The sequence below is a fragment of the Schistocerca cancellata genome, chromosome 5 (assembly GCF_023864275.1).
Source record: "Schistocerca cancellata isolate TAMUIC-IGC-003103 chromosome 5, iqSchCanc2.1, whole genome shotgun sequence".
NCBI lineage: Eukaryota > Metazoa > Arthropoda > Insecta > Orthoptera > Acrididae > Schistocerca > Schistocerca cancellata.
The window spans coordinates 726,369,400-726,441,488 of NC_064630.1; the positions used below are offsets into that span (position 1 = coordinate 726,369,400).

The 72,089-nt window shown below is 42.2% G+C and overlaps 1 pseudogene; it reads left to right on the forward strand.

Annotated features, from left to right (window-relative positions):
• The first annotated feature begins 41,434 nt into the window (after positions 1 to 41,434).
• Positions 41,435 to 41,552, forward strand: LOC126189078 (5S ribosomal RNA; annotated as a pseudogene).
• Positions 41,553 to 72,089: the final 30,537 nt, after the last annotated feature.

Here is a 72,089-nt window from a genome sequence, read left to right on the forward strand (position 1 = left end):
ACCTGCCGTTTCTCGACAGAAAAGACTAACGTACACAGATCAAAAAAAGTTTTGCATCACCACGTTTCCCAAAACTCCTGAAGATAGACGTTGACTGTGGATATTGTATCAGACACATTCCCTTTGACTGTTCGAAGATGTCACTAAACCCGCCCAAAGATGTAAGCCATGCGTGAGTAGCGCCTATCAGACGGAGAGGATCTGACAGCTGGTACACGGCTCGTGTTGTCTGTAGTTCAACCACGCGTAGACGGTCAATACCGCGGTTCGATCGCGTCCGCATTGATACTTTGTGCCAGGAAGGGCTCTCAACAAGGGAAGCGTCCAGGTGTCTCGGAGTGAATCAAAGCGATGTTGTTCGGACATGGAGGAGATACAGAGGGACATGAACTGTCGATGACACGCCTCGCTCAGGCCGTCCAGGGGCTACTACTGCAGTGGATGACCGCTACCTACTGATTGTGGCTCGGAGGAACTCGGACAGCAACGCCACCATGTTGAATAATGCGTTTCGTGGGTCCACAGGACGTCGTGTTACGATTCAAACTGTGCGCAATAGGCTGCATGATGCGCAACTTCACTCCCAAAATCCATGGCGAGGTTCATCTTTGCATCCACGCCACCGTGCAGTGCGGTACAGATGGGCCCAACAACATGCCGAACGGACCGCTCAGGTTTGGCACCACGTTCCCTTTACCGCTGAGTGTCGCGTACACCATCACCAGATAATCGTCGGAGACGTTTTTGGAGGCAACCCAGTCCGGCTGAAAGCCTTAGACACACTGTCCAGTGAGTGCAGCAAGGTGGAGGTTCCCTGCTGTTTTGGGGTGGCATTATGTGGGGCCGACGTACGCCGCTTGTGGTCATGAAAGGCGCCGTAACGGCTGTACGATACTTAAATGCCATCCTCCGACCGATGGTGCAACCATACCGGCAGCATATTAGCGAGGCATACTTCTTCATGGACGACAATTCGCGCCCCCATCGTGTACATCTTGTGAATGATGACGACATCGCTCGACTAGAGTGGCCAGCATGTTCGCCAGAAATGAACTCTATCGAACATGCCTGGTATAGATTGGAAAGGGCTGTTTATAGACGACGTGTCCCACCAACCACTCTGAGGGTTCTACGCCGAATCGCCGTTGAGGAGTGGGACAATCTGCGCCAACAGTGCCTTGATTAACTTGTGGATAGTATGTCACAACGACTACAGGCATGCATCAATGCAAGAAGACGTGTTACTGAGTGTTAGTGGTACCGGTGGGTACAGCAGTCTGGACCACCATCTCTGAAGGTCTCGCTGTATGGAGGTTCAACAAGCAGTGTGTGGTTTTGATGGGCAATAGAAAGAACAGAAGTGACTTTTATATTGACCTCTATTCCAATTTTGTGTACAGGTTCCGGAACTCTCTGAACCGAGGTGATGCAAAACTTTTTTTGGTGCGTGTATATTAATCCACAGAAGCACACAGTTCGTTCTAGGATTGACAGCTTTGGATGTGTGAGAGGTGATTCGAAGTCTCTTCTCTATAACACAGCCTTGGGTAGAGCTAAGTTGTCCTGACCAACATAACTGGCATCAGTGTAATACTGCCTGACATATGAAAAGGGGGATTCTGATCTAGACATATGGATTGTGGGCAAAATGTCTGCGGGTCTGTAGTAGACCATCAAAGTTTAGGTGAAGGAATTTTTCTGTCTTGAAGGTTGCAATACGTGTCCTTTACGAATATGATGTGAAAATGAATCCACGGACTCTGTAGTTCAGTTACTCCGACTGCGACTGTCATTGCCGTTATCCGGAAGGGTACCTTAAAGATATTTGCTGATGTATAGTCCACGTCCCGCCAGATAAGATCTACTTTACTGTTTAAATTCTGTAGAATAGACGGACGCTATCTGTTGTAACTTAGGTAGCACATTCACATTAATAAAGTGCGCCGTTTGTAAGCGGTCCATGCACCGCTGTAGTCGTTCCCGTATTGCACACCGCATTAAGCGCTTTCTCACTTGCCGGTTCGTTTGATATATAACCTGCGGCTCTGCCAGAATGTACATCCATTGTTGTTTGGGTTGTGTTACCCTCAGAAGCCACTTCGTATCATGTGGTGGCGTTTCGCGCGGCTTCTAAGATCGCGGATTTGCTTTCGTTAGGAGCATCTCCATTGTCCTGTTCATAATATTATGCAACGTGTCTCTCCATTAACGGACTGTTGGCGTCTGCCAGGACTGCTCTGATATCATCAGCGTATGCCTGTACTAATACGCTGCAGTCACAAACTGCTACGCTCATTAGAGGTCTATGTAACTGTTACAGCAACAACTCTAACGCGAAAGACAATAGAGTAGCCGAGAATGGGCGTCCTTCGCGGACCTTCGTAGTAATAATACTGGTAGTCAGAGATTCACTGACCTTAATTTTGGTGGCAGTATCGGCAACACAGCGCATAATAGCTTCAACAGTCGGTCGGAGATACCACTTCGACGCATACACTTTTAAACTAAAACCTAAGAACGCAAAAAGTACGAGGAAATTAGCATGTCACGCCATTGGTGTCATATTCCGATATGTTGCCATTATATTGGCATAATTCGTCTGGGAATTACACTACGTCGATTACATATCCAAGACATAAAGTATAATTTGTTTTAATCGGCAACTGAGTACATGTGCGTAAAGTTTAAAGCCAATATTGAGCCACACTATCGGGCGAAAGCACTGTTTTTTCTTAGAATGTTGTTTTTCAATTAAGATGGCGCCTTCCGACACCTTCTGTGAAATTAGCTGTTAACAGCAACAACTCTAACGCGAAAGAAAATAGAGTAGCCGAGAATGGGCATCCTTCGCGGACCTTCGTAGTAATAATACTGGTAGTCAGAGATTCATTGACCTTAATTTTGGTGGCAGTATCGGCAACACAGCGCATAATAGCTTCAACAGTCGGTCGGAGATACCACTTCGACGCATACACTTTTAAACCAAATCCTAAGAACGCAAAAAGTACGAGGAAATTAGCATGTCACGCCATTGGTGTCATATTCCGATATGTTGCCATTGTATTGGTCATAATTCGTCTCAGAATTGCACTACGTCGATTACATATCCAAGACATGAAGTGTAATTTGTTTTAACCGGCAACTGAGTACATGTGCGTAAAGTTTAAAGCCAATATTGAGCCACACTATCGGGCGAAAGCACTGTTTTTTCTTAGAATGTTGTTTTTCAATTAAGATGGCGCCTTCCGACACCTTCTGTGAAATTAGATGGCAACGCACCTCCTCGTAGTAGATCGTTACAAATTTGAGTCTGTTTCGGTCCTATCGAATACCAAATGCATTTATAACGTTCTGCAGGGATTCCATCAATACCCGCCGACTTATTAGAAGAAATTAGTTTCATTATGAAGGCTATTTTATCTTGATTGATGGCTTCTGCACGAATTCCATCAGTGCCCGTGGTCTTATTAGAAAATATTTGTTTCATTACGACAGCTCTTTCATCTTGATTGATTGGCTGATTGTCGAAGTTTATAGTGACAACTTGGTGCGAAGGCCTAGATAGCCAAGTCGAGAAACAAAGCCATGGCGCTTCGGTATGAGAATACAGATTTTCAAAATGTAGAACGTGTTTTTTTATACACTCCTGGAAATGGAAAAAAGAACACATTGACACCGGTGTGTCAGACCCACCATACTTGCTCCGGACACTGCGAGAGGGCTGTACAAGCAATGATCACACGCACGGCACAGCGGACACACCAGGAACCGCGGTGTTGGCCGTCGAATGGCGCTAGCTGCGCAGCATTTGTGCACCGCCGCCGTCAGTGTCAGCCAGTTTGCCGTGGCATACGGAGCTCCATCGCAGTCTTTAACACTGGTAGCATGCCGCGACAGCGTGGACGTGAACCGTATGTGCAGTTGACGGACTTTGAGTGAGGGCGTATAGTGGGCATGCGGGAGGCCGGGTGGACGTACCGCCGAATTGCTCAACACGTGGGGCGTGAGGTCTCCACAGTACATCGATGTTGTCGCCAGTGGTCGGCGGAAGGTGCACGTGCCCGTCGACCTGGGACCGGACCGCAGCGACGCACGGATGCACGCCAAGACCGTAGGATCCTACGCAGTGCCGTAGGGGACCGCACCGCCACTTCTCAGCAAATTAGGGACACTGTTGCTCCTGGGGTATCGGCGAGGACCATTCGCAACCGTCTCCATGAAGCTGGGCTACGGTCCCGCACACCGTTAGGCCGTCTTCCGCTCACGCCCCAACATCGTGCAGCCCGCCTCCAGTGGTGTCGCGACAGGCGTGAATGGAGGGACGAATGGAGACGTGTCGTCTTCAGCGATGAGAGTCGCTTCTGCCTTGGTGCCAATGATGGTCGTATGCGTGTTTGGCGCCGTGCAGGTGAGCGCCACAATCAGGACTGCATACGAACGATGCACACAGGGCCAACACCCGGCATCATGGTGTGGGGAGCGATCTCCTACACTGGCCGTACACCACTGGTGATCGTCGAGGGGACACTGAATAGTGCACGGTGCATCCAAACCGTCATCGAACCCATCGTTCTACCATTCCTAGACCGGCAAGGGAACTTGCTGTTCCAACAGGACAATGCACGTCCGCATGTATCCCGTGCCACCCAACGTGCTCTAGAAGGTGTAAGTCAACTACCCTGGCCAGCAAGATCTCCGGATCTGTCCCCCATTGAGCATGTTTGGGACTGGATGAAGCGTCGTCTCACGCGGTCTGCACGTCCAGCACGAACGCTGGTCCAACTGAGGCGCCAGGTGGAAATGGCATGGCAAGCCGTTCCACAGGACTACATCCAGCATCTCTACGATCGTCTCCATGGGAGAATAGCAGCCTGCATTGCTGCGAAGGGTGGATATACACTGTACTAGTGCCGACATTGTGCATGCTCTGTTGCCTGTGTCTATGTGCCTGTGGTTCTGTCAGTGTGATCATGTGATGTATCTGACCCCAGGAATGTGTCAATAAAGTTTCCTCTTCCTGGGACAATGAATTCACGGTGTTCTTATTTCAATTTCCAGGAGTGTATTTTAAATATTTTTTGGTTGTGTGCTCAGCAACCTTGTATACAAACATATAAAATGTAACAGTCAGCCAACCGCTTGCACAGAACTTTTTTAAATACACATTAACCAGCTTTCGATAGCTCTAAGACTATCAGAATGGTAAAAGTTACATAAAGTCACATGACGACTTTTAAATTTTCAGCAACAGGGCTGTCGTCAAATGACATGGTTTGTAATGATTGATTAATGGAACGAAACCATGTCATTTGACGATAACACTCTTGCTGAAAATTTAAAAGTCGTCATGTGACTTTATGTAACTTTTATCATTTTGATAAAGATTGTATTGGAGCTATCGAAATCTGATTAATACGTTTTTAAAAAGGTTATGTGCAGCCGGTTGGCTGACTGTTGAATTTTATAATTTTTTTAAATCTTATTTGGCGCAACATGTATGGTCCTGAGAGTTGATTAGCGATTTTAGGATAGGATGTTTCGCGCGGTGTCGGTCTTCCATAATCCGATCTATTGTAGATTTCTTCTGAAAGTCGCGGACTCCTAAGACCTGATAACTTATCTCTCTGAAACAATATGTGTCAATTGCAAAATTTTAGCTTTCTGCCGTTTAACTTACGATGTATTTTGCTGTATATTTTAGGTATCTTCATAAAGCTATCTGAGCGCTAAGAAATTATAGTTCTGGGAGTGGCGTCTCCATTGTGCAGCTTCTCTTAACAACAGTAACAGCCGTATAAGTTTGGGTTTCGCGTTGAATAACCACCAAACAATGCCTTTTCCATAACTTGGAGGAAGAAGTGGCACAAAATTCCACATGTGTTTCGATTTCTGTCTGTAATAAATCTCTCTGTAAGTGGCTGACATTCAAGTGCCAAAGGCCGCTTGCTCTAAACACTTTTTGTTTCGTATGCTTCCATAAAATACGACAGATGGAGTGGGCAGCAAAACTACGTGACAGAATTTCACTACTCGAGATGTGAGGTAGTAAGTAGTTCAATCTGTGCGTATACACGATAGAGTCTGCTTGTCGTTTTATTTGCAACGTAGGTGAATGCCAATTGGGGAAAGAAATCGCTTCGTTCTACTTTCTCGCCATTGCCGGATGGAGCGTAGATGTTGATTCTTTGTCGTGTATTTGGCATGACATCCCTCTTCCTGGTGCAAGTAGAGAGGCAGAGTATACGATATACCTTGTCTGTAAAAAAAGGCAGTGCCAATGCGGTGCGCCTGTACTTATAATTTGGTCGTAAACAATATTATTTGCAACCGAAGGAGAAGTCACCTCTTAAAACATATATATGTCCACCTCTGATAGTATAAACGATTCTTCAGTACCGTTATCTTTATTACAGATGTAATTCTGTTAACGTTTGTGGTTGCTATACGGTACGCGTTGATTAATTATAGTGTACGATCATCAGACCATTGCATGCAAGGGCCATAATCTAAATATCGATACTTGCTCATTACTTCTTGAGTATGAAACGTCCCGTTTGAAAAATAATAAATGACTGCACTGGTAAAGTTCTACGTTATTAGATTTTCAAACAGCTGAGAAAAACTCAACGTACTCAGAAATTTCTCTCTTTACTTATTCTGATCATCACTAAACTGACACACAATATTTTTAGCGCAACGCAATCTGACTTTTAATAATCCCTACAAAAGAATGACAGTGACTAACAATAACCTATACCTTTCATGAATCGCTTACCTCACAAAAATCTTCGTTACTCGAACTACTGCAATACAGCGAGCGCCAATACTGCCAGCTAAATAAAAGGTTCTAACTACTGAAGGCACTAACTACTGAAGGCACTAACTACTGAAGGCACTAACTACTGAAGGCACTAACTACTGACAGGCACAGTTAGCAAATGAAAGAGTTTGATAGAGAACAAACAATGTATTTACCTTAATAGCGTTCAAAAGTCATAATATATTATATCAGTTCATGACATCCAGTCTTACAAATTTCCTTTTCCTGACGGACACACGTCCAGATCGTCCGCTCTCAAAACTCAACACTACACAAGCGAATATTCCAACAATGAGTCCGACCAGCCACAGACTGCACACAGCGCAGTCAGCGATTGTCATACAGAGCACTACGTGGCGTTACCAACATAAAAACCTGAACAGCCTACTTACAAGTATTTACCTTTTGCAACTCATATCTGGGTGAAGAGATGGACCTGCCTTACGGGTGCGTTTCTGTCATAGCGCTACCTTTTTGTTGAGTTACGTTGTCCTGTTGAGTGGCTATGTTCTTTTTGCTCACGCGGTGTGTGCGGGTTTCTGGTCAGGTGTGTGCCTTGTAGCATCACAGACATCTCTATATGCTCTTTTTGTATATGGTATATGTCAAAATTACGTACATACTCTTCGTCGTTATTGAAGACTCTAATTTTTCGCTGAGGATCATGTCTAGGCCAATCCCGATGGGTTTCGTTACAGTATGTATTGTTTGATGGTGATGAGGAAAGATTGTACTGCAATACAGATTGCAAACACAATCTTTCTGCTAGCTCGGGCGTCGCGTCTGTTTTTCCGATATTACTGGGTGCTGGGATCTCTAATTCGATTTGCTCTTGCATATGAGGAGTACGTTTATTCGGACTTGTCAGAACTACAGCAGTGTGTCCATTGCCTGGGTGTTCCCGTTTGACACAGCTGCTTCATAAGATGTGTAGCAATGTTCCGCTGAGCACCTCAAATGTGCGTACGCTGTTAACAGACTACTTGCATGTAGTTAATCACATTGTACCCGCAGTTGACCCGTCTGACCGCATGACGCGCAGTTTCGTCGTATGTGGCGAGAGTACTGTATCCAGTAACATATACAGGGTGTTACAAAAAGGTACGGCCAAACTTTCAGGAAACATTCCTCACACACAAAGAAAGAAAATATGTTATGTGGACATGTGTCCGGAAACGCTTACTTTCCATGTTAGAGCTCTTTTTATTACTTCTCTTCAAATCACATTAATCATCGAATGGAAACACACAGCAACAGAACGTACCAGCATGACTTCAAATACTTTGTTACAGGAAATGTTCAAAATGTCCTCCGTTAGCGAGGATACATGCATCCACCCGCCGTCGCATGGAATCCCTGATGCGCTGATGCAGCCCTGGAGAATGGCGTATTGTATCACAGCCGTCCACAATACGAGCACGAAGAGTCTCTACATTTGGTACCGGGGTTGCGTAGACAAGAGCTTTCAAATGCCTCCATAGATGAAAGTCAAGAGGGTTGAGGTCAGGAGAGCGTGGAGGCCATGGAATTGGTCCGCCTCTACCAATCCATCGATCACCGAATCTGTTGTTGAGAAGCGTACGAACACTTTGACTGAAATGTGCAGGAGCTCCATCGTGCATGAACCACATATTGTGTCGTACTTGCAAAGGCACATGTTCTAGCAGCACAGGTGGAGTATCCCGTATGAAATCATGGCGGTGAATCGAGGAAGTACAGTACATACTGACGAAACTAAAATGAGCTCTGACATGGAAATTAAGCGTTTCCGGACACATGTCCACATAACATCTTTTCTTTATTTGTGTGTGAGGAATGTTTCCTGAAAGTTTGGCCGTACCTTTTTGTAACACCCTGTATACAGGGTGTAACGAATGTAAGTGCAGATATTTCTACTGGTGAATGAGGAAGGCGTATTGAACAACATTACATCAGTATTTTAATCATTTGCAGAATAATAATTGTAGTTATTAGGAGTAGTACATTTTTAGGCTGGCACAAAACGATTAATTTATAGCGACAGGCGTAAACCACTTTAGTGCAGTACAGCCACACAGAAAAAAATCAGGTCGTAAGGTTTGTGACCTGTTTGTGGGAATACTGTTCGACGGACGGAAGAAAGAACCAACGCACATAAAAGTACGAGCATCTGCACCTACCCCTGTTACAGCATATACATGAGGAGACATGCTTCGTAAAAATAGATCGTACAGATCTAAACCCGTTAGGAACATTAAAGTTAGTGTTCCTTGTTCAATGGTTCAAATGGCTCTGAGCACTATGGGACTCAACTGCTGTGGTCATAAGTCCCCTAGAACTTAGAACTACTTAAACCTAACTTACCTAAGGACAGCACACAACACCCAGCCATCACGAGGCAGAGAAAATCCCTGACCCCGCCGGGAATCGAACCCGGGAACCCGGGCGTGGGAAGCGAGAACGCTACCGCACGACCACGAGATGCGGGCCCTTGTTCAATGCCTCTGGCGAAGGGAAACACTTCCCCACCTGCCACCCACTTGAAACAGTCACTTTAATCACTTGTCCCAACAGATTATTAAAATCTACCTCTATGTTGTATTGTCCATGATTCCTTGATATGTTATTTCCGAATTAAGCTTCGCAAATATTGAATTCTGCAAGAAATCAAACTGTAATCCCGTTACATCGTCAGAGGTAAGACCAAGAGACGTCTTAAGCCTGTAATCTGTCTCACTAATTCTCGGTTTTACCAAAGTGAAATCCAAATCCTAACGTATTCCTACAAATATATGACTCCGTATGAGATGAAACGCGTTACCTACAAGTCTTCAGTCACTACACTCCTTCCGCCTCCTGCACCAATTTATCGGCCGATCGACCGACCAATCGACTAATTTCGTGGTTACCTACATATGTCCCGACCGAATGCACTCAGCTATTACAGTATAACCGCGTTGTAACTTGTTTATCCTAAGTTCATTATGTTTATGTTCTACAAGATCCCGCTTGGTTTAACATGCAGTCAAAAACGAGGGTTTGTCTTTGCTGTTTTGAGGTAATAAGGCCAAAAAAAAAAAAGCCGAGAGAATGCTGGCCCTCATATCCACAATTGTGCAGACGTGTTAACTGGGTGTCACGTATTGCACGCCGTAGGAATCGGTAACACGCCAACGATTTTCGACCTTGATATTTCACAATATTTATTTCACTCTGGTTGTGCAGAATATAGTATTTTGACCCGCTAGGATAGCCGAGAGCGCTAACGCACTGCTTCCTGGACTCGGGTAGAAGCGCCAGCCCCAGATCGAACCCGCCCGGCGGATTAACGACGACGGCCGGTGTGCCAGTCAGCCTGGACGTGGTTTTTAGGCGGTTTTCCACATCCTATCGGTGAATACCGGGCTGGTCCCCACATCCCGCCTCAGTTACACGACTCGCAGACATTTGACACACATTCACGCTATTTCACGATTTACACTAGACGCAGAAAGCTGTGGTACACTTATTCTGTCCCGGGGGGTATGGGGTGGCGGAAGGAAAGGCATCCTGCCACCCCTTAACATTCACCATGCCAAATCCGTACTTAACCCTGCCGACCCTGCGCATTATGTGGGAGAACAGCAATAGCAAAAGAAGAAGGAGTCTGCAGAATATCGTATTTCTCTATCCAGCTGATACCGTTAGGTCCATAGATTAATCGTATGTGAACACACCTACAGCCGGCCGGGGTGGACGTGCGGTTCTAGGCGCTACAGTCTGGAACCGAGAGACCGCTACATCGCAGGTTCGAGTCCTGCCTCGGGCATGGATGTGTGTGATGTCCTTAGGTTAGTTAGGTTTAATTAGTTCTACGTTCTAGGCGACTGATAACCTCAGAAGTTAAGTCACATAGTGCTCAGAGCCATTTGAACCATTTTTTGAACACACCTACAGTACAGAACATCTGTAGTATTGAAAATCCACTCTGATGTGTGAAACTGAATATAGCCTCAGTAAACAGCCAGAAATATTCTTTAGTGTAGCAAAACAGGTATAGAATGACAGTATCAAAGCGGCTGAGAGTTAGCCCGGTCCAGTCATGAACCTCGATAAGCGCGGGGACGTAGAAATATAGAAAAGAATGGATACATTCTCCCCCACACCCGTAAACATTCATATCCGTCTTCAGTGGAGGACAGCGCAGAAACAGACGGTTCGCCAGGTAGCGGCATGAATTCCCGCATATAGAGTGACAGCCTAACAAACACATATAGCGATTGATAAAGCCTCAGTATCTCACACCCCACCAGGTAATACTGAATCTGAGACTTAGTATCTTTTTTTTTCCTTTTTCAGTCATCAGTCTTCTGACTGATCTGATGCAAAAATGGTTCAAATGGCTCTGAGCACTATGCGACTTAACTTCTGAGGTCATCAGTCGCCTAGAACTTAGAACTAATTAAACCTAACTAACCTAAGGACATCACACACATCCATGCCCGTGGCAGGATTCGAACCTGCGACCGTAGCAGTCCCGCGGTTCCGGACTGCGCGCCTAGAACCACCGCGGCCGGCGGTCTGATGCAGCCAGCCACGAAATCGTCTCCTGTGCCAACCTCTTCATCTCAGGGTAACGCTTGCAACATACGTCCTGTGTTATCTCTGACTTCTTTTACAGTTTTTACCCTCTACAGCTTCCTCTAGTATCATGGAAGCTATTCCGTAATATCTTAACAGATGTCCTATCATTCTGTTTCTACTTCTTGTCAGAATTTTCCACATATTTGTTTCCTCGCCGATTCTGCGGGGAACTTGCTCATTCCTTACCTTATCAGTACACCTAATTTTCAATATTATTCTATAGCACAACGTCTGAAATCTTTCGATACTCGTCTTTTCCGGTTTTCCCACAGTCGATGTTTCACTTCCAACCAATTATGTGCTCCAAACGCGCATTCTCGGAAATTTCTTCCTCAAATTAAGGTCTGTGTTTGATACCAGTAGACTTCTCTTGGCCAGGAATGGCCTTTTTGCCAGTTTTAGTCCACTTCTTACGTCATCCTTACTCTATATATCGCGTGTTATTTTGCTGCCTCGGCAGCAGAATTCCTTGAGTTCAACCACTTTGTGATTACCGATGCTGATGTTAAGTTTCTCGATGTTTTCATTTCTGCTACTTCTCATTTGTTTCGTCTTTCTTCGATTTACTCTCAATCCATATTCTGTACTTATCAGACTGGTCATTCCTTTCAACAGATTCTGTAGGTCTTCTTTACTTTCACCGAGGATAGCAACGTCGTCAACGAATCGTATCATTGATGTCCTTTCACCTTAAATTTTAATTCCACTCTTGAACCATTCTTTTATTTATGTCATGGCTTCTTCGATGTATAGACTGAAGAGTAGGGACAGAAACTTGACGCTTGCCTTACACACTTTTCAGTCCGAGAGTTTCGTTCTTTGTGTTCCACTCTTATTGTTTCCTCTTGGCTCTCGTACATATTGTAATATACCCGTCGTGCCATACAGTTTACTCCTTTTATTCTCATAGTATCGAACGTTTTGTACCACTTGACACTGTCGAATGCTTTTTCTAGGTTGACAAACCCTATGAAGATGTCTTGATTTTTATTTTGCTTCTTTATCGTCCACATCGTCAGAACTGCTCCTTTGCAGTCTTTACCTTCCCTAAAGCAAAACTGACGGCCATCTAACACACTTTCAATTTTATTTTAACATTCTTCTGCATAGTATTCTTGGATAGATGGGCTGATAAGCTGATTATGTTACGACTCTCGCACTTGTCGGCACTCGCCATCTTCGGAATTGTGTGGATGATGTTTTTCCGAAAGTCTGATGGTGTATCGGCAGTCTCATTCATTCTATGCCCCAACGTGAATAATCTTTTTCTTGCCACTTCCCACAATGATATCAGAAATTCTTATGGGTTGTATACATCCCTTCTGCCTTATTTGATCTTGTCTTCCAAAGCCCTTTTAAATTCTGATTCTAATACTGGATGCCCTGTCTCTTTCATGTAGACTCCGGATTCTTCTTCTATCAGGTCATCAGACAAGTCTACCCCCTCGCAGAAGCTTTCAATCCACTCTTTCCACTTATCCGCTCTCTCCAAGGCATTTAATAGTGGAATTCCGCTTGGAGAAAGAACTTCTCGAAATGCGCGAGGATTCTGTAGCAAAGTAAAAGTCTGTAACCCAGTGTCCAGATGTGGGCAAGTTCCCCTCTCGCTTCCTCTTGTAGACGCCTCTGGAATTAGGCAGAATCGAAAACTGTTGATGTTCACGTCAGTCACTCTAACTTAGGAATTGCTAGGCCGAGTGAAAATATGCCTGCTGACATTTATCTGAAAGCTTGGTTTACTATAATATTACGCAAATATTTATAAAATAACAAAAAAACTTTAAAATTTTCTGTAAGGTATGTAAGACATTTTTTCCCTATTAGGTTCAGAGAAATTATTCCTCTTTCTTCACACATACAAACACAAGTGAATATAATCTTTATTAACTAGAATCAAGTCCCAAACAAATTTTTCAGATATTATCTTCAACTTGTTTAGGTATTGAATGCGAGTGCTTAAAGAAAATCAGCTACAATTTGCTGACAGTACTCGTCACAACTTTGATGGAGGAGCTAGCGCAATTGCAGTGGAAACACACATAATGTGGCATCTGAAAGACGCATTGCTGTTGACACTTGTAATTTTAAATCATACTGAAAACAATGGTGGTCGATTACAGCAGCGCTGACACTGACAAATTGTGCTCTGTCTTTCAATGAACGCGCGTTCTAACGTATTAGGAATTCGTCCTTGTTTATAGAACTACAGGCAAGGTGATTACTGGAAAACAGGCGATCTTATGTATTTAATTAAGTTGTTGATTTCTTTCGTACCTGTTGCACTCGAGAACAGAGTTCTCGATCAATTGAAATTCTCTTTTTTGCCCACCTCTTTAAAATTATTCTATTACAAGACAGAGCTGTGTTCGTAGCTCCTCACATATGAAGCAATTAAAGCGATCTGTCGCTCACATGTAAAGAATAAACGATATGTCCACAAAATCTTTATTTGTGTGGCCATGACTGTATTTTCTAACTAGTGATGTCTCTGACCATCATATAAAAATTTTTGGTGCAGTTTACTCCAAGAAAAATTTCTGTTACAGCAGGAAGATGTCATAGCGTTGAATGAGAATCTAATGCAGGCATATACTCGACTAGTTAAAACTTACTGCAGCTAATTCTCAAGAATTACAACACCATACCATGAATTTTAAAATTTTTCGGGTGAACTGAATATTCAGAGAAATTTCGAGCTTGCTGCGGGCCGTCGTTAGCTACACTCCACGATGTTCCCTCTGTTCACCTGAAAGTCATCTTCGGGTGAATCATCGAATACTGAGGATGGTGCCCTCGGTGGTGGAACTGTGGAACTCAATTGTCCTAGTGGTTGTCGCTGATTGTGACTATCGGCGAACTCTCTCTTCTTCGGCTTGAGCAAACTGTGCAGATCATAGGGGTTCCATGCATTATCCAACTGGTAGTCGTTATCACGGTTCATCAGATTTTCCGCAATAAGTATTTCAACGGATTCTTTAAAAATGGAGTCCCAACATGATGTTGCTGTAGGCAAAGTTGTTTTATCGTACTCTGTTGACCGTCCGATGGTGGAAAACGTTCAGCAATAGCGGACTTGGTTGGTTGCATAAGGCGAGTGCAGCGTTGATGTTACGAGGTGCATTCAAGTTCTAAGGCCTCCGATTTTTTTTCTGATTAACTACTCACCCGAAATCGATGAAACTGGCGTTACTTCTCTACGTAATCGCCCTGCAGACGTACACATTTTTCACAACGCTGACGCCATGATTCTATGGCAGCGGTGAAGGCTTCTTTAGGAGTCTGTTTTGACCACTGGAAAATCGCTGAGGCAATAGCAGCACGGCTGGTGAATGTGCGGCCACGGAGAGTGTCTTTCATTGTTAGAAAAAGCCAAAAGTCACTAGGAGCCAGGTCAGGTGAGTAGGGAGCATGAGGAATCACTTCAAAGTTGTTATCACGAAGAAACTGTTGCGTAACGCTAGCTCGATGTGCAGGTGCGTTGTCTTGGTGAAACAGCACACGCGCAGCCCTTCCCGGACGTTTTTGTTGCAGTGCAGGAAGGAATTTGTTCTTCAAAACATTTTCATAGGATGCACCTGTTACCGTAGTGTCCTTTGGAACGCAATGGGTAAGGATTACGTCCTCGCTGTCCCAGAATATGGACACCATCATTTTTTCAGCACTGGCGGTTACCCGAAATTTTTTTGGTGGCGGTGAATCTGTGTGCTTCCATTGAGCTGACTGGCGCTTTGTTTCTGGATTGAAAAATGGCATCCACATCTCATCCATTGTCACAACCGACGAAAAGAAAGTCCCATTCATGCTGTCGTTGCGCGTCAACATTGCTTGGCAACGTGCCACACGGGCAGCCGTGTGGTCGTCCGTCAGCATTCGTGGCACCCACCTGGATGACACTTTTCGAATTTTCAGGTCGTCATGCACGATTGTGTGCACAGAACCCACAGAAATGCAAACTCTGGAGGCGATCTGTTCAACAGTCATTCGGCGATCCCCCAAAACAATTCTCTCCACTTGTCGTCAGACCGGCTTGTGCGAGCCCGAGGTTGTTTCGGTTTGTTGTCACACGATGTTCTGCCTTCATTAAACTGTCGCACCCACGAACGCACTTTCGACACATCCATAACTCCATCACCACATGTCTCCTTCAACTGTCGATGAATTTCAATTGGTTTCACACCACGCAAATTCAGAAAACGAATGATTGCACGCTGTTCAAGTAAGGAAAACGTCGCCATTTTAAGTATTTAAAACAGTTCTCATTCTCGCCGCTGGCGGTAAAATTCCATCTGCCGTATGGTGCTGCCATCTCTGGGACGTATTGACAATGAACGCGGCCTCATTTTAAAACAATGCGCATGTTTCTATCTCTTTCCAGTCCGGAGAAAAAAAATCGGAGGCCTTAGAACTTGAATGCACCTCGTAGGTGCAGCGTGCGGTCTACCCTACGTAAGTCATACCGCATTGGCAACGTATCTTGTAGATTCCACCTTTCTGTAATAACAAATGGTCCTTCACTGACCCTATAAGGTTTAAAATTTTAGATGGTGGGCGGAAAATTAGGTCATTTTATCAAGACAAGAGCAAAAAAGTACTCCATTCGAGCAACTCGTAAGATGTGTGAAGCCTAGAAAGCATATTTTGCACACCTGTAGAGTGTAGCGGAATATTTATATCCAGAAGAGATTTCTCAGCTGAGCAGAGCAAACCATATTATACCGAACAGGAAGTTCATAATGACTCATTCGAAGACCTTGGCCTCGACAAATCAAATGGTGACCTTCTGACAGCAAGAATTAAGCAGTGGAAACTCTCAGATTAAAATGTGCATGTGTCCCAATAGAGAAACCACCATTTTTCCCCTTATCAGAATAGTTCATTCTTTCACTACAGTGTGACTGGTCTGTTTAAGGCTGGCGGGATAGATTTCAACCCATATGAGTGGCGGATATTTGTAGACAGGTCATTAGAAAGCCTTTCGTATATGACTGTCTACGGCTGTTACATAATTTGAAAAGTGCTCTACAATTACATGATTATTCTCTACTTGATTCTATTATTACAGACAACTTCACCGGAGGAAAACAGTGCATACTAGTGGATTAAAAACAAATTTTCGACAAATGTGAACCAAGCAAATGCAGAGTATACACGACTGTCATAATAATGTCTTAAACGGTCCATATAAACGGGCTGTGCCATGTCTCAGTTGTAGTAGTGCACACATGGTGATAACTCCATAGCAAGCGTGCAGTATTTTAATTGTGAAAATGCACAGCGCGTTTATATGGACTGTGTTAAGACAGACTGCTATGACAATTATATATGTTCTACATTTGGTTGGGTCATATTTGACAAAAATGTATTATTGATCCACTGTTGTACATAGATTTTCTCCTGTGAAGATGACTGTAATAATCGAAACTGGTAGAGAATAAATAAATAGTTGTACAAATGATGGCACAAGTGAGCTTTCTTCAAATCACAAAACACCGTAAAAACTGTTTTACTTCATAATGGGCCAAAATGAAGCAAAGAAGCTAAAGCAAAACGAAAAGAAACAACAATAAACCAACAATAAAGCTGATAACTTATGAAATGAAATATATTGAAACTACCAATTAAAACAATTAAAGATAAAAAATACAGTTGTAGAGATGATTGTTCAAGTATGCTTTCTTCAAACTATAACAAAGCGTTTCCCCTGGTTAATTAACTTCAACTCAAAGATATTTACCCAAGCTCTAAGTTCTTTCTAGAATTCATCAAGTATGATGACTACGGTTCGAATGAAATAGGAGACTTTAGAATGGCTACACCGCTGATGGGTCCCCAAAGCGGTTTTACTCCGTTTCTTTGCTTTCTTTGTCTTATCGATAGCAGAGATACTCTCACTGCAAGAGGCAACAGTGGCAAAAGAGAAACGATTTCTGTGAGGGAAAAATAATGTTTTGCAGGTACCGCTGGTCGACCACTCAAAGGTGCTGATGCCTACGTTATACTTAAAGTTTAGCTTAAGGAAGCATCTTATTAGAATAAAGATCCGGCACCTTTCAAATACTTGGTAGGCTTATTTCCCAAACTCTCTAGGCAGAGATCGAAGCTAGTAATTCCGTGGGACAGAGATGAGGAAGTCATGCACTGCAAGTAATTTCTAAAGATGCTCACTGAGAAGGAGAATGTTACTTGGAATTGCTTCAGAGCAGTTGTTCAGGAATTTCTGGGTAATCATAAAGGTAAAAACTATGTGCAACTGGTCGAGGTTATGTTGAAGAACTTCGGCGTAATGAAATGCGCAATGTCTTCCGGATTTCATGTACTAGACGTTGTTCTACTCAAGTTCAAAGAGAACATGGGGCACACTCGGAAGAGCAAGGGCAACGGTTCCACAAATATAAACTCGATTTTTAACATCGCTGTCGAGAACAGAATAATGAAAATGTGACTAAATTTGCCTCTCTGATTCGCGAATGTGATTTACATTACAGCTGTAAATCTACGGAAATAACTCACTTCTAATTTACGTGTTTCCACGTTTTTTTTGTTTGTATAGCCGAAATATAAATATCTGTGCTGGTATGTAACTCACAGTGCGCAAAAGAAAATGTAAGTTCCCATCTTTGCCGGCCGAGGTGGCCGAGCGGTTCTAGGCGCTTCAGTCTGGAACTGCGCGACCACTACGGTCGCAGGTTCGAATCCTGCCTCGGGTATGGATGTGTGTGATGTTCTTAGGTTAGTTAGGCTTAAGTAGTTCTAAGTTCCAGGGGACTGATGACCTCAGAAGTTAAGTCCCATAGTGCTCAGAGCCATTTTTTTTAAGTTCCCGTCTTTCCTGATTTGAGATAGGTAACTTCCAAAATATTACTGACATGTTCATAAAAGATAAGTTTGAATTAAGTAACTGGTATTTTTCACAATTTTGAGAAATAAGGAGCTAGAAAACAGCCCAAAGACTAAATCACTGTTACATAGTGTTATAAATGCATTAACTAGACTGGAAAATTTACATTGCTAACAGATAATAAACTGCCTCCAGCTAGCTCCTAACAACGTCAACAATAATCTCCACAAGTATGAAAATAGGATGGCAATTCGAAGTTACGAGATAAAAAGTCACACATCACTCCATTTTTTCGCGACAAAATGTGTGTTGTCCACTTCAATTGAAAGGGTACAGTACCGCCCGACATTGAAAATAGGTACAACATACTTCATTATTTTTGTCAGAACAACACACTTTTTTTGTAAAATAACTCAATTTCAATTAATACAGCGAAGCCGGATACCAGTGTAGGAATGAATGACAATTTATTTATTTAATTTATCATATGTGCCCTCCCACAGAATAAATCCCTACATCCAGTTTGGTGAGATCTTTTGAAATGAATAAATGTATGGTCGTCTGCTAACCGCAGATAGTGAATGTGAATATATGATCATCTTTGAGTCGATCCTTTGGCCACCTTTGGTGGAACCAAAGAGATGAAATTTACCAGAGCTTTGAGCGCCTGAAATGTGGCTGACCAATAGGGTAGTAAGGTGCTCCCCCACTTCGACAGAGGTGCGAGAGAACCTGAATACGGCCATGTTTCAGCACTCTGCCGCTGGATCCTGTGCTGTTAACACCTGTTTTAGATGTGCTACGTAATGACGAAAGAATGGAGGCATGGTATGCATGTGGAATATTTAAGAGTAGTTTGAAATAATAATTTCTCTATTTCAGGAACTTTTGTGGGGAGAATTATATGTCAGGCAGGTAATATTAATGGGATTGTAGTAATCTTCGGAAGTGACCAACGGTCACAAAGAAACCACGTGTAGCAATAAGTTGAAATACTTCCGTGTGCGTAATCTAAGCTGAATTACTAGCGTGTGTACAATAAGTTGAAATATTTAAGAAATAGCGTGTGTACCATAAGTTGAAATATTTAAGAAATGGCGTGTGCAGGACTTGAAATTAGAGACGAGTACTTCCACGTGGTGAGTACTGTGTGAGTCTCAATCTGTGTATGAGACAAAGGATAAAGAGAAGTACTCGTCCATGGCATCAGTTCGCGTGTGTGATGAATACATTAATACTACATTGCGTGTGACGCTAGATTCAAACTCTGAGAGAGAAGTAAGGTGAGTCGGCCGTCTATCCAGCAACGCCACATGGCTTGCATTGCACAGGAAGACGTGCATTTATCTCCAGAGTTCACAGTAGGAAAGTAGAATTACAAAGTGGGGCAGTGTCGTGGGAAACTGGGATCAATATTAATTGAAGTGGGAAAGCTGAAAGTGATAATGTTGTAACCATTCTCTGTGTAGTATTTCATATTGTCATGTAATTTGGCTATGTGTGGTTTCCATGGGTGTGTAGCGAAGTAGTTTCAAAAGATTAGTGGGTTATGCTTGTTCCTTCTGTACCGCTCGGTCTGGAGGAAAGTTTCGTGATGATGATTGTGAGAGTCGAAGTGTGAGGTATAATAAAAGATCCACCATCCTATCCAGAAAGTGCACTGTAGCGTTAAATAAATTACGAGACCATAATATAGAGATTCACTAATGTAAAGCCATGCCCACTGGGCGGAATTTCTCATATGTTATTCTTGTAGGTTATAGAATTTGTGTGTTTAGGTTAGGGAATTTATCAGAATAAATCAGATAGTGAAAAGAAAGAGATTGGTAGACTATTCCTTCAAATTGTATGTTGTCATAATGTCCCGAATTTATAATGTGTGCGCCATTCATATTCAGTGGGATGGCCACGTGTTAATAAAAGCCGTCAAATAAAAGACAAAAAGAAAATGTGGTACTGCCAGTGCGTAGTGTACAGTCAGAGTTCTGTAAATCACTGATAGTCAGATATGCGTTTCCGTTGCGTAGTAATCATATAGGAGGATAACTTGTAACGAAGTGTGAGTACTAGAGTTCATGTTACTCGTTAAATTAAGAAAGAATCCACTCGCTTGGCAGACCACTCATCTTGCAGGCCTGACTGCTTGATGCCACAGTATGAGCAAGGCATGTGGGTGCCTCTCATAATTTCGACCCTGCCAGGATATTTTGCCAGATTATTTTTCCAGGATATTTTTGCTGTTCGGTTTTGCTGTTAAGATTTTTTTTTATTTTTGATGGAATATATTGTGATAGCGCTAAGAAGTAAAGTTTTTCTTCTGTTTGCAATTTCTTTCTGGATTGGTGAGGATCTTTTATTTTTTTATGTAAGTAATTGCTACATCGTCCAAGGCTGGAAGATCGTTATAATTTTTTTTGCGTAATGTCCGTAGTAACTAGGTCGCAGTCGAAAAGTGTAGCCACCATGGAGAATAGCGATTCTGGGGTGAACGTAGCAGTGCAGCAGGAAGTAGCTGTTGACCATCTGTTAATGAGCGGGGACGGCAAACACGCTGAAGGGGTTGAATTGTTCACTGGACCGCTGCAAGGTGATCCTTTATGCGGCGGGCTTTGTCCACAAACGCGGGCTTTTCCCGAAGACGCGGGCGAGCCGGGACTAGGTCAGGTATGCAGTGAAAGTGCAGCTACCCTTAGCGGAGCTACGGTTTCTCAGGCGCACGAGGTGAGCGCGTCGAAAGTAGCAAATTACGATGAGCTATGGCAGTTTTTACAGAGGATGGATAGAGATGAAAGGTTGAGAGATAGGGTGATTAAGGAAATATTGGAAGTCATGGATAAAGGTTATAAGGAAAGATGGGAAGCAATGGATAAAGGTAGTAAGGAAAGTATGGAGGCATTGGATAAGGGAAATAAAGAGGCAATGAGGAAGGGACACACAGTTATCGATGAGCGTCTGCCCGTAGTTAATAATCGGTTAGATGAGGGGGACAAGAATCTGGGTGCGTTGAAGGAAGTATGTGACGCCGTGGAAGAAAAAACTAATAATTTGGAGGTACAAGTATTTGCAATAGAGTGATACTACTGAACGTAGGGACGTGTTGCCGGATGAGCGAATGAAAGAGGTAGTGGTCAGAATGAATACGATTAGTGCAGATGCAGAAAAGATCAGTACAAGAGGCGAGACAGGTTCTGACAGTACGCAGCGAGAGGTTTATGCCGATCAGGAGGATATACAATCACCATTACAGTTTAAAGAGGCACAATTCGAAATAAGTAGGAAACATAGTGAAGAACTAGCACAGTTGCAATTAGTGTGCAGTAGCGAAGGTGACACACCACCAGGTAGATTGCAGAGAGAGAGAGAGATAAACTCAAAAAGCGAAAATAGGGAGGATTCATTACCTTCATCGTGGGGACCGCTCCTCAAAACGAAGTTTGTGTATAACCATTTGAGGGACGAGGCTAGAGCGAAAATGCAGGAAGACATTAAAGACTGCAGTAGTTATTTAAATGAATTCTGGTCGAAAAGTAAGCAGGACCTGGTTAAGCAAAGCATATTGATGATGCCAAATTGTAACGAAGATGGTATAAGATATCCAGTGTCGTGCTGTCAGGAAATGCTGAGACGAAACAGGTATTTGGATGTGCCATACGAGACTGTGGAGTTCATTAGGATCTGTATAACGAAGTTGCCAGTGAAATTGCGCAGAGATATAGCGATAGCAGGCAGAGGCGTAGACGATTCTTCGTCATTTCAGCACTTGTCGCAGGAACTTGGTAATGAGAGCAACATCGTAAACGGAGACACGACTCATAGGTCAGACAGTGTCGGGGATAGGAACGGCAGAAACTATGAGAATGACAGGAGAGCATGGAATCCTGGCATTTCATTCTTGTTATAATGGATTGAAGGATAGGAGAAACTAGTCCAACATATCAGCCCTTAGCATCTTCCCTTAAAACACATGCAGCTGGCACTGAAAATTGTCTGTGTAACAGACATACTCTACTGATATGTAGGATGCAAATACCATACTTCTGATCAGAGAATAAAACACCAGTAATGGCAACTGTTAGGCTGGTATCTCAGCAAAATTTGCAAATTTTTATTTGGAACAGTAAAGTAAAAGAACTGTTTCTTCAAAGAAACCAGATGATAAAATGTTATGTAATAATGCCAAGGAGTCCAGTATAATTAGTGCGATTTGACTATTGCAGGTACTTAATACGTAATGTAAAGAAGTAAACATTGTGATCGAAGTTTTTAAATTAGATGCCATCTGATCTATAGTATGTCATTGTCGTGGTGACAGTTATAATGAAGTGCTGTATATGGTTGTTCGGAATCTGGTGTTAGGGAAAGAGGCCACTAGCACCAAAGTTTCTAACACTTGTGATGTATCTTTCTCCTGGCTTGTATATTCTCTGCACACATTTAATTTTCATGTATGCACAGATTCCTAACTAGCGAATTATTTACTGTGAACAGTGAACCATTTAGAGTGAGGCGGATTGTCCATGAAAATGCTGTACTGATTGAGACGATCAAGGGAAAACAATCGCGTGGGCTTCATCACATTTCTAACGTCAAATTATGGAAAAGTTAAGAATAGATTGAAAGTAGGCATGTTATGGTAGATAGTCAGTGTATTTATTTGTGGTGTGTAACGTTGTGCAGGGTTAAATCGAACATAAGAATTTTCAGGCGGGATGTCAGGAAGTATGACGGAATAGACTGGTCGAATGAGTCATGAACAGGAGTCGACAGAGTAGTGTATGTACGTATTTTTTGTCATATGAATAAGGATCAAGCACAAACGGCGTGATGATTAATGAGTGGATAAAGATGGTAGATAGAGAAGCGACGTGATAAATAGTAGTGGATAAAGGTGATATTTAAGGAAAGAAGCGACGTGAAGCAGTGTGATTAATAAAAAGGGATTCGACGTGATGAAACAGTGGTAAATAAAGGTGAGTAGAATTAATAATGTTGAGATGTCTTAGATGTATGTTACAGAGAGGCCTGTGTATGCTGCAATAGAGATTGATGCCAATGGCGAAGGAAGACCAGGAAATGATGGAGTAATGGACGGACGGAGAGCCGAAATACGAATGAAGAGATGAGGACAACTGCACAATGTGAAGGGACATGAAGGGAGTATGAGATTCAGATGGTGAACGTTGTGGAATACTGACGTAAGATGTAATATAAGTGTAGATCTAATTCTTACCATAAGATTTGCAATTTGGCGAAAATAATATTTTTTGTTGTGGTTGAAGCCTGGTACCAGTATAACTAATTAAAACGGTACCAAGAATGTGTACAGTTATTTTGCAGGTTGAATAATTTGTGTATTTTTGTTCTTAGATGAAATGTCGCAATTCTAAAGTGATATTTAGCAGGAGGAATCGTCGGCAAATTGAATGCAGAACTAAGCCGATGGAGAGAGATGCCAGAGTGAAAGGACGAATTCGGAGACTGGAATGCTATCTCCGAAACAGCTTCATGTGTTATGTGGTTGAGTATAAGGGAACAAAGGTATGGTATGTTGTCGTGAGTGTGGTGGTGTTATGAGTATAAGGGAGCAAAGGTATGGTATGTTGTCGTGAGTGTGGTGGTGTTATGAGTATAAGGGAGCAAAGGTATGGTATGTTGTCGTGAGTGTGGTGGTGTTAAGGTTAGCTGACTTCTAGACCTATTCTGTTAGTGCATTAATGGACTGAATGAGAAGGAAAATGTGATGTCTGGTGAGTGAGAGTCGTAGAGTACTGTGATCAATGCGCACACTCCTGTAAAGGGGATGCTACCGATCTGTGACTAAAACATTATTGTGTATTGTTTGATTTGGATGAACCTCGATGGCAGGTCAGGACCTGACATCATATGGATGGTACATACGTGTCCTAGAAATGTTGTTATATATAATAAAATGTAAAATATATAAAGAGATACTAATATCAGTCTGTCACAGGCACAAAGGTGCATTGTATGTTGTAGATTTAGAGTCATCAGTTTCTAAAATGTTTATTGTGTTAGGATGTTAAAGTAATTTACTATTTAATAACATGTGATACGTAATTGTGAGCTGTGTAGATGATTTCTTATTTTTTTTGTTGGAATACTTTCAAGGGGCATTAATTTCAGTCTGTCACAAGCACAAAGGTGCGTTGTATATTGTAGTATTAGGAGCAACAGTTTCTAATATTTTCACTGTGATAGGATGTTAGAGTAGTCTACTATTTTATATTGTAATTATGAGTTGTATAGATTGTTTATTATTCCTTTTGTTTTTTTTTTTACACTTTCATGTTTTGTATGAAGGACGACAGGTACAATCAGTAGCACAAGTATGGGCTGTATATAGAAAAGAGATAAATGTTGATGTTGTATGTGTAGAAAACTAGGGTGTATAATTTTATGTTTTTTAGAACAAAGATTCTTTTATTACCAATGTATCTAATAGATCATACATGTAATCAATGAGTATTTAAATAATGTAACAATATCCTTTTGTCTGTAATGTTGCGAGATGCACTGAAGGGTCTGACTGATTGGGTGTCGTAGCGCTGAGGGCTACACCGAACACGCTCGTACCACATAAGCCAAGCAGACGGCGGCAACAGAGCCGGGGCGCTCCCCACTGCAATGCCGGTCGGGGTACGCACCACGCGCGCGCTACAGCAGGTCAACGGCCTGGGGCGACACGCACGTACCACTGGCCATTCATAAGTTCCGCCACCCTTACGACTGGGGAAAGTATCCCGCGGAGACAACAGCGGGTGGTTTCTTCTGTTCAACGGGGCGCGTGCGGCGACGCCACGGCAGAAAGGACGACGCGCGACAGAGCCCGGCGGGCATTTTTTACCAGCAACTATTAACTAGTACTGGACTGTGGAGCCGTGCAACAAGACGACTGCTCGTATGTCTCCATAAGGTGGAAAGTGAAGGACTGGTGTTTCCACGTTGTGAGTGGTGGAAAAAATTTTGTCTTTAGCAGACAGGACGATCGTTTTGTTTTGTCTTGACCACTGAACGGTGGGATCCATAAACTTTTGGCAGTGACTTGTTCAGTGTGCTTTGTGAATTGCATGTGGGACGCTTGGTATTCTTGAAGAGGACAGTTGTCGTTTGGTGACTAATTATTGTATGAACGCAAGAAACTAGAGTGGGACATTGACATTTGCGTCTGTAGTAGGAGACATTTCTTGAATTGGTGCGCGAAAATAAGTGCTGTTTGTTGGAACTTACGACTTTTAATTACGCCATGAACTGAAAGGACAGAACCGTGGGTAATAGTAGTTGTAGGGCCATTTTTGGACGACCAGATTCGTGTGGATGGTACGCTGAGAGTGACAATGACATTTGTGTTTAATGTGAGATACAGTTTACTGTTCAGTGCGTGTTCAAAATGCCGATTTGAGTGACTTAAAGACTTTCGTCCGGGTAACCATGGGAGAGCTTTGACACCCAGACAGTGTTTCTAGGTAACCTGTCAGCAACTTTTTTGACCCCAAGAAAATCAGAGAATGAAATGATTCCGTGTGACTCGCAAGATAGGGAATAATGTATATGTACTTGTAATTGTGTAAATTTTTTTTTATATGTTTCATTCCTGAAGGGACAGCAAGTGTAATTGTATTTCATTAACATTTGTGTTTAGAATAGTTAGTGTTTGTTTTTTGTTTGTTCTGGGTTATCAAGTTCACGTAGCATGTTTATTAGGATATTTGGTACGATGATGCTTTAATTATTAGCCAGTGGCGTAATACTAACGTAGTGGCTCTTGTTACATTGGTCAGTAAGGTTGTCACAGGGGACAAGAGTTTGCATTGCACATCAAATATCGGAAATAATTGATGCATTTTGATGTCGTGGACAGTAATGATCTTGTTGGTGTGTTGACTGAAGCCACTTATTTTCATTATCACAGTGGTGATATTTCACATTAAAGTGTAAAGAAGGCTAGTCGAAATGCAAGTTCTTGTCGTCTAAATGTGTGACAACAGAGAAATGAGCAGTAGAGTAAGATACAAGGGCTACTGGTGGATTCAAGCACTTATTGCTAAACTATTTACTGCGTGTATTGATCAAAGTTGATGGACTGACTGGCTCAGCAGCAGGTATTTGTACTGGTGGATAAGGATAAGATTAAACTCACTGTCGAGTAGTTGTGGCAATTGCTTAAGTGATGAAAGTTAACATGGTATGACATGATGTCTTAGGTTGACTATATTACGTAACCAGTATGTAACTTGTGGTATATTTCATTGTTTTTCTTCTCGGTTTTATTTCTCTGTACGTTTGATGTATATTTTAGAGTAATGGTATGGAGCCTGAGATTCTACATGTAATTAGTGTACGCAATGTTTTTCTTTTGTTGATTTTGTTTTTTATTTAGACATTGCCGTGTAAAGATTATTACAACGCAATTTATGAATGTCAGATTACTTGCTCTGTGTTTGAAAGGTGAGCTATTTAAAATTTCATGAGTACAATTAGTATTTTTTTTATTTGTCATAGAATTAGTGAAGTTTGGATTACTCATAAAAATAACGAAGATCCCAGTAACTAAGCAATTTTTTATCTCACCATTATTTTTTATTTGTATGATTGATGTTTCATTTGTCATTTGGATTGTTGTAAATATGTATGTGTACGTTACTCCGGATTGTGGAGAGTACAATAATGCAACAACTGTGGCAAACATTTGGTAAAGTAACAACATTTGGTCGTCAATTTGAGGTCACCAGGGGCTAAGGTCTCCTCCTGGTTATTTTGATGACTTGCTATGTTTGTTCTAATACAGTTTTCTTAAAAAAATGTTCGGAACTACCATCGCATTGCAAGGATAGTACCGTGCCATTTTTTTCTGCATGGGTAGCCGGCGGTGAAAGGGTACAGTACCGCCCGACATTGAAAATAGGTACAACATACTTCATTATTTTTGTCAGAACAACACACTTTTTTTGTAAAATAACTCAATTTCAATTAATACAGCGAAGCCGGATACCAGTGTAGGAATGAATGACAATTTATTTATTTAATTTATCATATGTGCACTCCCACAGAATAAATCCCTACATCCAGTTTGGTGAGATCTTTTGAAATGAATAAATGTATGGTCGTCTGCTAACCGCAGATAGTGAATGTGAATATATGATCATCTTTGAGTCGATCCTTTGGCCACCTTTGGTGGAACCAAAGAGATGAAATTTACCAGAGCTTTGAGCGCCTGAAATGTGGCTGACCAATAGGGTAGTAAGGTGCTCCCCCACTTCGACAGAGGTGCGAGAGAACCTGAATACGGCCATGTTTCAGCACTCTGCCGCTGGATCCTGTGCTGTTAACACCTGTTTTAGTTGTGCTACGTAATGACGAAAGAATGGAGGCATGGTATGCATGTGGAATATTTAAGAGTAGTTTGAAATAATAATTTCTCTATTTCAGGAACTTTTGTGGGGAGAATTATATGTCAGGCAGGTAATATTAATGGGATTGTAGTAATCTTCGGAAGTGACCAACGGTCACAAAGAAACCACGTGTAGCAATAAGTTGAAATACTTCCGTGTGCGTAATCTAAGCTGAATTACTAGCGTGTGTACAATAAGTTGAAATATTTAAGAAATAGCGTGTGTACCATAAGTTGAAATATTTAAGAAATGGCGTGTGCAGGACTTGAAATTAGAGACGAGTACTTCCACGTGGTGAGTACTGTGTGAGTCTCAATCTGTGTATGAGACAAAGGATAAAGAGAAGTACTCGTCCATGGCATCAGTTCGCGTGTGTGATGAATACATTAATACTACATTGCGTGTGACGCTAGATTCAAACTCTGAGAGAGAAGTAAGGTGAGTCGGCCGTCTATCCAGCAACGCCACATGGCTTGCATTGCACAGGAAGACGTGCATTTATCTCCAGAGTTCACAGTAGGAAAGTAGAATTACAAAGTGGGGCAGTGTCGTGGGAAACTGGGATCAATATTAATTGAAGTGGGAAAGCTGAAAGTGATAATGTTGTAACCATTCTCTGTGTAGTATTTCATATTGTCATGTAATTTGGCTATGTGTGGTTTCCATGGGTGTGTAGCGAAGTAGTTTCAAAAGATTAGTGGGTTATGCTTGTTCCTTCTGTACCGCTCGGTCTGGAGGAAAGTTTCGTGATGATGATTGTGAGAGTCGAAGTGTGAGGTATAATAAAAGATCCACCATCCTATCCAGAAAGTGCACTGTAGCGTTAAATAAATTACGAGACCATAATATAGAGATTCACTAATGTAAAGCCATGCCCACTGGGCGGAATTTCTCATATGTTATTCTTGTAGGTTATAGAATTTGTGTGTTTAGGTTAGGGAATTTATCAGAATAAATCAGATAGTGAAAAGAAAGAGATTGGTAGACTATTCCTTCAAATTGTATGTTGTCATAATGTCCCGAATTTATAATGTGTGCGCCATTCATATTCAGTGGGATGGCCACGTGTTAATAAAAGCCGTCAAATAAAAGACAAAAAGAAAATGTGGTACTGCCAGTGCGTAGTGTACAGTCAGAGTTCTGTAAATCACTGATAGTCAGATATGCGTTTCCGTTGCGTAGTAATCATATAGGAGGATAACTTGTAACGAAGTGTGAGTACTAGAGTTCATGTTACTCGTTAAATTAAGAAAGAATCCACTCGCTTGGCAGACCACTCATCTTGCAGGCCTGACTGCTTGATGCCACAGTATGAGCAAGGCATGTGGGTGCCTCTCACAATTATATCTCACCGACCCTGTCTGTCTGTGCTGTAAAATATCATCTGTAGCTAATGGCTCCAGCCCCTTCCGATCAATCAAGTGCACGTACTCTAGACTACACATTTGCCAACAAATATCGGATAACTGCTGAGCACCTCATGGCCGTCTGCGCAAAACGACCACTTTTCTACACTGGAAAAAATACTTCGGGAGTCGCGTTAAATTACCAGCATAGGAAGTTAATAATACCGTATATTACGGACTACATAAGACACACTTTTTCTCTGAGAAACTGTGTTCACAATTCAGCTGCGTATTATACTGGAAATTAATATAAAAATGTCCAGTGTTTGATTTAAAATTCTCTCCAGTCTTAAAAATGGACATATACTCGATGCCGCTGGAAACCTATCTCTATCTGGCAAAATGGGATATAACTGACGGCAGCAGTGCACCAATGCGACGAAAACGAATTGCAGGGAATCGCAAGTGTATTCGCGTCGAAGGGAGCTTTAAAACGAGCTACTATCAGACAAGTGTATCAGGGGATAAAACAGTCGTGGTCTATGAGTGAGAGAACACGTTATTATTATACCTTTCAAGAAGTGCGGCATAAGTAACGCTCTCGATGACAGTGACGATCATCTTACATATGAAGAGGAGAACGATGTCGACGAAAAGGAAGAAGAAGAAGAAGAAGAAGAAGAATCAGATGACGATATCCAGGGATTTTAAAGGTCACTTCGGTTCTATAAACTAACAAGTATTAGTCTGGCTTTAGAATCTAATAACAATGGTAAAAATGTGATTTAAATATTTGCTTAAAAATTAAGGTGAGTCTTATAGACCGTAACGTCTTATAGTCCGTGAAATATGGGTCGTAACTTGTACACTATCTGATCAATAGTATCCGAACAACCGCAAAAACATACGTTTTTCATATTAGGTGCATTGTGCTGCCACCTGCTGCCAGGTACTCCATATCAGCGACCTCAGTAGTCATTAGATATTGTGAGTGTGCAGAGCGGGACGCACCGCGGAACTCACGGATTTCGAACGTCTTCACGTGATTGGGTGTCACTTGTGCCATACGTCTGTACGCGAAATTTCCGCACTCCTAAACATCCGTAGGTCCACTGTTTCCAATGTGAGAGTAAAGTCGAAACGTGAAGGGACATGTACAGCACAAAAGCGTACAGGCCGACGTCGTCTGTTGACTGACAGAGGCCGCCGACAGTTGAAGAGGGTCGTAATATGTAATAGGCAGACATCTATCCAGACCATCACACAGGAATTCTCAACTGCATCAGGATCCACTGAAAGTGCTCTGTCATTTAGGCGGGAGGTGAGAATACTTGGATTTCATGGTCGATCGGCTGCTCATAAGCCACACATCACGCCGATAAATGCCAAACGACGCCTCGCTTGGTGTAAGGAGCGTAAACATTAAACGATTGAACAGTGCAAGGACTTTGTGTGGAGTGACGAAACACAGTACACAATGTGGCGATCCAATGGCAGGGCGTGGGTACGGCGAATGCCCCTTGAACGTCATGTAGTGCCAACAGTAAAATTCGGAGGCGATGGTGTTATGGTGTGGTCGTGTTTTTCATGGAGGGGGCTTGCACCCCTTGTTGTTTTGCGTGGCACTATCACAGTACAGGCCTGCATTGATGTTTTAAGCACCTTCTTGCTTTCCACAGTTGAAAAGCAATTCGGGGATGGCGAATCCATCTGTCAACACGATCGAGCACTTGTTCATAATGCACGGCCTGTGACGGAGTCGATCACGACAATAACATCCCTGTAGTGGACTGGCCTGCACATTAGATTACAGATTAGATTAGATTAATACTATTTCCATGGATCATGAATACGATATTTCGTAATGATGTGAAACGAGTCAAATTTTCCAATACATGACATAATGAAGTTAATTTAACAACATAATTAAGTTAATATAACAACTTTTGTATTTTTTGTTTTTTTAAATTTTTTAATAATTTTATTGTTTGGTTTTTTCTTTTTTTTCTTAATTTACATCTAAAAATTCCTCTATGGAGTAGAAGGAGTTTTCATTCAGAAATTCTTTTAATTTCTTCTTAAATACTTGTTGGTTATCTGTCAGACTTTTGATAATATTTGGTAATTGACCAAAGACTTTAGTGGCAGTATAATTCACCTCTTTCTGTGCCAAAGTTAGACTCAATCTTGAATAGTGAAGATCATCCTTTCTCCTAGTATTTTAGTTATGCACACTGCTATTACTTTTGAATTGGGTTTGGTTGTTAATAACAAATTTCATAAGAGAGTATATATACTGAGAAGCTACTGTGAATATCCCTAGATCCTTAAATAAATGTCTGCAGGATGATCTTGGGTGGACTCCAGCTATTATTCTGATTACACGCTTTTGTGCAATAAATACTTTATTCGTCAGTGATGAATTACGCCAAAATATGATGCCATATGCAAGCAATGACTGAAAATAGGCGTAGTAAGCTAATTTACTAAGATGTTTATCACCAAAATTTGCAATGACCCATATTGCATAAGTAGCTGAACTCAAACGTTTCAGCAGATCATCAATGTGTTTCTTCCAATTTAATTTCTCATCAATGGACACACCTAAAATTTTGAATATTCTACCTTAGCTATATGCTTCTGATTAAGGTCTATATTTATTAATGGCGACATACCATGTACTGTATGGAACTGTATGTACTGTGTCTTTTCAAAATTCAGTGAGAGTCCGTTTACAAGGAACCACTTAGTAATTTTCTGAAAGACATTATTGACAATTACATCAGTTAATTCTTGTTTGTCAGGTGTGATTACTATACTGGTATCATCAGCAAAGAGAACTAACTTTGCCTCTTCATGAATATAGAATGGCAAGTCATTAATATATATTAAGAACAATAAAGGACCCAAGACCGACCCTTGTGGAACCGCATTCTTGATAGTTCCCCAGTTTGAGGAATGTGCTGATCTTTGCATTTTATGAGAACTGCTTATTTCAACTTTCTGCACTCTTCCAGTTAGGTACGAATTAAACCATTTGTGCACTGACCCACTCATGCCACAGTACTTGAGCTTGTCTAGCAGAATTTCATGATTTACACAATCAGAAGCCTTTGAGAGATCACAAAAAATCCCAATGGGTGGTGTTCGGTTATTCAGATCATTCAAAATTTGATTAGTGAAAGCATATATGGCATTTTCTGTTGAAAAACCTTTCTGGAAACCAAACTGACATTTTGTTAGTACCTCATTTTTACAGATATGTCAAGCTACTTTTGAATACATTACTTTCCCACAAATTTTGGATAAAGCTGTTAGAAGGGAGATTGGACAGTAATTGTTGACATCAGATCTATCCCCTTTTTATGCAAAGGTATAGCAGTAGGATATTTCAGTCTATCAGGGAAAATGCCCTGTTCCATAGAGCTATTACACAGGTGGCTGAGAATCTTACTTACCTGTTGAGAACAAGCTTTTAGTATTTTGCTGGAAACGCCAACAATTCCATGTGAGTTTTTGCTTTTAAGCAAGTTTATTATTTTTCTAATTTCATAGGGAGAAGTTGGTGAGATTTCAATTCTATCAAATTGCATAGGTATGGCCTCTTCCATTAACAGCGCAGCATCTTCTAATGAACACCTGGATCCTTCTGTATCCACAACATTTAGAAAATGTTTTCAGCTTCTGACTTTTTGTTCGTAAAGTTTTCATTCAATTTGATGGTAATACTGTCTTCCTGTGCTCTTGGTTGATCTGTTTTTCTTTTAATAATATTCCAAATTGTTTTAATTTTACTATCAGAGTTGCTGATTTCAGACATGATACACATACTTCTGGATTTTTTTAGTAACTTTTCTTAATATAGCACATTAGTTTTTATAATGTTTGATAGTTTCTGGGTCATTACCCTTTCTTGCTTTCGGATACATTTCCCTTTTCCGGTTATAAGATATTTTTATACCCTTAGTAAGCCATGGTTTGTTACATGGTTTCTTACGAGTATATTTAACTATTTTCTTGGGGAAGCAGTTTTCAAATGCATTTACAAAAGTGTCATGAAATAAATTATATTTTAAATTGGCATCAGGTTCACGGTACACCTCGTCCCAGTCGAACTGCTGTAGGCTTTCCCTGAAATTTGCAATTGTTAAATCATTGACTGAACGTGCTACTTTGGAGGACTGTTTAGTACTGCTGAATGTAGCTATGTCATATATTGTAACTAGCTGTGCACCATGATCAGAAAGACTATTCTCAACAGGCTGAGCATTTATCTGGTTAAACTTATCTTGGTCTGTAAAGAAGTTATCTATCAGTGAGCTGCTATCCTTTACCACCCGAGTAGGAAAATCAATAACAGGTGTCAAATTGAAAGAACCGAGTAATACTCCAAGGTCTTTTTTCCTATTACCCTCTTCCAGAGAATCTACATTGAAGTACCCACAAATAATAATTTGCTTCCCCCTGTCTGACAGATAGCACATCAAGGAGTCCAAATTTTTCAGAAATAGATGAGAATTTCCCGATGGGGACCTATATACAGTTACAATTATAAATGTGCCTTTATTTAATTTAAGCTCACAGGCACATGTTTCTATATGTTTCTCTACATAAAACTTTTTTGTTTCTATACTTTTTGCACAATGATAACTTTTGACATATATGGCAACTCCTCATTTCTCCATATTTTCTCTAATTACATGTGCAGAGAGCTTATATCCATTTACATTTACCTTATCCATGTCAGTAACAATGTGATGCTCAGACAGGCATATTATATCTATTTCATCCTCAGCTTCTAAATCTTCTAGACAAAGCAGAAGGTCATCTGTTTTATTCTTTAAACTTCCAATAGTTTTATGAAATACTTACATTATTTTTAATTATACATTTATGAGAACCTTTCCTTATTCTAACATTTGCAGTACTCTCCTGTCTGAGTTTCTCATTGTGCTTGGGCCTAGTTCCTATACCTGTGGTCACATGGTGTTCAGAGAGGCAGATTATGTCAACTGGGTTGGGTGACTTTAATTCATCAATGGAATTACCTAGGACTGAGATACAACTTGGTGGAGATAAAATTTCTGGTGACTGGTGAAAATTTATATTTGACACCTGTGATTGGTGATCCAGTATGCTAGAATTGTGCTGCTTAATTTCTTTCCTAAACTGAAGATTTGTTTCAATCCTGACCTCTCGTAGAACTTGACATCTTTCTCTATTACCTATCCTAAAAATGGTGCTGCTCCAACACCTGTAACCACTGGTATTTTACCATTCATGGCAGTGCCTCCCGCCCTTAAATTTCCTGCTATTACCCCAGCCAGTTCACCCTTCCCTTTCCTGTTGAGATGTAGGCCATGCCTAGTATAGTCCCACCTACTGAGAGAATCAACAGGAACCACACCAATATGAGCTCCCGCACCCGACCCAAGCAGCCGTTCCAACTCCAAATTAACTCTCCCAACAGAAGAGTTCAAATGAGGCCGGTCATAGCGTCTCAGGACAGATACAAATTCAACATTGGTGTGTCTCGATGCCGACGCAATCTTTAGCAGGTCACACTCAATACTGTACCCAGGATCTCTGTCGATACTGTTCCCTGGCCCTCCCACAATAACCAAGGTAAATCATTTACAGTGTGAACGTAAATCCTCTGTCACCTGATCCAGACTAGCTTTTGGTTTGAAAAAATTTGTGACCTGGTATTCTGGTCCTAATTCCTCCTGCAGAAGTTGGCCTACACCTCTGGCATGAGAACTGCCTAACAACAAAACTTTCTTCCTTTTCGATGACTTTCCTACATTCTTTTTCAATTTCCTATTGAAAGTTTGTTGTGTTCTGTCTACACCTACCTCTGCTTGAGGCTCATCAGTTTCTAACTGAAGCAACAGGTCAAACTTACTTTTGACATTCACCACAAAACTGTCAGACTTAGTTCTAGGCCTGTTCCTTCTGTTACCTGTTGCCACTTCCCACTTCTCTTTGCCCTTCTCCCTCCTTAACCTGTCCAGATCTGTCCTGATCTAGCTCAGCCTGAAGAGCAGCAATTTTCCCCTCCTGTTCCACTATCTTCCTATCTCTGCTACAAATCCTACATAACCACTGATGAGCCAGATCCACTTTCCCGACACCCACGGCACTGCAGTCCCCCAGTGAAAAAATCTACTGCATCCATCACACCAAGCCCCGGAATCTTGTCTCAGAACCCTTACCTGAATCCTACAGAACACCTTTGGATGTTTTGGAAAGCCGACTTCGTGCCAGACCTCACCGTCCGACATCGATACCTCTCATCAATGCAGCATTCCAAGAAGAATGGACTGCCATTCCCCAAGAAACCTTCCAGCACCTAATTAAACGTATGCGTGTGAGAGTGGAAGATGTCATCAAGGCTACGGATGTGCCAACACCATACTGAATTCCAGCATTACCGACGGAGGGCGCCACGAACTTTTAATTCAGTTTCAGCCAGGTGTCCGGATACTTTTGGTCATATAGTGTGTGTAATTGTGCCTGGTCGCGCCTGGGGGTGGCGGTAGGGATGGCAGAGGGCTCATCAACATGCCAATTGTGAATGCCAGTGGTAGTTTCTAGTACTCAGGGGAAGGGAGCAACGTCCAGTCTGGACATGATGGGCCATTCTTTCTATAACCCTTGTAAATGGGTGGTGGTCGGGCACTGTTATGCTGGCATTAGCAGAGGTTCTAGTCGAGAGGTACGAAAAGTGGATCAAGTTAAGAATTTTTTTGATAGAAGGAGTGTCTGTATTAGAATTGATGGTTTCAGAACTTTACTATATATACATTTGTGAATGAAAAAAAATCTCATGAGTAATTAAAAATGATGCCTGCAGCCCTTGTCGAAGTATGCTTTATACAAGGTCGTCGCTGCTTCTGAAATCAATAAAAAAAACAATATTTTTTAAATGTAATTAATCTTGGGAGGCATCACAATGGGATTTTGAAAAATAACTCGGAAAAAGTCAGCTATTTAAAAAACATGTCAATTTCTAAGTTGAAACGTTAAAAAATATTAAAAATTCGAATAAAAAGCTCTCGTTAAGTTTCTCTAAATTATCTTTCATTTTAAAAAAATCAAATGAATCAGTTTATCTGTCAAGGCTCTAAGGCGCTTCGCACGCTGAAAAACGTTTCGAGAGAACTGTATTTAAAGTTCCGAGTAACAAAAAACCGTTGTTTCAAAAGTTATGGTTAATCTTCGATCCTATGACTGCCGAGACAGCCACCCCCTTCTTCAAACATGCTCGGTTTCTGTATTTGCTGCTGTACTTTTTTTCACTCCTGGCTCTTTCAACAAGCTGAGACATTCCATGCTCAGCGGCGGCCACGTGTTTCCTGTCCGATGACTGAAGTATTTTTCTGTTCGTACCTAAGCCGATTCCTAAGATGTTCAAAGTCTTTTGAATAGAGTAATAACCGTCACTGAATATACCTGTAGCCATATATGCTGCTGTTTCAACAGTTTTTGCCACACAATGAAAATGTTTCGGCACCAGTTTCTAAATGCACACAATGAAGCTGTCGTAGTCATTTTGCGTATTGACACAGGTGCATCTTCTAAGTAAATCTTCATTGGACAGAAATTCGTATAGCAATAGATTCTTTTATCGAGCGCCTACAGTTGCTTCTATTTCGGCCGGCGCACGGTTCCACGCAACACGCTGTAACCTCTAAAATATTTTCACAACCACAAAACCCCTTTGCAGGCATAATCTATATATTTCAGGATTGCAAATTATGTACAAAAATCTCTTTTTTTTTTATAGGTCTCGACCAGAATCTCCTCTTAAGGACTCGCCAGTTTGCAGAGTGTAAATGGGAAATGGTGAATGACACTGCCTGTGTTCTGCTCCTGAGCTTGGTTGCCAGCAAAGCCTGAACGTAAAACAGTTCCGCGGGGCTGCGAGTGGCTCGGACGATCAAAGGGTCGCTTGCAGACATCGGTTGGTGTCGTGTGACCTGCGGGGGGAGGGTGACATTTTGAGTGTTACATGTACAGGGGTAGGCAAAATAATGTGAACACCTGTACTTACTTGGGAATGGATTATTGATAAGGGGCTGGAACGCCATTAGCCCGTAATATAGCTGCGATTCTTCTTTGAATACTGGCATGTAATGATTTTATGGTCTCCAGCGGGATGTTATGCCACTCTTCGATTGTTCGCTCTTCTGACTCCTGTAGTTACGCGAGAGGCGGAAATCCGCTCCGGAGACTGCACTCCAATACCGCCCACAAGGTTTCGATAACGTCCAAGTCCGGGGACTGTGCTGGCCAGGGAAGACGCTGCAGTTCATTTGCATGCTCCTTATACCACGATTGTACTGTCCTGGCTGTGTGAATGGGTGCGTTAACGTCCTGAAATATGGCGTCGTTGTTAGGGTACGACATTTGAATCACCTTAAAATGTTCACATAATCGTTGGCTGTAACACAGCCTTTGAGAGTAATGATGGGACCAGAAGAGTACCATGATATGACTGCCCACACCATCAGACTTCCACCTCCATATTTAACCATTGGAATCAAGCAATCAGGATTGTAGTTTTCTTTTGGCGTTCTCCAGAAATGAACCCGGCCCGATGTTGGGAATAACGACGACGTTGATTCTTCGGACCAAATGACGTGTTGCCACTGATCAATCATCCAGAATTTATTCCACTGACACCATGTTTTACGCTTCTTTGCATAGGTTGTCGTCACCAATGGTTTCGGTATAGCAGCTCGACCAGGAATATTTGGTTTATGGCGTTCTCGGCGGACAGTGTCGACAGAAACGGGGTCTCGATGATGGCTATTGAGCTGTGCTGTCATTTTAGTATTTGACACAATTCGTGTAATCGTACGACGATCTCTGTCATTTAGTTTTGATTTGCGCCCACTATTACGTTTACGCGATGTCTTCCCATGCTCTGTGTAGGCTGTCATGACTGTTGAAACAGTTGCTCTTTAAACATTCAATAAGTTGGCTGTCTTCGTTACTGATGCTTCAGCTAATCGCGCCCCCACAGTCTGCGTCTTTCGGACTCTGTTAGATCTTTCATTGCACGTCGACCTCGGCATCCGAATGCAAGTACGAAGTGTACACTATTCGTAAACAACCTGCACTAACGCCTAGTCCGTGATGACCACGCACAGTCCAACGCTCCAGACGCCTTACCTGCATTGACCGTCAAAAACAACCACCCCGTTTCTACCACTGTTCACATTATTTTGCCTATCCTCTGTATGAAGTCGGGAAAAGTTAATGCCGCGCCGGCAGCAAGCTGAACATCGCTGGACGGCGACAATTGGCCACCATTAATTGTCAATTTCAATTTATCGTGATTATTATCCTGTTCTTTCCACAGGCGACGCTAGAGATCGGCGACATTATGTCCTTCATTTATGATCTATAGGAGTCTGATATTTACAATGTACTTAACGATTCATTCAGATGATGTATGTTATGTGCAATAGGACACAGACTTGGCCTGCACAAAGACGAAATTAAGACACACGTAGGTCCTTACGTACTGAAAATGGTGAAATACTTTTTTTTGTGTGTGAGTGTGTGTGTATATCCTATAATGATTAAGTGTTTCTCAGTTGAAGTAACTTCAATAATTATACAGGATCCGACGCTACATTTTTGTGTCGGTAAAATCTAAGAACGACGCTGGCCTTGGTATATCTTTGCAGTCAAAACAAAATAAAATAAAATAATAAAACATCACATTCACATTCCATTCAACACCATACGCGTTAATAGGATCTCTCTCTCTCTCTCTCTCTCTCTCTCTCTCTCTCTCTCTCTCTCTCTCTACTCAAATGGAGCAACTAGAAGTTTAACAGCGAGAATGTATTGAAAATAATCTAGCCGATCAGGCTGACAAAATCGAAAAAGAATTCCAGGAATGGCTGGAATCGAAAGAACAAAACAATAGTACAACAGGTAAACGAAAATATATATATATATATATATATATATATATATATATATATATATATATATATATATATATGGCGCCCTTTGCCCGTGGATCCAGAATAATAGAAATATATGATTTTAATTATAATTTCTCAGTAAAATTTGTATTTTGTGATTTTATGTGGGGCACTAGGGTTTGATATGCACTGCTGAACTGATGACTCATGGTGAGGCATAAATTAATTTCAAGTTACAATTTTAGAACAACTACTGATATAAAGACAGTGTAATGTTATTGAGTTTAACTTTCACTTTGCCACAATAAATAAGGTTAGCATTGTGCATTTGCAATAGTACTTGGTTTTATCGTGTGTGATTGTAAGTGGATATGTTTATGTACTGTGTCTAAGCGTGTTCAGATTTGTCACGATAGCAAAATCAAGCTACGAGCAAAGTGTGCAGAATTATGGATTCGAAAGCAAACGCAGATTTCGTTCATCATGAGAACGTGCAAGACATGATAGAATTGTTGAAGATAGTACACCACTGCCTCAGCAGGTGAGATGCTGGGGGCAGCTGCCAGTAGCTCTCTGGCGGAACATCTGACGCCAACAAATATGTTGGGTGTGGCGGATGTCAGACCGTTAACAGAAAATGTTTCGACACCGAACAGGTCAGTGGAGAGAATTTCTATGTCACCTGTGTACTCTCCACTGTCCGATCCATTTGCAACTTCACTACGCAAATTAGAAGAACTTGTTAAGGAACGCGATCTGTTACAGGATGAAAGAGATGAAAGGCTGAAACGAGAACTCGAAGAACGTGATGGATTACAAGCGGGGAGAGACGGACAATTGTTGGGATGAGATGAAAAATTAAAACGAACATTAGAAGAACGTGATGGATTGCAAGCTGAGAGGGATAGGCAATTGTTATCACAGTTAGCTGAGCGAGAACAAACTAATGAAAAAATGCTATCAGATTACCTTGGGAAAATTTCGTCAGATGTAACTGAATTAAAGAATTCCTATCAGGGGCTGCCTGAACTAGTCAGCAACTTAGCTTTGGAGGTGAAGACTATACAGACAGCACAAACGACTTTGAAGGAGGAGTTAGATTCAATCGCGAGTCGCATGGAGCTACTAGAAGTTTCACAGCGAAAGTGTATTGAAAGTAATTTAGCCGATCAGGCTGGCAAAATCGAGAAAGAATTCCAGGAATGGCTGGAATCGAAAGAACAAAACAATAGTGAGACAGGTAAACGAAAAAGTAAACACTACGATACAGCGTGTGACTGGGGGCGTTGACCTTGCTAACAATCGAGTAACAGAAGCACTGCAAACAGAAGTCGCACAGCTGAGCGATACGCTACGGTCAGAGCTGCTACACTGGCAGCACGAAGTGACAGAGCATATTGGCTACTTAGAGCGTGAGGCGCCCGGCTGTCGTAGCATTAGAGAACGTATCACGCCTACTCGTAAAGTGCATGGTAACGCACCGAGTATGGCTACTAAATGTGATCAACCTCATGATCGTGGCCAGAACAGCCACAGTCCTAATAGTATACCGCCGATGCTACCTAACATTCCGGGGGCGGAAGTACTGGCACCGAACCTGATGGTAGAGGAAAGCCTACTTAAACATAGGCAATTCCAAATTTTTAATAACGAAAAGAAATCGGTTCAAGCATTCATTTTCATTAGAAGTTTTAGGAATATCTTGCCCAGTATGTGGACAGAAAAACTAGAAGTTCAGTTTATTGTATCTCATATACAGGGAGATGCTGGACTTTGGACAAATGAGGCAATAGATAGGTGTTAGAATGCCTAGCAATTTGAAAAAGCTTTCTTAGGCAAGTATTGTTCACCGAATACTCAGAAGAGATTAAGAAATGAAGTATATTGTCCAGAAATAGTATAATCCTAGACATGGCAGTCTAAGGAAACATTTTGAGAAATACTTTAGTAAGACCAGGTACTAGCATGAACCAATGGCTAGTAAAGATGTCATCTTGTCGCTAAAGTTGCGGTTTCCCAGACATATCAAAGATAGTTAATGTTGATTAGGAAGATTTAGAGACATACCTATCAGTATTAGACAAGATTGATTTGGCACTAGAGGAGACGAAGGCAGAAAAAAAGTGGTACAAATCACTCGTCTTCTCCTCAGAAAAAGTCTATAGAAACAACATTCAAGACCGAGCGAGGTGGCGCAGTGGTAGCACACTGCACTCGCATTCGGGAGGACGACGGTTCAATCCCGTCTCCAGCCATCCTGAGTTAGGTTTTCCGTGATTTCCCTAAAGCGTTTCAGGCAAATGCCGGGATGGTTCCTTTGAAAGGGCACGGCCGATTTCCTTCCCAATCCTTCCCTAACCCGAGCTTGCGCTCCGTCTCTAATGACCTTGTTGTCTACGGGACGTTAAACACTAACCTAACCTAACAACATACAAGGCCACAATAATAACAATGGTAAAGCTTATGGTCAGGCCAACGGCCTTGTCGCAGTGGTAACACCGGTTCCCGTCAGGTCACCGAAGCTAAGCGTTGTCGGGCTGGGCTAGCACTTGGATGGGTGACCATTCGGTCTGCCAAGCGCTGTTGGCAAGCAGGCTGCACTCAACCCTTGAGATGCAAAACAGAGGAGCTACTTGGTTGAGAAGTAATGGCTCTGGTCTCGTAAACTGACATATGGCCAGAAGAGCAGTGTGCTGACCACATGCCACCCCCCACCCGTCCCCCCACCCCCATATCCGCATGCAGTGACGCCTGTGGTATGATGATGAAACGGCGGCCAATCGTTACCCCCCCCCCCCCCCAAGGCCTGCTGGGACGGAGTTTTCTAGTTTAAAGGTTAGGTTCAGCCAACCAGTAATGGTAGGCAAGCGAATTGCGATGATTATCCACAACCGAATAGAAAAAGAAAGTTGGATGAGAGACCCAACACCGGATACCAAAGGAATTCGAAGTGGCGAAATAGCAACAGTAACAATCGAAACGGGTGGAAGAGTAACTTCTCGCCACAACGGAATCAAGACACATGTCCCCCACCGGAACCGAACAATGAACAAAAAAATGAAAATCGCGGACGAAACTTAAGTCAGCAACAATGGCCAGCACAGCAGTCCAAAGTTAGGATAGTGGAGGTGTCAGACAACAACCCTCCAGGCCCCTCAGATTAGTTCCAGTCGCAATAAGATCCCTATTGTTGGTCTGTGGGTGAAGTGGGCACACTAAAGCACTCGAGAAACCATTGATTTGCTGCGGTATAATGATAATATCGCAATTAAAGATGAATTATTAAATGAACCTAGTAAGTGCAAATGCAGCAATCTAAAACAGATACAGGCTGATATTAAAACGCAGATAGCAGATATTCCAGTCGACGCGTACATTGATATTGGCGCGACTAGCAGTGTTCTGAGTATGGAACTGTATAATGCATTATGTAAGACAAATAAAATACCGACTTATCCAGTCCAAATCTGTTGGGTGCCTGGAGCTATTGGGTCACAGGCACAAATTGTTAAATTCCAGGTACAGATTGACCTGAAATTTAGGGAAGGAGCGATCAAATGCACTCTCCTAGTAGTAAAAGGTTTATCAGTAACTTGTATCCTCAGATGTGATTTCCTGTGGTGCAGAAAGGCAAATATTGACCTTTCCACCTGGGAAATTAGTTTAATGTATGGTGGAAGGAGAACTGTGCTGGATATGGTCAGAACGAAAGAAGTACATGGCAAGTATTGCGGGAGTTTTCAAATCAAAGGCTGCAGAGTAAAGAGTTTACAAGTTAACTGTGATTTAAAAGGGAAGGAATACTATTATCCTGAAAAGGGAATACAGAACACTGCGGAAATACAGGAAATGGTTTACAACAAGTTTAAGGTGTCTGATTATCTGAACAATAGCCAGAAACATGAGCTTACTCATTTACTGTCAAATGTTTTAGATGTTATCTCAGAGGAACCTGGAGTAATAAAGGGTTATGAATACAACATAGAGGTATTGTCCCATGAAACCTCCTGTCATGCCACGTATTCTGTACCGTGCTCAAAGAAAGAGCCGGTTACAAAAGAAATAAGGAAAATGTTGCACTAGGGAATTATAGAGCCATCGTTAACACCATATAGCAGCCCACTCATTGCTGTTGCGAAGTCTGGAGGAAAAATGCATCCAGTACTAGATGCAAGAGACATAAACAAGATCATTGTGCCAGTGCATACGAGACCATAAGACTTAGAGGAGCAAATTCAAAAGTTCTATGCTGTGAAATACCTCACATCCATAGATTTGAAATAGTCTTATTGGCAGACACCATTAACGGAGGAATCCCGGAAATACACTGCATTTATTTTCGGCGATAGAAGTTATCAATTTAAGGTTCTATCATTTGGTTTGAATGTGAGTGCAGGTGTATTCATTACCGCCCTAGACACAATCTTAGGACCTGAGCTTTGAAACAGAATAACACTCTCTATGTTGATGACTTATTAATAGTGACTTCCACATGGGAAGAGCACTTGAGATGGTTTTGCAGAAATTTTCAGTTGCTGTGGTGACAGCCACTCTTGAAAAATCCAAGTATGAAAGGGAAAGAATTAATTTCTTAGGACATATTGTGTCTCCCCTGGGAATTATTCCCAACCCAAAAAAAGATGAAGAATATAGAGGAATGTCCTCGTCCACACACTAAGAAGCAACTTAAAGCGTTTCTTGGCCCCGCATCTTTCTTTCGCCGTTTTGTGCCAGACCAGTTGTTTAACAATGACGCATTGTTAATCTTATTGCGCAAAAATAGACCATCAATCTGATCAGACGAGTTCCAACAAGCATTTGAGAGCATCAGACACGATTTGCTGAATTCAAACGTATTGTACCATCCCAAAATGAATAATAACTTCTGTCTTGTGACAGATGCTTCTGCATGTGGGGTGAGCACATGTTTGTTTGAAGTGGAGGAAATACAGGGAAGGAAAGAAATAAGAGTCATAGGCTTTGCAAGCAGAGTTTTAACTAGCTACGAATGCTCTTATTCAGTCACGGAACAGGAAGCATTAGCGGTAGTGTGGGCTATGCAGAAATTCCACTATTGGATTTACGGGAAACAAGTGAAGGTATTTTGTGATCACGAAGCACTAAGTTTCCTGTTGACGTGTAAGTTACTACGTGCCTGATTAGCGAGGTGGGCACCTGCATTACAAGAACACACATTTCAAATAATGTATATTAACGGAAAAAAAATGGTGTGGCAGTACATTATCCAGGCTATCTCAGGCTTGTCTGAATTTACCGAGCTGATAGAGCAAGCATCCGAGTTTAAGCTATTACTGGTCAAAGATACAGTACATAGAAATCAATTACCGAGGATGTATAAAAACATGGCACAGATCCAAGACTCAGACTTCTTGTGGGGAAGAATCAAACAATCCTTGCATTAGAATTCAGACTGTAAGCTAATTCAAAAATATAAGATAGAAAATGACAATCTGTTCATAAGAAGGCTACTAATTCCGACAGCTGGTGTGTTTGTACATCTGAACAATGTGTAGAAAGACTTGTGTGGCACACACATCTTTTATGCCAGTACTTGGAATCAATAGAAAAATGTAATGATGCTATTGATAAATACTGTTATTTCCCAGGCATGAAACGTGCAATACATCCCAACAGATCCATTAAAAAGTGCTTCACCCACTTTTATCCATGGGATCACATCATTTGGTATCTGTGGATGTAGCAGGACCCTATCCCACAACAGATGGGGGGGGGGGGGTTCAAATATCTATTTGCAGTTTATGATACATTCTCCAAAAATCTGAAATTGTATGCATTAAAGACATCCACTGCGAAACCCATGACCCAGAAAATCTTGAATGATTACATTCCCAATATAGGAAAGCCCCGAGCAATTACATCTGATAATGCTAAATACTTCACAGGGCTTCAATGGGAAGCTTTTTAGATGAGTATGACATAAAGCAGATTATGATAGCCGTATACCATCCGGAAGCAAGTCCTGTAGTATGAGATTTTCGTGAACTCAATAGATATGCATCAAAACACACCAAGTGGGTGGAATTGGTACCTCTATTCAAAAACGTTCATAATAACCTGTCACAGTCGGCTACTGATTATACACCAAATGAAACACTGTTTGATAAAACAGAAAAGAATGAATGGATAAATCCTTTACCCAGGTTGCCAGGGGCAGCTAAGCCTTGGGAGGTAATAATTGTTGAGGTGGCAAACAACCTTACAAAATGCGCAGAAGGAGGAAGGAAAATATATGACAAAAGTATAAAATAGATAGTATTATATAAAAGTGGATACGTGGTTTTAGTGAAAATCACCCCAACTGCTCGCTATTGAGAAAGACAAACAGGAAATGGGAGATGTTATACGTTGGGCCATACAAAATTATTGACTTATCACATAATTGTAGCTTTCTCTTGTTTAACATAGACAGAGACAAGATTAAAGGACTATACCCTTATAAAGACATCAAACTGTAGATAAAATTTTTCATAATGACAATTTAGATATAAAATTTTCTTTCAGTTTTTGATGTATTTCTCATGTATATAGTGGTATAGAATTGTTCTCCATGGTATATTTTCCTGTATTTAGTACATAGAAGGTGCCATCCGTGTGAGAACTTCACAAAAGAACATTGTTACTTGCTTTTCAAAGATGCGCGGGAAAGACATTAGTTACTGAACAGTGTAACGAAGGTACACAAGTTCGTGAAACTGAAGTAGAATGGTGAATATAAAATGATATCTATTTTTAGTGAGAACATTTGATTTATTTCCATACTGTAATGTAAAGTTAGGACTATTATTTCATCGGAAGGTTCAGCTTGTGAAAGCTCTAGTAGAGACGTAAGTTTAATTTTCTCAAATATATGTAATACTCTTTATTTGGTAATATTTCAGCTACTACAGTAAAACGAAAGATGACCATGAGTAAAACCAAGTGTTAAAGAGGAACACCATGGGTCATCAGCAAAGCAGAGTTCGATGAAACAATCTTACAGTCAATCAAGCAGGGATATGCCACGCCGTTTACTGCATGGCTTTGCTAGAATTTTGGATCCATGGCTAAATTTAGATTCGGCTTAAGAAACGCGTATTTGACACCGTGTGACACAGGAACATTCACGGCAGTCCTGATAAAATATAAAAATATAGGCAATTTGTTAAGCATAATGTGGTAAAGCCGTTATTACTGTAAAGTCAGCCGTGAGTCTGAGCACAAGTCCTGTTCCTCTATTGGTCAGACAAACGTGACGTGGGGTGCAGGAACGTAAGCAATGAATTGTGTAATTCACAAACTGCAACACCTGTCTACAAACGAAAAGACAGATTATGTAAGTGACAGAGTCTGTGATTAACTTGATCTGTGGAGAAAATTTGTGTAGTCACAGAGTCAATAAAAACCGTGACGTGAACTATATGGAACTGTGTAATTCGCAATCTGTAGTATAAGAAAGTGTTAAGTGTGCGATAGCCGTACTTTGTACAGACTTTGGCTGACATCCTTAATGAACATATGTTGTTAAGTGCACACAGAGAGACGAGTATGGAAAAACTATACAGGGTGTTACAAAAAGGTACGGCCAAACTTTCAGGAAACATTCCTCACACACAAATAAAGAAAAGATGTAATGTGGACATGTGTCCGGAAACGCTTAATTTCCATGTTACAGCTCATTTTAGTTTCGTAATTCCAACGTGATAAAATAGTAAATTTTCACAATCAATATGTGTGGGCTGACGAGAATCCGCACGCAATTGTGCAATCACGTCATCAACACAGATTTTCTGTGAACGTTTTGGCAGGCGTTGTTGGTGATGATTGGGCCCCATGTTCTTCCACGTACGCTCAATGGAGCACGTTGTCATGATTTCATACGGGATACTCTACCTGTGCTGCTAGAATATGTGCCTTCACAAGTACGACTCAACATGTGGTTCATGCACGATGGGGCTCCTGCACATTTCAATCGAAGTGTTCGTACGCTTCTCAACAACAGATTCGGTGACCGATGGATTGGTAGAGCCGGACCAATTCCATGGCCTCCACGCTCTCCTGACCTCAACCCTCTTGACTTTCATTTATGGGGGCATTTGAAAGCTCTTGTCTACGCAACCCCGGTACCAAATGTAGAGACTCTTCGTGCTCCTATTGTGGGCGGCTGTGATACAATACGCCATTCTCCAGGGCTGCACCAACGCACCAGGGATTCCATGCGACGGAGGGTGGATGCATGTATCCTCGCTAACGGAGGACATTTTGAACATTTCCTGTAACAAAGTGTTTGAAGTCACGCTGGTACGTTCTGTTGCTGTGTGTTTCCATTCCATGATTAATGTGATTTGAAGAGACGTAACAAAATGAGCTCTAACATGGAAAGTAAGTGTTTCCGGACACATGTCCACGTAACATATTTTCTTTCTTTGTGTGTGAGGAATGTTTCCTGAAAGTTTGGCCGTACCTTTTTGTAACACCCTGTATAATTTCGTCTCGTGTAAACCGTGCGAACGATGTGTTTGGAATAGACAGCGTTTCACGCGCGACAGCAATTAATATTCCAACGCGAAGCGGACACTTGGTCAGAGAGGGACGAGCCGCGCTCGGAGTGATGTTTTTAGAACAGTTATTATTCTAAGACACGGCGAAGTGTAGAGCGTGTGACGACTATAGGACGCTTGTACCACGCGAAACATTAAGAATATCATAAAAAGCGAGAAAGGAAACATGTTTGCAGGACTATATGATTCTACATCTACATCTACATCCATACTCCGCAAGCCACCTGACGGTGTGCGGCGGAGGGTACTTTGAGTACCTCTATCGGCTCTCCCTTCTATTCCAGTCTCGTATTGTTCGTGGAAAGAAGGATTGTCGGTATGCCTCTGTGTGGACTCTAATCTCTCTGATTTTATCCTCATGGTCTCTTCGCGAGATATACGTAGGAGGGAGCAATATACTGCTTGACTCCTCGGTGAAGGTATGTCCTGGAAACTTCAACAAAAGCCCCTACCGAGGTACTGAGCGTCTCTCTTGCTGAGTCTTCCACTGGAGTTTATCTGTCATCTCCGTAACATTTTCGCGATTACTAAATGATCCTGTAACGAAGCGCGCTGCTCTCAGTTGGATCTTCCCTATCTCTTCCATCAACCCTATCTGGTACGGAACCCACACCGGCGAGCATTATTCAAGCAGTGGGCGAACAAGTGTACTGTAACCTACGTCCTTTGTTTTCGCACTGCATTTCCTTAGGATTCTTCCTATGACTCTCAGTCTGGCATCTGCTCTACCGACGATTAATTTTATATGGTCATTCCATTTTCAATCACTCCTAATGCCTACTCCCAGATAATTTATGGAATTAACTGCGTCCAGTTGCTGACCTGCTATGTTGTAGCTAAATGATGGATCTTTCTTCCTATGTGTTCGCAGCACATTACACCTGTCTACAATGAGATTCAATTATCATTCCCTGAACCATGCGTCAATTCGTTGCAAATCCTTCTGCATTTCAGTACAATTTTCCATAGTTACAGCCTCAGTGAACTTCGGATGTTATCCACAAGGTCACTTATATACATTGTGAATAGCAACGGTCCTATGACACTCCCCTGCGACACACCTGAAATCACTCTTACTTCGGAAGACTTCTCTCCATTGAGAATGACATGCTGCGTTCTGTTATCTAGGAACTCTTCGATCCAATCACACAACTGGTCTGATAGTCCATATGATCTTACTTTGTTCATTAAACGTCTGTGGGGAACTGTATCTGTGGTGTCACCGCCAGACACCACACTTGCTAGGTGGTAGCCTTTAAATCGGCGGCGGTCTGTTAGTATACGTCGGACCCGCGTGTCGCCACTATCAGTGGTTGCAGACCGAGCGCCGCCACACGGCAGGTCTAGAGAGACTTCCTAGCGCTCGCCCCAGTTGTACAGCCGACTTTGCTAGCGATTGTTCACTGACAAAATACGCTCTCATTTGCCGAGACAATAGTTAGCATAGCCTTCAGCTACGTCATTTGCTACGACCTAGCATGGCGCCATTACCAGTTACTATTGATACTGAATCATGTACAGTCAAGAGCGACGCTCATCATTAATGGATTAAAGTTAAGTATTCCACCAGCTACGTCCGTTTTTCTAAAGTCTAAATTCCTTGTCCTGTTCCAGACCTCACGGCAGCCTGCGTGAGCTAAAACGCGTGCCTTTCGGCTTCCTCTAGTACCCGGTGTTGGCTCTCCTCCCAACCCACAACAGTATCAAACGCCTTGCGGAAGTCAAGAAACACGGCATCCACCTGGGAACCCGTGTCTATGGCCCTCTGAGTCTCTTGGACGAATGGCGCGAGCTGTGTTTCACACGATCGTCTTTTTCGAAACCCTTGCTGATTCCTAGAGAGTAGATTTCTAGTCTCCAGAAAAGTCATTTTACTCGAACATAATACGTGTTCCAAAATTCTACAACTGACACCGCCGGCCGGTGTGGCCGTGCGGTTCTAGGCGCTTCAGTCTGGAACCACGTGACCGCTACGGTCGCAGGTTCGAATCCTGCCTCGGGCATGGATGTGTGTGATGTCCTTAGGTTAGTTAGGTTTAAGTAGTTCTAAGTTCTAGGGGACTGATGACCACAGATGTTAAGTCCCATAGTGCTCAGAGCCATTTGAACCATTTTTCTGCACACCTGTTCGATGTCCCTTCTTGAAAACGGGGATGACCTGTGCCCTTTTCCAATCTTTTGGAACGCTGCGCTCTTGTTGAGACTGCAATTACGGACGTGGGGTGCAATAAACAGTTACAGAGCTGGCTCTGAACTACACAGCAGCAGTGACTAATAATCTGTGCATTTTTTCTCATAGTTAATTCCCATCTGTGTGTCAAACAAATAATACTGCGTAATCGAACTTGCTTCATGGTCACTCCTTGACGTTACGGTCGGTTTGTGGAGACGATAACGCAGGAGGCGACGCCGATGCAGCCTTGGCGGACAGAAGTGCGGTTAAACATCAACGCGGGGGCGGTGCCTGCCTCCACGCCGCCGTTACGTACGTTGCCGCCGGGCGTATACATGATGACGCAGCATCGATTACGCGACGACGTGCCTGCAACGTCCTACGAACATACGACGGCCGACGACGACGCCATCCAGCTGGCGACACCATCGACCAATGGCATCGTCGTATAACTGTCAAATTACGTATCTAATCGATCAAATGCAAACTTTGCAAATCAAGAATACAATACCCGATAAAATTTGAAACGTTAATAACAGATAGATGATGAAGGACAGTCTGTTTCGCTCCGCCCAGGTTTTCTGCGGGTTCCCTTAGGGCCCTCGTCCGAATGGAGAGCGATAAAAACTAAGTGTCCGCAGCTTCAGTTCATAACAGACTATCCTTGTAAAATAAAATATATTGTTTAAATGTATGTACCAATGATGCTGAAATTTTGTAACCTTGTTGACGATTTAAAGTGTACTGATGTGAACTCAAAGTATCAGACAGTCACAGAAATCTAGTACTGAAATTATGTTAAATATTGTGGTGCGAAGAGAAAACCTTAGTGAAAGTGTTTCATGTGACGTAATGTGGAATGCCATGCTCGGACATTAGAGGGTATGACGATGGCATTCCAAGGGGCCTTATGACGCCCCATGGCCCAGATTATAAGACTATAAATTATTAAACATTTTCCACGATATTAAGTAATTAGATTTGTCGTATGTAAAAGAAGCTCTACTGAAAGTCAAGGAATAATGCGATTATAAAGAAAAACTATTATACCTAACATAAGTACCGGGTGATCAAAAAGTCAGTATAAATTTGAAAAATTAATAAACCACGGAATAATGTAGATAGAGAAGTAAAAATTGACACACATGCTTGGAATGACATGGGGTTTTGTTAGAACAACAACAAAAAAAAGTATTGCTAGACACGTGAAAGATCTCTTGCGCGCGTCGTTTCGTGATGATCGTGTGCTCAGCCGCCACTTTCGTCATGCTTGGCCTCCCAGGTCCCCAGACCTCAGTTTGTGCGAGTATTGGCTTTGGGGTTACCTGAAGTCGCAAGTGTATCGTGATCGACCGACATCTCTAGGGATGCTGAAAGACAACATCTTACGCCAATGCCTCACCATAACTCCGGATATGCTTTACAGTGCTGTTCACAACATTATTCCTCGACTACAGCTATTGTTGAGGAATGCTGGAGGACATATTGGGCATTTCCTGTAAAGAACATCATCTTTGCTTTGTCTTACTTTGTTATGCTAATTATTGCTATTCTGATCAGATGAAGCACCATCTGTCGGACATTTTTGAACATTTGTATTTTTTTGGTTCTATTCTGTGATTTATTCAGTTTTCAAATTTATACTGACTTTTTCATCAACCGGTATTATTATTACCTTTGTTCTTTTTGGTATTGGCGTGAAACAAAAAGCGTCAGACTCTCTCTTGCTTTGTCTTGTTCTGATTGGACGCCATTGTGCGCAATCTACACTCCTGGAAATTGAAATAAGAACACCGTGAATTCATTGTCCCAGGAAGGGGAAACTTTATTGACACATTCCTGGGGTCAGATACATCACATGATCACACTGACAGAACCACAGGCACATAGACACAGGCAACAGAGCATGCACAATGTCGACACTAGTACAGTGTATACCTTTCGCAGCAATGCAGGCTGCTATTCTCCCATGGAGACGATCGTAGAGATGCTGGATGTAGTCCTGTGGAACGGCTTGCCATGCCATTTCCACCTGGCGCCTCAGTTGGACCAGCGTTCGTGCTGGACGTGCAGACCGCGTGAGGCGACGCTTCATCCAGTCCTAAACATGCTCAATGGGGGACAGATCCGGAGATCTTGCTGGCCAGGGTAGTTGACTTACACCTTCTAGAGCACGTTGGGTGGCACGGGATACATGCGGACGTGCATTGTCCTGTTGGAACAGCAAGTTCCCTTGCCGGTCTAGGAATGGTAGAACGATGGGTTCGATGACGGTTTGGATGTACCGTGCACTATTCAGTGTCCCCTCGACGATCACCAGTGGTGTACGGCCAGTGTAGGAGATCGCTCCCCACACCATGATGCCGGGTGTTGGCCCTGTGTGCCTCGGTCGTATGCAGTCCTGATTGCGGCGCTCACCTGCACGGCGCCAAACACGCATACGACCATCATTGGCACCAAGGCAGAAGCGACTCTCATCGCTGAAGACTACACGTCTCCATTCGTCCCTCCATTCACGCCTGTCGCGACACCACTGGAGGCGGGCTGCACGATGTTGGGGCGTGAGCGGAAGACGGCCCAACGGTGTGCGGGACCGTAACCCAGCTTCATGGAGACGGTTGCGAATGGTCCTCGCCGATACCCCAGGAGCAACAGTGTCCCTAATTTGCTGGGAAGTGGCGGTGCGGTCCCCTACGGCACTGCGTAGGATCCTACGGTCTTGGCGTGCATCCGCGCGTCGCTGCGGTCCGGTCCCAGGTCGACGGGCACGTGCACCTTCCGCCGACCACTGGCGACAACATCGATGTACTGTGGAGACCTCACGCCCCACGTGTTGAGCAATTCGGCGGTACGTCCACCCGGCCTCCCGCATGCCCACTATACGCCCTCGCTCAAAGTCCGTCAACTGCACATACGGTTCACGTCCACGCTGTCGCGGCATGCTACCAGTGTTAAAGACTGCGATGGAGCTCCGTATGCCACGGCAAACTGGCTGACACTGACGGCGGCGGTGCACAAATGCTGCGCAGCTAGCGCCATTCGACGGCCAACACCGCGGTTCCTGGTGTGTCCGCTGTGCCGTGCGTGTGATCATTGCTTGTACAGCCCTCTCGCAGTGTCCGGAGCAAGTATGGTGGGTCTGACACACCGGTGTCAATGTGTTCTTTTTTCCATTTCCAGGAGTGTATATAAGAAGGTGTTTACATGTTTTATTATTTGAGCAGTGAGCTCCAATACATATCTAAAGAATTGCTGCTGTTAATTTTAACTTTAACCTGCACCACATATCCCGTTTGCTCATCCCATCATTTTTAAAAGCATTTCAGACGCCGCGTCAGCAGCATACTGAGCATCGCTGGACGGCGACAATTGGCCGCCATTAAGTGGCAATTTCAAATCATCGTAATTATTATCCCGTTCTTTCTGCAGGTGGTGCTGCAGATTGGTGATATTATTTCTTTCATTTATGATCTACAGGGAACTGATATTTTCAAAGTACTCAACGATTTATTCAGACGATTTATGTTACCTGCAATATGACACAGACTTGGCCTGCACTAACACGAAATTAAATCACACGTAGGTCCTTACATATTGAAAATGGTGAAATAGTTTTTTGTGTGTGTATATAGCGTATAATGAATGACTTTTCTGAGTTCTGTCTTAATGGGAAACACACTACTGCTTAAGCTTACATAGTAACAATTTGAAATGTAAGCAGTGACTCAAAACGTTCAAGGTCACAGTCTCTCTGAACATCATTGATCAGTGTGGCCCCATCTTGCCAAACGAACCTTTGATCTGGAAGCTCCAGGTATAAGTCTGCTCAGTGACTTCCAAGCTGCCCATTTCTCATCATAGCCAGAAGGCAGAGTTTCTGAAATTCTTTTCCAACTAGGGCGAAGGTACGTCGTAGCCCTCCATAGTTGCAACCTAGTTTTTCGAGCTTGTTTCCACGGTACACAAAAAGATCCTCGCCGAAGATTCCGATGACTTATGATCGATACAGTAAAAGCAATCGAGAATACCCTGGGAAACAGCAGAGTATGAGGCTAATCCATTCACACCAGAAATATCCACAACCGAGCCCTTTTCACGGTCACATTTAACAATATTGCCGTTAATATTTATGTGAAAAGTGCCAATGTCAGTATCACAATGTTTAAGTTGACTCTTGTATAAGAAAGGGTCCCATGGCTCTTATTTGGCCGTGAAGAACGCAGAAACGCCTATATCTCGTGCTGTTTTGTCTGGTTATTTCCTAAATGTAGCGGTTTGCACACACGATATCGCACAACTCGATTTACAGCCTACTGAAAGTTCCTTCTTCCTCTGTTCATTTAGTGTTTCCTAGACAGGCTGCATATACTCGGAGGTAAGGGTGATGCATTCGAGAATCAAGACTGCTGCGGCGAGTGGGTTCGCTGCCGGCTTAGACGGCGCGTCCTTATCTTGGCTTCCTCAGCATGAACGGCGCTGATATCGACTGACTGCCTCAAGCAGCTCAGGTAACCGGTAACGCAGGCGAGAGGCTGCACAGTGCACTGCAGTGACAGGACGTCTCGCAGGGAATACCATGTCCCCCATAGGGGATGGCTTTTAATTACCCAACTACAGTTCCTCAACTACTCCTCCTACATACGCGCGATTCCCCCTGTGAATGTTATAAACGATCGTTACATGGAAGTCCAATTTTAGGATGAGTAAACTTCATGCGGCCCTTTAAGGGAAGAGGTAACTCAATGTCACAGAGCCCTCCGCCCCCCCTCCCCCCGACCCTCGTTATCTTTACACATAGAAATCCGGGAATTGGCAGCATCCAGAATGCACTAGGAAGTGAACGAACAATTTAAGTCATTTGAAACCTAGCGTTACTGATCACATGGTCAATCTTGAACATATTCACAGTTCCAATGTAACAAATTTTCTTGAGACCGAAAAACGTGTGTTCACAGATCAGCACCCTTTTAAAGAGCATCGCTCGTTCGAAACTCAGCTTGCCCTTTTCCCACATGATGTCATCCGAACTATGGATGGAGGGCAAACAGACAGATTCCATATTTACAGTTTTCCGAAAAGCGGGCTATTAAAGAATGTACATCCATATGGATAAGGTTCCCAGATATGTAGATGGCACGAAGACCTTCTTAACCCCAGGGAAGTATGATAGCACCGCTGTTATTTTCTGTATAAATAACTGATCTGAAGGAGGGGATGAGCAGCAATCTGAGGCTGTTTGCCGATGATGCTGTGGTGTAAGGGGAGGTCTCGTAGTCGAGTGACCGTAATTGGCTTCAAGACGACTCAGGCAAAATTTCTAGCTGGCGCGACATATGGCAGCTAGGTGTAAATGTTGAAAAACTGAAGTTAAGGCAGATGAGTAGGAAAAACACTCCGGCGTCGACAGAGTCGGGTCGATTACATATTTAGGCGTAACGTTGCAAAACAATGTGAAATGTGAGGATTGCAGTGGAGAAGGCGAATGGTCGACTTCGACTTATTGTGAGAGTTTTAGAAAAGTGTGATTCATCTGTAAGGGACACCGCGTGTAACGCGTGCCCGGGAAGTAAGAACGAATTTGAATTTTGCGCTGTCATGCGACGGTTGGCAGCCGTGGTTCTTTGATGTTTGTTATCTGAGATCCTTCCTATTTGTAGGTTAATAGCTGTTGTAATGTGAGCATTATTGTTTAATGTTTATTTCCTTCATGGAGCAGATGACAACTGTGCAACGTATACAAGTGATAAAAAGTTATTTCAAAAACAGTGAAACTCCGACGGAAACTGTCCGTGAGTTGCGTGTGACACTCCAACCCAATCACCAGTTCGCAAATTGATCCGAAAGTTTGAGACCATGAGTTCAGTTTCAAACGTTGAGAAAACTGGACGACCGCGCTTTGTTCGAAGACAAGAAAACTTCTTGTCGTGCGTGACAATGTGACCGTCAAGTCCCAGAAAATCGGTTCGCCGACGAGCTCAGCAACTGAATTTATACCAAGTTCACTGCTTGAAATCCTATGAAAAGATGTGAAAATGCATGCGTAAAAGATTCAGCTTACACAAGAGTTGAAGCCTGCAGATCATGGAAAGAGACATCGATTTGCTCAATGGGTCTGGGATCGACAAGCGGAGAACGAGAAGTTCACAAAAAGAATAATTTTCTCAGGTGAGGCGCACTTCCACCTCAGTTGGTACGTCAATAAGCAGAACTGCAGAATGTGGGGTAACGAAGGTCCGCGATCGACTGTGGAAGACGAGGTGGGTTCTGGGCAGGAGTGATCGGCCAGTGCTTTTTAGAAAATTATGAGGGAGCTGCCGCGGCGACCGTTACGGAAACATGCTTTCTGATTGATTTTTCTCTCTTATTGATGAAAATGACGATTTTTGGTTTCAAGAAGATGGTGCGACATGTCGCACATCCCTTGAAACTATTGCTCCGCTGAATGAAAAGTTTTCTCAAAAAATTCTCTCTTTGCGTGGGAAATAGGGATGGACTGCCAGATAGTGCCCGTGACATTCTTTCGTGGGCATTTGTGAAATCAACAGTGTACGTGAACAGACCACAAACAACATACCAACTGAAGGATGAAATTAAAAGGGTTATTAACGGGCATCGCACCTATGTTTGTGAACGCATCATCGAGAACTTCGATGAACGCATTGCTGGTTGCCGCGTGGCCTCGAGTGATCATATGTAGGAAATGATTTTTCATGCATAAATGAGAGAAGTTACTTAAGGGGCTCCGGAAAGGCTCAAAATCATGAAAAGTTCAATTTTTAATTTTTTGCGTTTTCCGAATCTGCAGACTATTACCTTTTAATAGATATATAATTTATTCAATTCCGAAGACTACAACTATTTTTAAATTTTTTTTGAAATGTGTTCTACATGGGCGTGACCCACTGTGGCGCTGTTAAACTGCTGTCAAATGGTGTTACTATTAACGTCCGTGTTCATCAGGTACATTTTAGTGATGTGAGATAAAGTATGTGTTGTGGCTAAACCTATTTTCAGAGACTTAGCAGCACCTGAACTGTTGAAAAAGTGTATTCACGGAAAAACTCAAAACCCCAATGAAAGTGTAAATAGTGTTATATGGTCGAGAATCCCCAAGACTGTATTTGTTGGAATAGAAACACTTCACTTTGGTGTGTATGATGCTGTTGCGACTTTCAATGATGGCAACATAGTAAGGTGCAAGGTATTTAGAAATATGGGAATGAAGATAGGTTCTAACATGGTACAAGCGATGCCTGCTTTAGACAAGGAACGCCTTCGGGCTGCAGACAGAGCTGTAAAGAGTCTAGAAATACAAGCAAGAGTAAACAGGAGGAGGAACAAGAGGAAGCTGGAGGAGGAGTTTGCAGGGGATGAAGATAATCCATCCTATGGACCTGGAATGCACTAAAAAGTTAATCCAATCTTTGTCGCTCGATTCCCAAAACTTTTATTTTCTCATACTAATTACATGTTTTCTAAGGATCTTCCAAACATATTTGTTTCAAACTTTCAGTAAATGTTACACAGTACCTTCTGCATAATTTAACACAGCCTTTTTCCAAAAAACTGTATATTTTTGAATATATAAATAAAAAATTGCAAAAAGATGTTGTGAATTTTCATTACAATTGAAAAAAAAATCATCTTTAATAACTGAACTAAAATTTTGTAAAATCCCTGTGTTAAGTTGTAGCCCATATTCCAATAAGTAATCTGTAAAAATTTCAACTTCCTACCTCAAATACTTTGTGAGGAAAGATGTAATTTATAAGCGCTATTTTAACATTGCAAGTATAGGGCGCTCCGGAGCCCCTTAATGTGTTTGTAAAAAAAACACATTTTCAATAAATTTTGTATCTTCTATAGCATTTTAAGATTCGTCCCTATTTCCTGGACAGCCTGTAGTTCACTTGTGAGACCCATTCTAGAGTACTCCTCTAGTGTTTGGGATCCGCACCCGCTCGGATTAAGGCAAGACATTGAAACAGTTCAGAGGCGGGTTGTTATATTTGTTACCGGTACGTTCGATCAACACTCAAGTATTACGAAGATGCTTCGTGAACGCAAATGGGGAACTCTGGAAGGAAGGCGACGTTCTTTTCGAGGAACGCTATCGAGAAAATTTATAGAGGACAGGCATTGAAGCTTACTGTAGAATAATCCTACTGGTATCAACATACATATGGTAACCTAGCTAACAGAACAGCCCAGTCGTGGAAAACAGTAAGCTACAGCAGAATACTGTACCCACACGTGCAACAAAAGAAACTAATAGAGGAGTTTAGAAACAAAATACAGATTGAGTGGCAACGAACTACTGGGGAAACACAGAATTGTGGTTTTGTGAGATCCGCTAACGTTTAACTACCAAGTTACCGTTATCACCGTATTTTGCAAGTTGACAGCCCATGGAAAACTGAAAGCCTATTATAAACGGTTCAAAATCAGTGAAGACGCACTGTAAACATGTATTGAAGGCGCCAGATTGAGATTCTCACTCTGCGGCGGAGTGTGCGCTGATATGAAACTTCCTGGCAGATTACAACTGTGTGCCGGACCGAGACTCGAACTCGGCACTTTGCCTTTCGCGGGCAAGTGCTCGACTCACGCCCCGTCCTCACAGCTTTACTTCTGCCAGTATCTCGTCTCCTACCTTCCAAACTTTACAGAAGCTCTCCTGCGAACCTGGAGAACTAGCACTCCTGAAAGAAAGGATTTTGCGGAGACATGGCTTAGCCACAGCCTGGAGGATGTTTTCAGAATGAGATTTTCACTCTGCAGCGGAGTGTGCGCTGATATGAAACTTCCTGGCAGATTAAAACTGTGTGCCGGACCGAGACTCGAACTCGGGACCTTTGCCTTTCGCGGGCAAGTGCTCTGCCAACTGAGCCACCTAAGCACGACTCACACCCCGTCCGCACAGCTTCTGCCGGTATCTCGTCTCCAACTTTCCAAACCTTACAGAAGCTCCCCTTTCATGTATTGGAGAAGATTAAGCTACTGGCCATCCACTTTCAGACGCGGTAGTCAAACGACAGCAGAGAGGGACACCTCAGGGAACAAATAATGGAAAAAGGAGGTCGATGGCCCATAAATAAATGTGACTTAGTTCGTAAAAAAGTGGTTCAAATGGCTCTGAGCACTATGTGACTTAACTTCTGAGGTCATCAGTCCCTTAGTACTTAGAACTACTTAAACCTAACTAACCTATGGACATCACACACATCCATGCCCGAGGCAGGATTCGAACCTGTCACCGTAGCGGTCGCGCGGTTCCAGACTGTACGCCTAGAACCGCTCGTCCACACCGGTCGGCCTTAGTTCGTAAATTGACAACAGGTTTATGCAACTTTACTAATTCGATAATATTCTCAATCGTGGAATAATAATTTGGTGTTACCTGCAGCTCCATATAAACTCTGAAAAACTTTGTTGTTTGCTAGAGAAGCTGGAAATGTGTTACAATTTTGGTCTAAATTATTTAACCTCCAGATGTGTAATATTAGCTTGTAATAATAAATAATAAAATTAATTAATTAATTAATAAAAAGAAATCGGAAAGCTGTGTAGAATATATAGAAGCGATGTACCCTTACTACATTTTGTATATATAAGCCTGTAATGACCTGACCAGAAGTCCTATTGTTCCTGCCTTCGCACTTCGCTAATTCCCACTGTATTTAACTTCAACCTACCCATTTTTCTTTTTAAATTCAGAAACGTACCTATCCGATTAAGGGCTCTGATATTCAACGCTCCAGCCCCAAAGGACGCCAGTTTTGTTGTTCGCTATGACAATATCCTCTCAGAGTACCTCCCGCCTTCGGAACCGAATGGGGACTATTTTACTTCTATAATATTTTACCCAAGAGTATGCCACCATCATCAAGTCATACAGTAGAGCTCCATCCCTTCGGGAAAATAACGACAGCAGTGTCCCTTCGCTTTCAGCCTCTCGCAGTACCAACATAGTAAGGCCAATGGCTAATATTACAAAGCTAGGTAAGGTAATAACCCAGACTGTTGCCGATGTAGCTACTGAAAAGATTGCTGCCCGTCTTCACAAACCACAAGCTATTCAGGCCGCTCCATACATACTCCTTCGTTGAGATTGCACCAGGCTACCGATATCGTTGAGGCCCGCTAGATCCTCGCCAAGGACCGTGGATATTAATGTGGAAATATGTAATCTCCCTCTCCGAACTGAGGTATGATATTAGCGTGAAGTCATCAGGTGTTGACTTTTTGGGGAGGGACTGGTTTTCTCTAAATGCAGAGGCATTACTTGGAAACCTCGATCCATCCTGTACTAGCCGTTGTTCCTACCGTTTCTTATTTACGACGCCTAAGTGTGAGGCAACGTCCTTTGTGTACCAAAACTGTCAATCAGGATGTTTTAAAAGTTCGATTACAAATGCGTTGTGGTTTCAGCTTGGTTTTATGTATATCTGTTTGTAATGTTACCTCGCTTCAAGTTAGGAATATCGATTGTTTTTACAGCTTGCATTTGTGATTGTAAGTACTGAACACCTGCTGTTTTATTTATTTTCCGTAGAACGCTTGTTTCTCTGAAAGAACCTCTGTACATAAAAGACTACAGAATCCGATAATGTTTCGTGTTCTCTCTCCTCATCCTCTACCTTCTCTCTGTCCATAACATCCCCCGCCTCTCTCTTTGACCATCATCTCCTCCTACTTTCTCTATCCATCTCCTCTTCCCCCTCTCTCTGTTCATTTCCTCCTCTCCCCTCTCTGTGTCCACTTCCTCCTTCCACCCCTCTCCCCTTCTGTTCAACTCCTCTTCCCCCTGCTGCTGCCAGCTGGTAGCGAATATTAACACCTGTAAGTGGCTAAATATAATTATGTTTATGTGTACAATAATTTTATATTTGACATGTTCATGTATCGTGATCTTCATGGTAGTGGCAAATGTACAGTACTGGCCATTAAAATTGCTACACCAAAAAGAAATGCAGATGATAAACGGGTATTCATTGGACAAATGTATTATACTAGACTTGACATGTGATTACATTTTCACGCAATTTCGGTGCATTGATCCTGAGAAATCAGTACCCAGAACAACCACCTCCGGCCGTAATAATAGTCTTGATACGCCTGGGCATTGAGTCAAAGAGAGCTTTGATGGCGTGTACAGGTACAGCTGCCCGTGCAGCTTCAACACGATACCAAAGTTCATCAAGAGTAGTGACTGGCGTATTGTGACGAGCCACTTGCTCGGCCACCATTGACGAGACGTTATCAATTGGTGAGAGATCTGGAGAATGTGCTGGCCGAGGCAGGAGTCGAACATTTTCTATATCCAGTAAGGCCCGTACAGGACTTGCGACATGCGGTCGTGCATTATCCTGCTGAAATGTAGGGTTTCGCAGGGCTCGAATGAAGAGTAGAGCCACGGGTCGTAACACATCTGAAATGTAACGTCCACTGTTCAAAGTGCCGTCAATGGGAACAAGAGGTGACTGAGACGTGTAACCAATGGCACCCTATACCATCCTGCCGGGTGATACGCCAGTATGGCGATGACGAATACACGCTTCCAATGTGCGTTCACCGCGATGTCGCCAAACACGGCTGCGGCCATCATGATGCTGTAAACAGAACCTGGATTCATCCGAAAAAAAAATGACGTTTTGTCAATCGTGCACCCAGGTTCATCGTTGAGTACACCTCGCAGGCGCTCCTGTCTGTGATGCAGCGTCAAGGGTAACTGCAGCCATGGTCTCCGAGCTGATAGTCCATGCTGCTGCAAACGTCGTCGAACTGTTCGTGCAGATGGTTGTTGTCTTGCAAACGTCCCCATCTGTCGACTCAGTGATCGAGACTTGGCTGCGCGATCCGTTGCAGCCATACGGATAAGATGCCTGTCATCTCTACTGCTAGTGATACGAGGCCGTTGGGATCCAGCACGGCGTTCCGTATTACCCTCCTGAACCCACCGATTCCATATTCTGCTTACAGTCATTGGATCTCGACCAACGCGAGCAGCAATGTCGCGATACGATAAACCGCAATCGCAATAGGTTACAATCCGACCATTATCAAAGTCGGAAACGTGATGGTACGCATTTCTCCTCCTTACACGAGGCATCACAACAATGTTTCACCAGGCAACGCCGGTCAACAGCTGTTTGTGTCTGAGAAATCGGTTGGTAACTCATCTCATGACAGCACGTTGTAGGTGTCGCCACCGGCGCCAACTTTGTGTGAATTCTCTGAAAAGCTAATCATTTGCACATCGCAGCATCTTCTTTCTGTCGGTTAAATTTCGCGTCTGTAGCACGCCATCTTCGTGGTGTAACAATTGTAATGGCCAGTAGTGTGTATGAATTGTGAGGCGACTTACAACACTGATGGAAAATACGTTTTGGAAAGAAATTTGAAGCATAAGACCCGATGTAACAATACAGATCTGTCGAAACCGGTCATCAAATAAAATTCTTTCTCAGCGATCTTTCCTTGTGAAGGTTTCTTGTTTTCTCTTTTTGATGTTTATCTCCGTTTAGCAATAAGAGATCCAATTACGAAAACAAAAGTGCCACTAGCGACTGCCGCTCACTAATTGCGTCCGTGACTGCTTCAGTGGCTTCTACGGTCTAAGGAGCTGAAAGGACAGAGGCCGCGCCGGCCGCTAACGAAGCGACGCCAGCCGCACGCGGAAGCGGAGCGAGTGTGCCGTGCGGCGTGCAGCGGATCAAAGCAGCAGAAGCAGCAGAAGCTCACCTTTTATTCCTTTCTCTCGGCGGAGACAAAGCGGCCGGGGGGCCCCTTATTGCCTGCTAGATATGGCAGACCGTGATAACGCCTCGCATCTGGGTCGCAGCCCGGACCTCCGCAACAGGCTCCTGTGACGTGTCCTTCCTCAAACCAGTGTTCACCTGACAGATGTTCCACAAATGGTACACGTTTCCACTACTTGTTAGAGCTTTATGAAGGTAACTATTTGCGGCTCTCGAGTAGTTGAAGAAATGCAGTTCGGGTCACCAGCTGTATGCATACACCTTCTCAACCGGTTTTAATTTTGACAACGGAGGACTATAAAATAAAAAAATAAAATGGAGAATGGAGGAAGGCCATCAATACTAAAGGGATTCAACTAGGGAGAAATCCAAACAAGATCACTGTCGACTGTTTAGCCTTCGCAGATGACATGGCATTGATTACAGATTCACTAGACAATGCCCAAGAACAAATAAGAGAACTACAAAAACAAGTAGCGAAAGTAGAACTACAAATATCCTATGAAAAAACAAAGTTTATGACAAACATCTGTGATGCTCCTCAAAATATTGCAGTTGACAACAACACAATACACAAAACAGATTCCTTTATAAACCTAGGAGAGTGGATTGTATACAATGCCAAAGAAAAGATAGCTATATAACTAGAGTGCACAAAATGGAAAGAGTGTTCCATATGACCAAAAACGTTTATAATAAAAAATCCTTGTCGTGGAACACGAAATTGAGACACTACCAAACAGTGGCCAGACCTGAAGCTCTCTATGCGGCAGAAACACTTAAACTAACAACAAATGGAGATCTTGAGAAACTAGAGAAGGTCGAAAGAAGAATTTTAAGGAAAATACTGGGAGCTAAAAGAAACGATAATGCTGAATACAGGTTAAGACCAAACAGAGAGCTATATCTGAAAACGGAGAAATTAACTGATGTAATTAGGAAGAGGAGACTACAGTTTTTTGGACATATATTCAGAATGGATAACAACAGACTAACCAAGCGGATATTCACATTACTCAATAGCTACAAATCCAAGCCAGCATGGTTCACAGAGACTGAAAAGGACATTGAAAATGCTGGAGTTACAATAGACACAATAGAAAACAGAACACATTTCAGAAAGGCAGTTCAAAAGGCAGAATTTCAGGAGAGAAAGAAAATAACTAGACGAAAGTGGACTCAAGAAGAAAGGGAACAACACTCTAAAAGGATGAAGGAAATTTGGAAACTGAAGAAATCTAATACAATGAAGAGTAGCCAAAGTTGATTCATCGTACCCTCCAAATGGGTTATTCGAAAGAAAAAAAAAAACAGAAAAAACATGTAGTATACGTAGACAAGATAACTATATCTTTCGAGTACAAGAATTTAAATATTTAGATGAATGGATTGCAGAAAATTGTAATGAATAGAAATCTGTCAGATCAAGAGTCCAGAAAATGGAGACGACGTTTCAGCTAACAAGAAACGTTTACAATTTGAGTCTCTCGTGGAACTGCAAAATGCGACACTACACAACAGTAATTAAACCGGAAGCTCTCTACGCATCTGTGACAGTAAACCCTCGACACAGAACACTAAAACAGGAATTAGAAATGAAGGAAAGTAAAATAATGAGGAAAATCCTAGGACCAAGAACTAAAGATGGTGTGCCTTATCCACAACCCAGTGCAGAAATATATAAAAATATCTCCAGAATAACAGATACATTGCGCATGAGAAAAATCCAATTCGTGGAGCATTTAGAAAGAATTGGCTCAAACAGGTTAACGTACAAAATCCATATATTTTTAAAGAACAAAACTACAAGACCGAACTGGTACAAACAGACGGAAAAAGACCTGAGAGAATTAGGGTCTCCACATCTACATGACAAAAATGAAATCAGAAAAATACAAACACACGGGGTTTTGATGAAGAAGAGAGAAAAACTAGCCGACATACGTGGTCTACGCAACAAAAGCTAGCCCATTCGTTGCTTATGAAGGAATACTGGGCGAAAAGAAAGGCCAACAAATGTTGATTACGCGTGGCTCTAAGTAATCCATCCGCGAAAAAGAAGAAGGAGAAGAAAAGTTATTCGGAATAAGTAAACACACGTGTACAGAAAGTACTGACAAAGCTGTACATCGATGGACTAGAATGCGTTAAATTCTAAAAAGAGACAGCTGTACGTTCAGTGCAGACTTGCTATACAATAACCATCATAACACTGTTGTTGCTTTTGTGGTCTTCAGTCCGAAGACTGGTTTGATGCAGCTCTCCATGCTACTCTATCCTGTGCAAGCTTCTTCATCTCCCAGTACCTACAGCAACCTACATCCTTCTGAATCTGTTTAGTGTATTCATCTCTTGGTCTCCCTCTACGATTTTTACCCTCCACACTGCCCTCCAATACTTAATTGGTGACCCCTCGATGCCTCAGAATGTGTCCTACCAAGCGATTCCTTCTTCTAGTCAAGTTGTGGCACAAATTTCTCTTCTCTCCAATTCTATTCAATACTTCTTCATTAGTTATGTGATCTACCCATCTAATCTTCAGCATTCTTCTGTTGCACCACATTTAGAAAGCTTCTATTGTCTTCTTGTCTAAACTATTCATCGTCCACGTTTCACTTCCATACTTGTCTACACTCCATACAAACAATTTCAGAAACGACTTCCTGGCACTTAAATCTATACTCGATGATAACAAATTTCTCTTCTTCAGACACTCTTTCCTTGCCATTGCCAATCTACATCCTCTCTACTTCGACCATCATCAGTTCTTTTGCTCCCCAAATAGCAAAACTCATTTAGTACTTTAAGCGTCTCATTTCGTAATATAATTCCCTTAGCATCACCCGACTTCATTCGACTACATTCAATTATCCTCGTTTTGCTTTTGTTGATGTTCATCTTATATCCTCCTTTCAAGACACTGTCCATTCCGTTCAAATGCTCTTCCAAGTCCTTTGCCGTCTCTGACAGAATCACAATGTCAACGGCGAACGTCAAAGTTTTTATTTGTTCTCCATGGATTTTAGTTCCTACTCCGAATTTTTCTTTTGTTTCCATTTACTGCTTGCTCAATATGCAGATTGAATAAGATCGGGGAGAGGCTACAACCCTGTTTCACTCCCTTCCCAACCACTGCTTCCCTGCCCCTCGACTCTTATAACTGCCATGTGGTTTCTGTACAAACTGTAAATAGCCTTTCGCTCCCTGTATTTACCCCCGCTACCTTCAGAATTTGAAAGAGAGTATTCCAGTCAACATTGTCAAAAGCTTTCTGTAAGTCTACAAATGCTAGAAACGTAGGTTTGCCTTTCCTTAATCTATCTCCCAAGATAAGTCGTAGGGTCAGTATTGCCTCTCGTGTTCCAACATTTCTACGGAATCCAAACTGATCTTCCCCGAGGTCAGCTTCTACCAGCTTTTCGTCTGTAAAGAATTCGTGTTAGTATTTGTAGCCATGGCTTGTTAAACTGATAGTTCGGTAATTTTCACATCTGTCAACATCTGCTTTCTTTGTAATTGGAATTATTATAGTCTTTTTGAAGTCTGAGGGTATTTCGCCTGTCGTATACATCTTGCTCACCAGATGGTAGACCCTACGGATCATAAAAATAAGTAGTGTATACTAGACGACTCTTAGCTGTTAACGACTATTAAGTTCATGATTACAGAGGTATATGTTACAAACAGACCATCAAAGTACTGTCAAAGATTATAAAAACATACGAAGATTACAGAGGTATATGTTACAAACAGACCATCAAAGTACTGTCAAAGATTATAAAAACATACGAAGATCTACGGCCATGGAATATAGGACCTACGGGCTAGTCAAGGTTGCCCATAGACTTCAACATTCTCAACAAATGGTATCCATAACATCGGTGTAATATACAACCCTATACTGACATTTCGTTTAGTCATAGTTAAATATTTAATAGAATTATGGTTATTCAAATGTGGGTAAAATAATTGTTAGGTGAATCGAATGGTAGATTTAACAACTGTTTAATCGTAAAATCACAATATAGCAGGAAAACATAACACACTTTTTGAACTGATGAGGCACAATATGGATTTTATTTTTTCTTTAGACAGTTTTGAAACATCATCACTTTTCTTTCTTTTATGGGAATAATAACATTAAAAACCAACGTGTATACATCGTAAGTATGGTGTAGTGCGAAATTAGATTTACCTTGTTAGTAACAGATTACAGAATCAAAACAATGAACCACTTAGGTTCATTACACCTGGATACGAATTCTAATTGTCAAAATCAAATGCAGTTACATTGGCACACTAAACCTTGATTACCTTGCTTTATACTTGTGTAATAATATTCCATTTACGGATTACATAGATGCTAACTGCGGTTGAAGTCCTAATTTGCCTGAGATCTACGTTTAGTGTGTACATAAGAAAGTTATTGCGTTTGATTTTGAAGATTAGAATTCGTATCCAGGTATAATGAACCTAAGTTGTTCATTGTTTACATTACTGTAATCTGTTGTTAACAACGTAAATCTAATTTCACACTACACGATACTTGCGACTTATACACGCTGGTTTATAGTATTATTGTTATTCCCATAAAAGGAGAAATACTAGTGATGTTTCATTTTTGTTACTGTTTTAAAACTGTCTAACGAAAAAACGGAATTCATATTGTTCATCATTTCAAAAGATTCATATTTTCCTCCATCATTTCACGAATGTTATTAAGTTTCACTGCTATACTGTGTATTTATGTTGTAACATCCGTTAAAATGGTTCAAATGGCTCTGAGCACTATGGGACTTAACATCTGTGGTCATCAGTCCCCTAGAACTTAGAACTACTTAAACCTAACTAACCTAAGGACATGACACACATCCATGCCCGAGGCAGGATTCGAACCTACGACCGTAGCGGTCACGCGGTTCCAAACTGAAGCGCTTAGAACCGCACGGCCACACCGGCTGGCTAACATCCGTTAAACCTACCGTTTGATTCACAGAAAACTCCTTTAAGCACATATGAACAATCATATTTCTCTTAAATGTTTTACTAAGCTTAGACGAAATGTCAGTACAGACTTCTATAATAATTCGATTTTACGGACACAACGAGTTGACAATGTTGACGTCTATTGGCAACCTTGACTAGCGCGTAGATCCTGTATTCTTTGGCAGTAGATTCCTGTATGTTTTTGTAATCTTTGACAGCTGTTACCTGTTAGCTGTTAACAACAAGTAAGTTCAATAAGTTTATATTGGGATTCTTCCATTTGGTCCGTGTTTACATAGAGAAACAACAAAATGGGAATTGTGAGTCCGCCATGATGCAAAACGCTATTTGTTATTTATTTTCTTATTTATCCCCGAAACCAGTTTCAGCGACAAATATCTCCATCGTGAGTGAGTTCTTTAAATCTAAAACATGCAGAAAATAGCATAGTTATAAGACACTGTATTACATTTGTATTGTTTGTGTTTTAAATGTCGTGTAGATACTTTCTAGTATGAGAGGTACCTTATGTAAGATGGTATGAAAGTATCGATAGAAAACGTCATTTAAAAAAACAAACGGTACAAATGTAATAATGTGTTAGAGTGTTTTATAACTATGCTATTTTCTGCATGTTTTAGATTTAAAGAACTCACTGAACAAGGAGATATTTGTCGCTGAAACTGGTTTGGGGAATAAATAAGTAAATAAATAACACATAGTGTTTAGTATCAAGACGGACTCAATTCCCATGTTGTTGTTTTCCTATGCAAACACGGATCACATGTAAGAGTTCCAAGATAAAGGTATTGAACTTACTGGTTGTTAACAGCGAAGAGTTGTCTAGCATACACGACTGTATTTTAATGGTTCATAGTGCTCCGAAGGTTATTATTCAGCAAGTCTGTACTGCACACACAGCTGTATACTGTATGAATCTAATGTATTTTTGTCCATCGATGTACAACTTTGTAAGTTGTTTCCAGGCGATAGTTCTGCATACGTAAGTTTCGTTATTCTAAAAGGCTTGTCTGGGTGTATTACACATGTTTTTCTGTTTCTTTATTTTATAGTCCTTCGGTTTGATGGTTGCTAAAACTGAAACCGGTTGAGGATAAAGCTGTGTACTTACATTATATGTGCCTGGGCGTGCATGACGCGAACGATTCTAAAGCCATCTTCACTACAGTCTTGGCTTTTGTAGCCATTGTTTGGGTACATAAACTATGTTGTGAACGACACAGGGGTACTCCAATGTCCGCACGGGGAGTTGGCGAGCACTTTTACTAACAATAGCACACTACTTGTACATTTCACCTAGGATTGAGCTGAAACGGTGATATCTAGATGGGTGGCAGAGATAGAGACTAGGATTCCGTGGTGGCTAGCCACACGGTACATGAAATTTTTGCCCATTGTGAAAGAAAGGTTTCACCCTTGTTATACTGATTGCAGAGAGATTCATGCACTCAGACTTCACAGCGCGAATCCTTGCTCACTAACAATACAGAAATGTCAGTAACAAAAATGTTATACGTGTTTGTATTCAGTATAAAATGACAATCAAAGAATAGCACCTGGTTAACACTGGCATCAGATGCACAGAAAGTATCTTCATTCAGGACAAAATTCAGTCGTCAGTTGCGCGCGCGCGCACACACACACACACACACACACACACACACACACACACACACACACACACACAGCAAATTTATTTCCCTTTACCAGTCTTCACATCAAGTTGACAATGTGCTAATTTTTATCCGCCTGACGCTGCAGTCTGGAACCGCAAGACCGCTACGGTCGCAGGTTCGAATCCTACCTCGGGCATGGATGTTTGTGATGTCCTTAGGTTAGTTAGGTTTAACTAGTTCTAAGTTCTAGGGGACTAATGACCTCAGCAGTTGCGTCCCATAGTGCTCAGAGCCATTTGAACCATTTTTATCCGCCTGACAAATTGTCGTGAAGTTCAAAGTAAGATGAACACGTTTCACAACAAGAAGATTTTTAAGGTACCGACCTGAAGATGACAGCAATGTCTCTCGAAACCGGTTGTCTTAAATAAAGAAATATATTATGCGATCTAGGTTGTTGAATGTTTTTTTGGAAAATAAACATTTCCTGTCAACGACCCAGCCCATTCCATGTAAACACAGTCCGCACCATTATGGATCACCATCAGCTCGCAATCGCCTTGTTGACAACTTCGGTCCCTAGCTTCGTGGGGCCTGCGCCATACTCGAATCCTACCATCAGCTCTTACCAACTGCAGTCGGGACTCGTCCGACGAGTCCACGTGTTTTCCACTCGTCTAGCGTCCAACCGATAAAGTCACTAGCCAAGGAGAGCTGCTGCAGGCGATGTCGTGCTGTTAGCAAGGGCACTCGCGTCGGTCGTCAGATGCCACAGCCCATTAATGCCGAATTTCGGAAAATTTGGAAATTTGTGGTAAATTCTATGGGACGAAACTGCTGAGGTCATCGGTCCCTAGACTTACACACTACTTAATCTAACTTAAACTAACTTACGCTACGGACAACAGACACACCCATGACAGAGGGAGCAGTCGAACCTCAGACGGGGGAACCCGCGCGAACCCTGGCAAGGCGCCTGAGACTACTCGGCTACCCCGCGCGGCGCCGAATTTCTCCGCAGTGTTATAACGTTATTCGTACGTCCCACATTGGTTTCTGCGGTTATTTACGCACTGTTGCTTGTATGTTATCGCTGCCAACTGTACGCAGACGCCGCTGCTCTCTGTCGTTAAGGGAAAGCCGTCAGCCACTACCTCGTCCTAGGTGAGAGGTAATACCTGAAATTTAGTGTTCTCGGCACACTTTTGACACTGCAAATCTCCGAATATTGAATTTCCTAACGATTCCCGAATCACCGTGTGCCTAGCTCCGACTACCATTCTGCGTTCGAAGTCTGTAAATTCCAGTCGTGCGGTCTTAATCACATCGGAAACTGTTTGGCGTGAATCATCTCAGTATAAAAGACAGCTCCGGCAGTGTCCTATTCTTTTATACCTTGTGTACGCTTACTACTGCCATCTGTATTTGTGCACAGCGCATGACATGTCCGAAAATGTACATATTGTATGTGGTAATTATAAACACAGATTAATAATTTACCGTAAAGAAATCATATTTATGTACGAGGGTTGGAACTTTAATAGTGGCAACTATTTGTTTACAGCTCGTACAAAATAGATACGTGTCTCAAAGTTTTACTGTCGGTCAGAGAAGTCACCAGCGTCGTGTATAGGCTGTTGCCAGCGATGTGGAAGTCGTAGGATACTCTTAGCAGTGCCAGTTGTGTTGACTGTTCGATCGGCGCGGTCTATTTCCCGTCGAATTTGTAGCAGTTCTGAAGCGAATGCCGTGAAGTTTTTCCTTCAGTTTAGAAATCGACTTGAACTTACGAGGGCTTAAGTCAGGGGAGTGCAGTAGGTGGTATAGCACTTAGCAGCCCCATCAGTCAAACAAATTAGTAACAGCTTGCACTGTACGTGCTTGAGCATTGTCCTGCAAAATGATAGTCATGTCCTGCAGAAAGTGTCATCACTTCTGTCTCTAAGGTGGTCGTAGGTTGTGTTCCAAAAATGAACAGCATAGAGACAGAAGTGATGATACTGTCTACAGGACGTGATCATCATTTTGCAGGACAATGCTCAAGCAGGTACAGTGCGAGCTGTTACTGATTTGTTTGACTGATGCTAAGTGCTGTACCACCTACTGCGCTACCCTGACTTAAGCCTTCTTAAGTTCAACTCGACTTCTAAACTGAAGGAAACACTTCACGGCATTCGCTTCAGAACTGCTACAAATTCATCGGGCAATAGACCGCGCCGCTCGAACTGCCAACACAACTGGCACTGCTTAGAGTATCCTACGACTTCCATATTGGTGGCAACTGGTTATACACAATGCTGGTGCCTAATTTGAAGGTCAGTAAAATTTTGAAATACTTATCTATTTTGTACGAGCCGTAAATAAACAGTTGCCACTATTAAAGTTCCAACCCTCGTATATAGTCAAGTTGTGCTAGCAACAAGAAACATGACAGATTAATCAGCTGAAGCCGGTAAGGCGAACTAAATTTCGTAACTGCGTAACTGACGGCTGCATACCACAGTTACTGAGAAGAAAACAGATACGAGTAAAGTCGTATACCTTCGTTCATTACCGCTTAAATATGTCCTCTTGTTAGAGCAAGAGCTGGAGCGTGGGGTTGAATTGATGGAGTGGATGTTTCCATTCAGGAAGTAGTCATATTCGTTTTTATTAGCTCGTGTTAGCCTGTATAGTACGGTTTATTGTTCATCATCGTTATACAATTACGCTAAAGTGACAAAATTCACGGAATATTGATATGCATATACACAGATGACGATAGTATTGCAGTCACATGGTATAAACGGACAGTGCATTGGCGGAGCTGTCATCTGTACTCATGGGAAACGGTTTGCGACGTGTCTATGGCCGCACGTCAGGATTTAACAGACTATGAAGAGCTCAGATCGAAACCCAGTTCTAAGCAAAGAAGGGAAAGCAGAAAGGTGGAAGGAGTATATAGAGGGTCTATACAAGGGCGATGTACTTGAGGACAATATTATGGAAAT